A 72,089-nucleotide genomic window follows, 5' to 3' on the forward strand; every position below is an offset into this window, starting at 1 on the left:
TTGTATTTTTGTTTTTTCCTCCTTCGGTGACTCATTCATAACAGCCGAACTTTTAAATTCCTATTTTGCATCTGTTTTCTCTCAGAAAGGAAATGTAATATCAACTGTTCTTCACTGTCCTATTAAGGGAATAGAAGAATCCAGGATATCTATAAGCAGAAAGATAGTGAGGAAACACTTAGCTAACCTAAATGATTTCAAGTCTCCAGGTCCAGATGAATTACACCCCAGAGTACTGAAGGAGATAGCAGAAGAAATTTTCGAACCCCTCTCCATAATCTTTGAAAATTCTTGGAGAACAGGAGAAGTCCCAGAAGACTGGAGAAGAGCAAATGTTGTTCCTATCTTCAAAAAGGGGAAGAAGGTGGACCCAGGCAACGATAGGCCGGTGAGTCTGACTTCTATACCAGGAAAGATCTTTGAACAAATTATTAAACAACATGTATGTCAGCACCTGGATAAGAATGAAGTGATTAAACAGAGTCAGCATGGGTTTGTAACTAATAAGTCATGTCAGACTAACTTAATTTCCTTCTATGACGGAATCACTGATTGGGTGGATCAAGGAAATGCTGTAGATATAGTATATCTTGACTACAGCAAAGCATTTGACAAAGTATCTCATACAATCCTTTTTGAAAAAATGACTAAGTATGGAATGGACAAGGCAACTGTTAGGTGGATTCATAGCTGGCTTAGTGATCGGACCCAAAGAGTGGTCGTAAATGGCTGCACATCCAGTTGGAAGAATTTCTCAAGTGGGGTACCACAGGGCTCTGTCCTGGGCCCTGTATTGTTCAACATCTTTATCAATGATTTAGATTAAGGAATTGAGGGTAAACTGATTAAATTTGCTGATGACACAAAGCTAGGAGGGATAGCTAATACTAGAGAAGAGAGAGAGAGGATTCAAAAAGATATAAATAAACTGGAGCAGTGGGCAGCAACTAACAGAATGGTTTTTAACAGGGAAAAATGCAAAGTACTACATCTGGGCAATAAAAATGAAAAAGCATATACAGAATGGGAGGAATAGGGCTAAGAAACAGCACATGTGAAAAAGACTTGGGTATACTAATAGATCACAGACTGAATATGAGTCAACAGTGTGATGCAGCAGCAAAAAAGGCAAATGCAATTCTAAGATGTATTAACAGAAGCATACAGTCTAGATCACGTGAAGTCATTATTGCCCTCTACTCCTCTTTGGTCAGACCTCATCTGGAATATTGTGTCCAGTTTTGGGCACCACATTTTTAAAAAAGACATCAACAAAATGGAGCAAGTTCATAAAAGAGCGACCAGAATGGTGACCGGTCTGCAAACCCTGTCTTATGAGGAAAGGTTGCAGGATTTGGGAATGTTTAGTTTGCAAAAGAGAAGACTGAGAGGAGACTTAATAGCTGTCTACAAATATCTAAAGGGCTGTCACATTGTAGAAGGATCATCTTTATTCTCATTTGCACAAGGAAAGACTAGAAGCAATGGGATGAAACTGAATGGGAGGAGACACAGATTAGATATTAGAAAAAACTTTTTGACAGTTAGAGTGATCAATGAGTGGAACAGGCTGCCACGAGAAGTGGTGAGTTCTCCTTCAATGGAAGTCTTCAAACAGAGGCTGGACAGACATCTGACTGGGATGATTCAGCGAATCCTGCTTTGAGCAGGGGGTTGGACCAGATGGCCCAGGAGGTCCCTTTCAACTCTACGATTCTATGATTCTATGAAACTGAAATAGCTGTTGCAAAAACCAAAATTGTTATAAAGAAAAAAGGTTAACATTAATAGGGGTGCCCAAACTTTAACATATGACTGTACCATCTGATCCTACCACTGTGTTCAAGTTGAAACTCAATCGGCTTCTTTTGTCTGCCAAACAGAATGATATCCTGAGTAAAAAAGAGCACACATTTTTAACCACGTATCATCCTGTGGTTCCCACCTTATATCTCCTCACAAAAGTGCACAAATCTATCTCTGAGCCACCGGGCAGACCTATTGTGGCTGGCATTGGCAGTCTTTTCGAACGCCTGTGTATTTATTTGGACCATTTCTTACAGCCACTCGTCACTTCCCTGGATTCCTTTGTGCAGGACACTTCTCATTTGATTCGGCAACTTCAGGATATTACGGTACCACAGGATACCATCCTTGTGACCATGGACGTGGAATCCCTATATACCTGTATTGGACATACACTGGGAATCGAAGCAGTGTCATAGTTTCTAAATCAACAATTCTCAGGTGATCGTCGACACCATTCTTTTCTATTGGACTTATTGCATTTTGTGCTTTCCAATAGTTATTTTACATTTGACAGGGTGTTTTACAAACAGGTCTCTGGCACCACCATGGTGGCGCGCTGTGCACCCTCCTATATCAACCTATTTTTGGGTTGGTGGGAGGAGACACAGGTGCGCCCCCTGGCGGCATTTCGTAACAACATTTTTTGTTGGTTCAGATACATTGACGATATTCTGGTGTTTTGGTCGGGTTCTAGAATTGAGTGTCAGTCCTTTGTGGATCATCTAAATAATAATCCTTTGAACATCTCTGTAACAGCCTACTTTTCGGATGAATCAGTTGACTTTTTGGATTTGAAAATTATGAAGATTGGCACAGGGATACAGACCAAACTCTTTCGAAAAACCACTGCGACAAACAGTTTGCTCCATTTTTCAAGCTTTCATCCTTGCCATTTAAGGAACAATATACCAAAGGGACAGTTCCTGCAGGTAAGACGTAACTGCAGTAATGACCGAGACTTCCGAAAGGAGTCTATGGAGCTGTCTCTCCGTTTTACCGACAGGGGCTATCCGCGAAAGGTTATTTCAAAAGCCTTTCAGAACTCACTAAGTGATGATAGACCATCTCTTTTACAACCTAAGGTTCGGGCGGTATCTAATACCATCAATTTGATCACACCATACAACAACCAATGGAGTGAGATCTATAGTGTGTTGGAAAAACATTTGGGGGATTCTACTCAATGAGCCCAAGTTGAAACCCTTCCTGTCTAAGAGACCAAAAATAGTCGCCAGGAGGGCCAAAAATCTTAAGGACTATCTCACCGTTAGCCATTTTAAAAGACCTACGGTTAAAATTGGCTCTAGTCATCTTTTGAAAGGTTCATAAGATGACTAGAGCCAATGACTAGAGCCAATGACTAGGTTTTCTTATGAGGAAAGGTTGCAGGATTTGGGAATGTTTAGTTTGCAAAAGAGAAGACTGAGAGGAGACTTAATAGCTGTCTACAAATATCTAAAGGGCTGTCACATTGTAGAAGGATCAACTTTATTCTCATTTGCACAAGGAAAGACTAGAAGCAATGGGATGAAACTGAATGGGAAGAGACACAGATTAGATATTAGAAAAAACTTTTTGACAGTTAGAGTGATCAATGAGTGGAACAGGCTGCCACGAGAAGTGGTGAGTTCTCCTTCAATGGAAGTCTTCAAACAGAGGCTGGACAGACATCTGACTGGGATGATTTAGCGAATCCTGCTTTGAGCAGGGGGTTGGACCAGATGGCCCAGGAGGTCCCTTCCAACTCTACGATTCTATGATTCTATGATTCTATACCCTTGTGGCAATTGTACCATATGTCCCTTCATGGTTGCTTCTGACACTGTCACCCTTTCTGTGTTTCCAGGCGTGATCAAGTTATACCAATACTCCAATTGCAAATCTAGAAATGTTGTTTATGTCTTGATCTGCTCGTGTCCGAAGATTTATGTGGGCCAGACGGGCCAGGAGTTGAGATGTAGAGTGCAGCAGCACATTTCTAATATCAACAAAGCCAAGACAGATCGAGAAAAGGGTAAGCCCGTTACATCAGTAGCGAACCACTTTCTGGATCATCATGCCAGTAGATACCACGATCTACGTGTCTTGGTCGTTGACCAAGTATTGGGCAGTATCCGTGGGGGGAACCCTACCAAAGAACTCCTTCATAGAGAGTCACGATGGATTTATAATTTAAAAAGTTCAGCTCCGGAGGGTCTGAATGAGGAATTGCTTTTTTCAGGCTTTTATGGCTAACTCAGTTTTCCTCTTCTTTTTAGGTCTCCTCTTTATCCATTTTGATAGGAACCCTTGAAACTCTTCACACCTGGACCGTCTTTGGAACATCTTTGTCTACATGAGATCTCGCTTTGTCTTACTGATCAGCTTCTTTTATTGTGGACATTATCTAATGGTGGATCTTTTGAACCAATTTATGTCAGATTCTGTACTTTCTAGGGGCGTCCATATTTTTCAATCTTGGGACCTCCTGTATTATTCACAGCACCATATCATTTTTCAATTTGGTGGGAACAATTCAATTTTCTACTTTTGGGTTGTTTGAATATTTCTGTTCACACAAAATCCTTTTTAGTATGGATTCTCTGAGATAATCTGTATTTGATTCTTTTTTTTTTTTATCAATTAGTGTTTATTAAAGATTTTCAAAACAATACAGTGCCATCAAACAGTAATAACAGTAACAGAGGTTAACCAAAAATGACCAGAAATAAGTAAGGAAAAGAAAAAGAAGTAGGGGAGAGAAGCGGGAGGAGGGGGTAGGAACGGTAAGGGGAATAGGGGGAAGAGGAAAGGAGTATAGGCATTCACAAGGCACTGTCTAGCAGTTCAGTTATAGACAAGGGTTCCTGGCAAACTATGGCAAAATGAGAATATTATGTCAATGATGCTTACTTATTCCCACTCAAGTAAACGGTCAAACAAGGTGGAGCGGGTTAATAGAGGAATGACCACTATGTAACCAGGGGTGCCAAATATTCTGTCTTTTGGTTTTGGCAGTCATGGAGTGAGCCAAGGCGAGTTCATATTGGCAGTGGACATTAAGTTTATCAATTAATTCACTAATATTGGGAGAATTAGTGTCTTTCCATCTTGAGGCGACTAATAACCTGGCAGCTATTAGAATATGTGATAGTGTACCTCGAAGTATGTGTGGAATTTCCTCCAGGCCAATGTGAAGAATGGCCTGCCTAGGTGACAGATTCAGCTGGATCCCCAAGACCTGTGCAATTAAAAGGTCCATATCTCTCCACCAGGGCCGAAGAATTGGACACGACCACCAGGCGTGTTCCAGAGTTCCCCTGTGACCGCAACCCCTCCAACATTTGTCCGACCCGGCAGGGTCATAGTGAGCCACCTGAACCGGATATTGATACCATCTAATGTGTACTTTTTTTAATTGTTCGAGATGATTGACGCAGGCAGATACCCGTAACACCTCACCCAGCCCCCCCTCCCAGTCTATCGGGTCAGATAGGAAGTTCAAATCCTGTTCCCACTTGATCATATATGGCAGTTTAACATCTTCTGCTGGGTCGTTTAAGGCTTTATATAATATTGAAATTCCCTTCGGGCCAGAGTCAGGCAACAAGAAATAACCATTAACCCTGTTATTTAAATGTGAGTTGAGAAAAGGCGAGTTTGGGGAATTATGAAGTAGATGACGTATTTGCAAGTATTGATAGAAATATCTTCGGATATTCGGGAAGTTAGAGGCCAAGTGGTCAAAGGGGACAAGGCCAGTGGCACCCAATATCTGCCCTAATGTTACGATTCCAGCATCAACCCAAGGCTGGAGATTAAGAAATGGGATGTGTGTCTCAAGGGCTTTTAGGGATAGGGAATCATGAGATAATTTAATCAGGGAAGGGACCAGTGCCCTCCAGTAGTGGAGCGCGGTTTTCATGGTTGGTAAGGTAGGGGAATAATCAGTGATTGCAATTGATTCAGCCTCAAGAATTGTGCGGGTAGATCTAGTTTTGGCATAGTAGTTCTCTATTTGGAGCCATCTATGGTCTTTGTCCGCCTGCCACCAATCTCTGAGTCCAGTTAGTATGGCCGCTCTATGGTACAGCAGGAGGTTCGGCATTCCCAGCCCTCCCCGTTTGAACGGATAGTACATCAAGGTCCTAGAGATTCTAGATTTTTTGTGTGACCAAATAAAATTGTATGACATAGTTTGTAATTTCAAAATCAAACGTTTGGGGATTTTTAATGGGATACACCTAAGGAGATACAGTATTTTAGGCAGGATCATCATTTTGAAAACATTAATCCTTGCAATCCAGGACGTCATAACCATGTGAAAATGGTCAAGTTGTGACTTAACCTGTGTGATCAACTTAGAGAAATTCTTCTCGACAATCTGTTCAGAACCCGTCAATATAACTCCCAAGTACGGGATACCCTCTGTCATCCATGTAAATGGAAATTCTGCTTCCATTTTTGACTTGGCCGCGCATGGAACCGCCACCGGAAACAACAAGGACTTCGTGGGATTCAACCTGTAATATGACACATTACTGAATTCCCCGAGTTCCAAGATAATAGCTGTCAAGGATGTCTCCAAGTTGACACAGGACAGGACAACATCATCAGCATATAGGCCAATTCTGTGCTCCATCTGTCCAACCCTGATTCCGGTGATATTAATAGAAGTTCTTATGCGCTCAGCAAGCGGCTCCATGCACAGTGCAAAGATAATAGGAGAGAGTGGGCAACCTTGACGAGTGCCATTCGTGATCTGAAACGAACCAGATAAAAAACCGGACGTCAAGACCCTGGCACAAGGAGTCGTGTACATAGCACAGATTGCTGAGAATATGGGGCCTGACAGTCCAAACTTCTCCAATACTGCCCGAAGGTACCCCCAGTGCACCCTGTCAAAAGCCTTCTCAGCATCAAGTGACAGGAATGCACTGGGCAGGCCAGACAGCTCGGCTATTTTAATCAGATTCAGCATGCGCCGCACCCCATCTTTCGTCTCACGTCCAGCCACAAAACCCACTTGGTCCGGCGAAATTATAGTTGGAATGATAAGCTTTAGTCTGGACGCTATAATTTTAGTGAATATTTTGACATCCGAATTGAGCAGAGCAATGGGTCTAAAGTCACTAGGGCGTGTGAGGGGTTTCCCAGGCTTGGGTATGGTAGATATGGTAGCCTCCAAACCAGGAGCCGTAACAGTACCCGAGTCTCTCCACACCGAGAATAATCTCTGCAAATATGGAGTCAACAGCAGATGAAAGGATTTATAATAATCATTCGTCAACCCGTCTGGACCTGGGGCCTTATGAGATTTAGTTTGTTTAATCGTCGAGTTAATTTCTAAATCAGTGAAGGGAGAATTAAGGTAGTTTAGCTGCTCAGATGTGATACGGGATAATTTTATAGAGTTTAGATATTTATAGATAGATTGGTGATCCGGTTGGGGGGTAAAAGGGTCATCTTTTAAATTATACAAGCCGGTATAATATTCTGCAAAGGCCTGGACTATGTCCTGAGGGTTTCTGAGGGCCTTCCCATTTCTATCTAAGATATGGTCCACTCTTGATTTAGCTTCCCTCTTGCGTACTCTGCGTGCCAGGAGTGCACCCGCCCTATCACCTGCAGCATATAGATTAGTCTTGAATTTCTTCATGTTATGTGCATATCTAGCCAAGAGATTTTCTCTCAATTTAAACCTAGTTTGATAGATCTCCTCAGAGATGGAAGGCGTGGGAGCAGACTTGTTAATAGTGTCTAAATATTGCAGGCGGGAGAGTAATACCTCTCTGCCACTCTCCCTCCTCCGTTTCAGGTAGGAAGCTTGTTGGAGGAGCACACCTCTAATCACTACTTTATGTGCCGACCATAAGGTCTCATCAGAAACCTCTCCATTATCATTTATCTGAAAGTAATGTTCCAACTCCGAGGAGATTCTACCCAACACCTCCCTATTCAGCAGCAATGCATCGTTTAATCGCCACCTAAAGGCTGTGTTAGCTTGGTGTGCCAAAGTAAGACTCAGAGTGATGGGAGCGTGATCAGACCAAGTTATTAAGCCTATAGTTGCGGATCTACATCTGGACAGAGTTGCACTGTCTGTTAGAAAATAATCAATACGAGAGTATGTGGAATGCCTGGAAGAGTAAAAGGTATAATCCCTCTCAGATGCATGTGAATATCTCCAATAATCATGCAAGTGGAATTCGCCTGTGAGGAGAGTCAAGTCCCCTCTAGGTCGTCTGCTACCAGAAGAGCAATCAAGGTCCACATGCATGGGGAGATTGAAGTCACCACATATTATATTACTACCCTTCACATTCGTAGAGACTTCATGAAGGGTTGTTCTCAGGAATTTATGTTGTCCCTCATTGGGAGCGTAAAGATTTGTCAACGTGTGTAACTCACCATTCAGTAGGCACGTAATAGTTAAGCATCTACCCGTGGGGTCATTATTTTGCGCTATCAATTTAAAAGCGATTGTATTTTTCACCATGGTGCACACACCAGCCTTTTTGGTTGGGCCATTAGCAAATAGAATGTGCGGGAAGAGGGGATGACGAAGCCTGAAATTATCCTCGGCCAACAAATGGGTTTCCTGCAAGCAGATAATATCTGCTTTTGACCGCTTCACCTCCCTCCACATCATAGATCTCTTCTCAGGGGAGTTTAAACCCCTGACATTCAAAGAAAGAATTTGTAAACTCATGGTACCATTATACTAAAGTCTATACTGCCAGTATTATCCAGTGACCCCACCAATGGTGTGCCGAAACTTACATACAAATAACTGCCAGTTCCATAATAGCAATCAAAAATCAATATAGACAGAGAATGCCCGGGGATTTGGAGAGAAAAAACCTGGAGGGAAGAAAGGGGAAGGGCAAGTATGTAGTCACATCGGGGGGAGACTCTTAATGTATGCTGAACAGAGTAAAAAGAACCAAAAAATAAAAAGGAGTAAAAACAAAGGAAAAGAAAAAGAAAAAAACAAAAAAAACAAAACATAGGTAATCCTTGTAGGAACGTCGGGAACAGTCCAGACAATCCGCAGAACAAAATCTGCGTGGAGGGGTGGAAGAGAGAGGTTCACAATCCAAAGGCCCACTAAGGGGTGCAGTAGGAGAGCTCAGCAGTCCAGACACTGTCCATGTGACACTGTCAATCCGTTGACCAGTCCGAGGCTATTTTCCTTCCTGTATCCGCAGGTCTGGGAGCAAAGGGTATTTTCCAGGCCGTAAGCTTCTCCTCTGCCTGTTTGGGTGAGGAGAAGACGACTGTGCGTCCTTCGTATGTGATAATCAAACGCACAGGATTAAACCCCCATCGGTAAGGATCTAATCCTTATAAACAGGGAGGAAATGGTTGAGGAGGTAAAAGTGGCTGGGACCCTAGGAGGTAGCGACCATGCTATTTTAGAATTTTGGATTACTAGAGGTGGAAGACCTGTGAAGACTCAGACGTCAAGGTTAGATTTCAGAAAGGCAGATTTTAAGGGATTCAGAAAGAGAATTGGAGGGATCCAATGGCTGGATATCCTTAAAGACAAAAATGTCCAGGAAGGATGGGAAATCTTGAAAAATGAAATTCTCAAAGCACAGTTGTTAACAATTCCGAAAAGAGGGAAGAATAGGAAGCATTTAAGGAAACCAGGATGGATGAACACAGAACTTAAGCACATGCTAAAAAGGAAGAAAAAAATGTTTATAAAATGGAAAGAGGGAGGCATATCTAAAGAAGAATATAATGCTGTCTGCAGAACCTGCAGGGCACAAATCAGATTAGCTAAAGCTGAAAATGAACTGAGGCTTGCAAGAGATGTCAAAAGCAATAATAAAGGATTTTGGGGATATGTCAAAAGTAAAAGAAAAGTCAAAGATGCTATAGGATTTTTACAGGATGAAAATGATGAAATGGTAAGACAGGATGTTGAGAAGGCTGAACTTTTAAATTCCTATTTTGCATCTGTTTTCTCTCAGAAAGGAAATGCAACATCAACTGTTATTCACTGTCCTATTAAGGGAATAGAAGAATCCAGGATATCTATAAACAGAAAGATAGTGAGGAAACACTTAGCTAACCTAAATGAATTCAAGTCTCCAGGTCCAGATGAATTACACCCCAGAGTACTGAAGGAGATAGCAGAAGAAATTTTTGAACCCCTCTCCATAATCTTTGAAAATTCTTGGAGAACAGGAGAAGTGCCAGAAGACTGGAGAAGAGCAAATGTTGTTCCTATCTTCAAAAAGGGGAAGAAGGTGGACCCAGGCAACGATAGGCCGGTGAGTCTGACTTCTATATCAGGAAAGATCTTTGAACAAATTATTAAACAACATGTATGTCAATACCTGGATAAGAATGAAGTGATTAAACAGAGTCAGCATGGGTTTCTAACTAATAAGTCATGTCAGACTAACTTAATTTCCTTCTATGACGGTATCACTGATTGGGTGGATCAAGGAAATGCTGTAGATATAGTATATCTTGACTTCAGCAAAGCATTTGACAAAGTCTCTCATACAATCCTTATTGAAAAAATGACTAAGTATGGAATGGACAAGGCAACTGTTAGGTGGATTCATAACTGGCTTAGTGATCGGACCCAAAGAGTGGTCGTAAATGGCTGCACATCCAGTTGGAAGAATGTCTCAAGTGGGGTACCACAGGGCTCTGTCCTGGGCCCTGTATTGTTCAACATCTTTATCAATGATTTAGATGAAGGAATTGAGGGTAAACTGATTAAATTTGCTGATGACACAAAGCTAGGAGGGATAGCTAATACTAGAGAAGAGAGAGAGAGGATTCAAAAAGATTTAAATAAACTGGAGAAGTGGGCAGCAACTAACAGAATGGTTTTTAACAGGGAGAAATGCAAAGTACTACATCTGGGCAATAAAAATGAAAAAAGCATATATAGAATGGGAGGAATAGGGCTAAGTGACAGCACATGTGAAAAAGACTTGGGTATACTAATAGATCACAGACTGAATATGAGTCAACAGTGTGATGCAGCAGCAAAAAAGGCAAATGCAATTCTAGGATGTATTAACAGAAGCATACAGTCTAGATCACGTGAAGTCATTATTTCCCTCTACTCCTCTTTGGTCAGACCTCATCTGGAATATTGTGTCCAGTTTTGGGCACCACATTTTTAAAAAGACATCAACAAACTGGAGCAAGTTCAGAAAAGAGCGACCAGAATGGTGACCGGTCTGCAAACCCTGTCTTATGAGGAAAGGTTGCAGGATTTGGGAATGTTTAGTTTGCAAAAGAGAAGACTGAGAGGAGACTTAATAGCTGTCTACAAATATCTAAAGGGCTGTCACATTGTAGAAGGATCAACTTTATTCTCATTTGCACAAGGAAAGACTAGAAGCAATGGGATGAAACTGAATGGGAAGAGACACAGATTAGATATTAGAAAAAACTTTTTGACAGTTAGAGTGATCAATGAGTGGAACAGGCTGCCACGAGAAGTGGTGAGTTCTCCTTCAATGGAAGTCTTCAAACAGAGGCTGGACAGACATCTGACTGGGATGATTTAGCGAATCCTGCTTTGAGCAGGGGGTTGGACCAGATGGCCCAGGAGGTCCCTTCCAACTCTACGATTCTATGATTCTATGATTCTATGAACGTATGTTGGTGTCCCTCAGAGCTTTACAGACACCTGCATATTCTCTCCTTTTGGCCAGGGTAGCAGCTGACAAATCCAGGAAGACCTGGAGATCCCGGAATTCAGGGGGTAGATCGGGGGGGCTCCTTATCTGCCGCCGGAATGTCTCTTTAGTAGTGTACAGATGAATCCATGCAAGGATATCTCTAGGAAGAGATGGATCTAGATGCTTGGGCTTGGGTGTTCTATGTACCCTATCCGTCAGTAGATCTCTAGAGGAAAGTGAGGGCAGGACAGCCTGCATAAAATTCTGGAGGAAAGCAGCTAAATCTTTATCTGCAACATCTTCAGGGATTCCTCTCACACGTATATTGTTCCTCCTGGATCTGTCCTCTAAGTCGTGCAGTTTATCAAACGCCCCTTCTAACTTGCCCTTTATAGCTTGGTTTTCATCCACCAGAGCGTTAATTACAGAGACATATTCGGACATTTTGTTTTCCAAATGATCCGTGCGGGCCCCTAAAGCGTTAATGTCTCCTCTTATCTCCTTCAACATATCCTGCATATCCTCTTTTAATGAGGCGCGTATAGATGTGAGGAATTCCTTCATATCCCCCCTGGTCATAGGTGCGGAGCTGCTATATTGTGCTCCTGCTGAGGCCTCACCTCTTTCTGAGTCACGGGAACCACGGGAGGAGTGTGATGATCTGGAGGGAGAAGCCGCCGCCATTTTCCCTGCAGCATGTGCGGTCTGTGACCGCGGGAAGAAATCTGGCAGGCGAGGAGGAGAGGCCTTCTTTTGAGATCTACCTCGGGTCATCATGTGCCCAGTCGTGCTACGATGCCAGCAGTAAGCGCCTCAGCGGTCAGGAGAGTCAGTGATAGCCGATATGAGCCGCTTTATGTCTGGTGGTGCCGGAGCTCGTCACCTCATTTTAGGTCCAGCATAACAAGGTTAGGTGTGGGACAAGCCCAGAACAGTGCACCCGAGAGTACAACCCAGTGATGATGTTGCAAAAGCAGGAACACAGTCAGGGCTGTGATATTAGTAGAGAGGAGAAACATGCAAAAAAGACGCTGTCTCTGATAAATGTCTTATTGTTCTACTGTGTGCTGTTACTGGAGAAAGGATGGGATTCTAAAGAAGTAGTTTATCTTCTTTTATGGAGGAGGGTGACAGTAGCACACACTCAGCTGTGCCCGCTCAGAAAAGAAAGATCTGTCCCAGCCCCCACACTGTGAGAACAGGTCTATTGTTGCAAGCGTGTGCAGTAATCACCACTCTGCTCAGGGGGAATCTCCTTAATCTGGCTGTGAGCAGGAAAGGATTAGGGAAACTTCTGGGAGATGATAAAAGCGCTGGCCTTTCTGCTGTTAGGTATTTGGGAAGCAAGGAGTGCAGGGAGCAAATCACAGGCCCTCGCTCTCAGGGGAAGCACAGGCCCGTCACACTCACCAGGCCTCCAGGTTCAGGTTCCAGAGATCCCTTCACAGTCTGTAAAATCTATTTTCTTGTGGTCCACCAGGCGCAGCACACTGTCATGGAGGCTTAGACGTTAAGACAAGATGATTTACAGCAACAGTGTGGCCGATGGATGTTGATTTCCAGGCTTGAGGTCAGGAGCCCCTGGAAGAAGCTTCCTCTCTTGATGGTGCCTAGGCCACACCCCCCTGTATTTGAATCTGTGTACTTTAGGGGTGTTCCCATATTTTGACCTTTGGGACTTTTTTCACTATTCACAGCACCATGTTATTTATCCATTTTTTTTCAATTAAAAACTTTTGCAATGATGTGATCTTCTATTTTATTGGATTTGGTTATCCCATATTATGTTTCATCTATTTATTCTTTATCAATTGTTGTCGCCCAGTTGGACATATACACCTTTAGTCTAAAGCGCTCACCTTGGTGGACCGAATTATCTGGGTACTTTATGTCGGACATATACATCTTTAGTCCAAAGTGCCTTTCAAGCATTTCCCCTGGGCAGGCCTAATTATTTGGGTACCATCAGATGGAGCTTTGTCCCATTCCTTGCTCTTATATAATCTTCGGACTGATATGGGCACTTGATGTATACTTTTATTTGGTCTGCACTAAAGTGTGGTATAGACCTGAAGGCTTCATGGTCTTATTGTTTGATCTTTTTTACACATCTTTTGTATTTTCATGTTGGCACTCCAGTATAGAGCCACCTGTTTATACCCAAACATCAGTGTTTAAGGTGGCTTTTGTGTAAGTGTTCTAAACACCTACTAACATGAAAAAACAATATATATATATTGTTTTTCAACGAACTAGCGCTAAAGTTGGCTATTACACAGCAACTTGATACATGTCAATTTGTTCCTATTTGTATATAAGTTAGCAACTTCAGCTGCGTCTATTGGACAATAACTACTTTTGTCTCTTCATGAAGCTCCCACAATATTGAGACTCATATATTTCAGACACATATGTTGAATTGCCTGACAATGACATTTCTAAAAGGCTTATTTATCTCTTAGCTTTTACTGTGTTGGGGCTTCTTTTGACCAATGACGACATCGCTGTATTGCTTGGCAATAATACGCTTGTCACACCTACATCTTTGCTGTTATTTTGCAGGCGCCACCTAGTATGGTGACATCACTGGTCATCGTGTCTGGTAATGTGATATTATCAAATTTTGTTTGTATCAGTGCTTCAGCTATCTACCGCGCATGTGTTTGATTTGTGATAACACCAATGTCTGCTTTTTAACAAGTTACAAATTTTTCTCTTACCATACTGAGATTCGTGCATCTCAGACACATGTTTTTTTGATCTGCCTGATTATATTCAATATACTTATTGACCTTTTTGTGTACGCTGCGCAGGCATTCTCATTACACCAATATCCATATATTTTCCTTTTTGTTATACTGTTTGTGCAGGTGCAGATTTTTCTAGCAATGATATTTCCAATATGTCTATTTGCTTCTTTGTCTCTACTGCGCAGGCGCCTTTTTGATTAATGATGTCATCGCCGAATTATCTGACATGCTTGGTTTATCTACATTTTTGCTCAAGACTCATATATTCCTAACATATGTGGTGCTTTATCTGCTCAGTTGCTCAATTGCTTAGTAATGATATGCTCATTTGCCTTTTGCCTTCTGGCTTCATTGCGCTGGCGCCCTTTTTGACGAGTGATTTCATCGCCTGGCTTTGACATGTTTGTCATGCCCATATGTGTGCTCTTACTGCGCAGGCGCTATTTGGCCGGGCGACGCCGCGGTTTTTACTGCGCAAGCGCCGATCTGACTAATTATGGCATCGTCAAGTCGCTTGGTAACTGTAGCTTCATTCGTCCTGTTGATTTTATTGCGCAGGCGCCGTTCTGATCAGCGATGTTATCGCATGGTAACGACATGTCTGTTACGCCCACACTTTCTATTGCGCAGGCGCTATTTAGTCTGGGGATGCCGTGGCCTCCGGTTGTTGCCTGGCAACTACAGTCTCAATACGCCTATTCTCATCTGCGCAGGTGCAGATCTGCTCTGCGACGTTGCACCTCTCCAATTTCTTTGTGAACAACTTTATTGGTCTGCCTACAATGCTGACAAGTTGGCCGCGACCATGCCTTTCTCTCCACCTCGTGGGTTAGTACTGATTTATTAATTATACAACATGAGATTTCTTTATATATAAGGACATGCTTCATGTTATTTCTCAGCGCTTCACCCTCCCTTGAGGAAGCCACACAGCGTGTGGCGATACGCGTGGGGTTAGCTTTTCCCCTCTCCTTTACCCCACAGGTCATTCATTTTGCAGCTTTCACTTGGCACTTTACCCTCTGGTATGCTGGACATCTTTTTTGCACAAATTGCTGGTTTAGAGGTCATGGGACCTCTTTTCTAAATAGTCAGGTATTTTACCACCTTTGCATACTTGATTTAGGGAACTTTCATTTAGGGGCTTTCTAGTTAATATTTTTTACAAACTTTTTGCCCCCTTTCTATCTATATGGTGCTGTGAATAGCGTTTTTTCTTGTATTTTCAGACCTCAATTATAAATGGTTATCTTATACATTACATTAACTGCTTTGATCATTGTATATGAGTTATCCCGTTATATATGAATACTGTGATATGGGGATAATGGTTGTGGGAGTGTCACTATATTATTATTGTATGATTGTGACATGATTGCCTCTTTGTGCTTTCTAAGTGTTTTTATGTTTTTGTGCTGTTACGTGTACATGTCATGAATAAAGAATTTATCTATTTTTCTATTAATTTTCTGAAGTTCCCATTTTTTGGATGTACTTCTTTCCCCTCTGTTCCACTTTACTCTTTTGAGTACATCTTTGGTGAACCCGTGCAATTTTATTATATCGGCTGTGCCCTCCGTTTGTTAACATTTCTTCAATGGTCCACAAACAATGACTGTTTCAGATCTAACTTTGAAAACACACTCTCTATTGAGACTCATCCGTAAAGTTCATCACCTTTTTTTACTTTTGTCTGTATGTTTTTGGTGAAAAGAGGGGATACTTTTACCTTAGTATCTAACTCATTCCTTTATTGAAAATGTTCTAATTATTATACAAAATGGAGTTAAACAACATGAAGGAAAAGAAAAGGAAAAATATGGGGAAACAATGGAAAATAAAGGGAAGGAACTATCGCTAAGCAATAACAGTTATTCTATCTCTGATACATAAACACAAATATCCCGAACTAAAAAGTAAAAAATATACTGCAAATAATGCATAAAATTTAAAACCTTTTCACTTGCCAAGTGGCGTGAATGTGAATAAGGGTCGAGCGGCTGAACCTAAGCTGTTACCAGTGGTTCAGCGGCTCGAGCCTTATTCACATTCACGCCACTTAGCAAGTGAAAAGGTTTTAAATACTAGAGTAGGGACTGTCCCACAAGGGTTGCCGTGACGTGGCGGGATGGCTTGTACATTATTTTGATCAAAATTATGTTTACTAAATACCCTTATTAATATTACCTTTATGCATTATTTGCAGTTTATTTTTTACTCTTTAGTTCAGGATATTTGTGTTTTTGTTTTCTCTGGTTAATGGTCATGTGTTAATATGCACTTACATTGTGCATACACATTAACTTACTTTTCTCACTTCAGATTTGTTTTTTATTCATTTCATTGTGCATTCAGTGCATATAAGGGTGTGACCGCCCTCTTTCTGAGCTGGGAAAGCCATCCAGTCTGGCCTAAGCTGTTACTAGTGGTTCAGCCGCTCGACCCTTATTTACATTCACGCCACTTGGCAAGTGAAAAGGTTTTAAATACTAGAGTAGGACTGTCCCACAAGGGTTGCCGTGACGTGGCGGGATGGCTTGTACATTATTTTGATCAAAATTATGTTTACTAAATACCCTTATTATTATTATTACCTTTATGCATTATTTGCAGTATAGTTTTTACTTTTTAGTTCAGGATATTTGTGTTTTTGTTTTCTCTGGTTAATGGTCATGTGTTAATATGCACTTACATTGTGCATACACATTAACTTACTTTTCTCAGTTCAGATTTGTTTTTTATTTGTTTTTTATCTCTGATACATGTACCAAGAGATATTAAGATCAAGGGTAAGACAATGGAATTATCATTTCTTTCACAGTATCTCATCATTGTATAGTTTCATTGTCACATATTATGTAAGCTAGCCATGTTCCTGATCAGGGCTGCCATAAGGAATTTCTGGGCCCCATACTGGCAAAATTTTGGGGCTCCCTTGAGACTCCGCCTAGGCTCCATCCCAGTTGCGCCTCCACCTTAGCCCCATCTACACCCCTTGAACTTTCCACAGTCCCACCACCCACCCTTGGAAAAACTCTTCTGCCCCCCGGTCCTCACCATGCACACAGTAAAATTTGTATTAACCCCTTAAGCCCCAAGGGTGGTTTGCACGTTCATGACCGGGCCAATTTTTACAATTCTGACCACTGTCCCTTTATGAGGTTATAACTCTAAAACGCTTCCATGGATCCCGGTGATTCTGACATTGTTTTCTCGTGACATATTGTACTTCATGTTACTGGTAAAATTTCATTCATATAACTTGCGTTTATTTGTGAAAAAAACAGAAATTTGGTGAAAATTTTGAAAATTTCGCAATATTCCAAATTTGAATTTTTATGCCCTTAAATCACAGAGATACGGCACACAAAAAAACTTAATAAATAACATTTCCCACATGTTTACTTTACATCAGCACAATTTTGGAACCAAAATTTTTTTTTGTTAGGAAGTTATAAGGGTTAAAATTTGACCAGTGATTTCTCATTTTTGCAACACCATTTTATTTTTACGGACCACATCACATTTGAAGCCACTTTGAGGGGTCTATATGATAGAAAATACCCAAAAGTGACACCATTCTAAAAACTGCACCCCTTAAAGTGCTCAAAACCACATTCAAGAAGTTTATTAACCCTTTAGGTGCGTCACAGGAATTTTTTGAATATTTAAAAAAATGAACATTTAACTTTTTTTCACAAAAAAAATAATTCAGGTTCAATTTTTTTTATTTTACCAAGGGTAACAGGAGAAATTGGACTGCAAAAGTTATTGTGCAATTTGTCCTGAGTACGCTGATACCTGATATGTGGGGGGAACCACTGTTTCGGCGCATGGCAGACCTCAGAAGGGAAGGAGCGCCGTTTGACTTTTTCAATGCAAAACTGGCTGGAATTCAGATCGGACGCCATGTCGCATTTGGAGAGCCCCTGATGTACCTAAACAGTGGAAACCCCCCACAAGTGACCCCATTTTGGAAACTAGACCCCCAAGGAACTTATCTAGATATGTGGTGAGAACTTTGAACCCACAAGGGCTTCACAGAAGTTTATAGCGTACAGCGGTACAATTAAAAAATCATATTTTTTCCAAAAAATGATCTTTTCACCCCCAATTTTTATTTTTCCAAGGGTATCAGGACCCTAAAAGCTTTTGTGCAATTTGTCCTGAGTACGCTGATATGTGGGTGTAAATGACTACTTGGGTGCATGGCAGAGCTCGGAAGGTAAGCAGCGCCATTTGACGTTTTTGGCTGGAATTGAGATCGGACAACATGTCGCGATTGGAAAACCCCTGATGTACCAAAACAGTGGAAACCCCCCACAAATGACACCATTTTGGAAACTAGACCCCCCAAGGAACTTATCTAGATGTGTGGTGAGAACTTTGAACCCCCAAGGGCTTCACAGAAGTTTATAACATACAGCCGCTGGTACAATTAAAAAATCACATTTTTTCCACAAAAATGATCTTTTCACCCTCAATTCTTATTTTTCCAAGGGTAAGAGGACCCTAAAATATATTGTGCAATTTGTCCTAAGTGCGCTGATACCCCACATGTGGGGGTAAACCACTATTTGGGCGCATGGCAGAGCTCGGAAGGGAAGCAGCGCCATTTGACGTTTTTGGCTGGAATTGAGATTGGACACCATGTCGCGTTTGGAAAGCCCCTAATGTGCTAAAACAGTAGAAACCCCCCACAAATGACACCATTTTGGAAACTAGACCCCCCAAGGAACTTATCTAGATGTGTGGTGAGCACTTTGAACCCCCCAGTGCTTCACAGAAGTTTATAACGCCCGGGCGTGAAAATAAAAAAAATCGTATTTTTTCCACAAACATGATCTTTTAGTCACCAATTTTTTTTATTTTCCCAAGGGTACAAGGAGAAATTGGACCCCAAAAGTTGTTGTCCAATTTGTCCTGAGTACGCTGATACCTCATATGTGGGAGAAAACTACTGTATGGGCACACGTCGGGGCTCGGAAGAGAAGTAGTGACGTTTTGGAATGCAGACTTTGATGGAATGGTCTGCGGGTGTCATGTTGCTTTTGGAGAGCCCCTGATGTACCTAAACAGTGTAAACCCCCCACAAGTGACCCCATTTTGGAAACTAGACCCCCTGCGGAACTTATCTAGATGTGTGGTGAGCACTTTGAACCCCCCAGTGCTTCACAGAAGTTTATAACGACCGGGCGTGAAAATAAAAATATCGTATTTTTTCATCAAACATCATCTTTTAGTCCCGATTTTTTTTATTTTCCCAAGAGTAGCAGGAGAAATTGGACCCCAAAAGTTGTTGTCCAATTTGTCCTGAGTACGCTGACACCCCATATGTGGGAGAAAACTACTGTATGGGCACACGTCGGGGCTCGGAAGGGAAGTAGTGACGTTTTGGAATGCAGACTTTGATGGAATGGTCTGCAGGTGTCATGTTGCCTTTGGAGAGCCCCTAATGCGCCAAAACAGTGGAAATCCCCCACAAATGACCCCATTTTGGAAACTAGATCCCCCACAGAACTTATATAGATGTGTGGTGAGCACTTTGAACCCCCAAGGGCTTCACAGAAGTTTATAATGCCCAGGCATGAAAATGAAAATAAATCATATTTTTTTCACGAACATGATAAATTAGTCTCCTTTTTTTTTATTTTCCCAAGGGTAACAGGAGAAATTGGACCCCATAAGTTGTTGTCCAATTTGTCCTGAGTACCATGATACCTCATATGTGGGAGAAAACTACTGTATGGGCACACGTCGGGGCTCGGAAGGGAAGTAGTGACGTTTTGGAATGCTGACTTTGATGGATTGGTCTGCGGGTGTCATGTGCGTTTGGAGAGCCCCTGATGTACCTAAACTATTGAAACTCCCCACAAGTGACCCCATTTTGTAAAAGAGACCCCCCACGTGCTTCACAGAAGTTTATAACGCCTGGGCGTGAAAAAAAAAATCATTTTTTTCCACAAAAATGATATTTTTGCCCCCATTTTTTTATTTTCCTAAGGGTAACAGGAGAAATTGGACCCCAAAAGTTGTTTTGCAATTTGTCCTGAGTATGCTGATACCCTATATGTGGGGGTAAAACACTGTTTGGGCGCATGGCGGAGCTTGGAAGGGAAGGAGCACCATTTGATTTTTTCTACGCAGAATTGGCTGGAATTGAGATCAGACGCCATGTTGCATTTGGAGAGCCCCTGATGTGCCCAAACAGTGGAAACCCCCCAATTATAACTCCAACCCTAACCCCAACACACTCTTAACCCTAATCTCAGCCCTAACCCTAGCCCTAACCCGAGCCCTAGCCCTAACCCTAGCCCTAACCATAATCCTAACCCTAGCCCTAACCCTAACCCTAATGGGAAAATAGAAATAATTACATTTTTTTTATTTTATTATTTTTCCCTAACTAAGGGGGTGATAACGGGGGGTTTGATTTACTATTTATGGCGGTTTTTATGTTTGGCGGCTGTCACACGCTGAGACGCTTTTTATTGTAAAAATAGTTTTTGCATCACTACATATTGAGAGCTATAATTTTTCCGTATTTTGACCCACCGAGTCATGTGAGGTCTTATTTTTTGCGGGACGAGTTGACGTTTTTATTGGTACCATTTTCGGGCACGTGAAATTTTTTGATCGCTTTTCATTCTGATTTTTAGGACGCAGAATGAACAAAAACCAGCGTTTCATGAATTTCTTTTGGGGGGCTGCGTTTACACCGTTCCGCATGCGGTAAAATTGATAAAGCGGTTTTATTCTTCGGGTCAGTACGGTTACAGCGATACCTCATTTAGGTCTTTTTTTTATGTTTTGGAGGTTTTATGCAATGAAAACTATTTTATGTAAAAAATAATTATTTTTGCATCGCCTTATTCTGCGAGCTATAACTTTTTTATTTTTTGCGGATGACACTATATTGCAGCTCGTTTTTTGTGGGACAAGCTGACGTTTTCAGCGGTACCATGGATATTTATATGCGTCTTTTTGATCGCGCGTTACTGCACTTTTTGTTCGGTGGTATGATAATAAATCATTATTTTTTGCTTTTGTTTTTTATTTTTATTTTTTAAGGGGTTCACTAAAGGGGTTAACTAATGGGACAGTTTTATAGGGCGGGTCGTTACGGACGCGGCGATACCAAATATGTGTACTTTTATTGTCTTTTTTTTTATTTTCAAAAAATGAATTTATTGGAGAATATCTTTTTTTTTTTTACTAATTTATTTAGCGATTTTTTAAAAAAATTATTTTTACACTTTTTTTTTTTTTTTTTTTACTTTATTACATTGTCCCAGGTAGGACATCACTGTCCTGTGACAGATCGCTGATCTGTCACATCACAGATCACTGTGACAGATCAGCGATCTGTCACAGGCACTGCTGCAGACTTCCTCATGCCTGCGCTTTGCAAGCAGTGAGGAAGTTAGCTCCCTACAGGCCCCCGAAGGTCCCTGTCGCCATCTTGGATCCGGGGGCCTGTAGGGAAAGAGCCCCCCGCAGCAGCGCTGCACATTGCGCTGCTGTGGGGAGCTCAGGGAAGCACAGAGGGAGCCCCCTCCCTGCCAATGCTTCCCTTTAACCCCCGGTACACCGCGATCGTGTTTGATCGCGGTGTACAAGGGGTTAACGTGTCGGGGGCGGTCCGTGACCGCCCCTGACACATTGTGCCGGGTGTCAGCTGTGATAATCAGCTGACACCCGGCCGCGATCAGCGGCGCTCACCACGTGGGCGCCGCTGATCGCTATGACGTACTATCCCGTCCCTGGGAATTAAGTCCCAGGGCACATGGACGGGATAGTACGTCATATGGGATTAAGGGGTTAAAAAGGACGGGATTGGTTCAGCGGGTTTAGGGGAGGAACATTTGGGGGAGGCGGGCTCTGGGAGTGGGGCAAAAGTGCAGGAAAACCGCCACTTTGGGACTGGAAGCCGGAGTGAAGAGACCCACCCACCCTCCCCCTTGTTTTCACTTCCGTTGGGATTACGTTTGCTTATATGGGTTGGGGCATATGTACGGAAGCTAATAGACGGATATATATAGAAGTATGTTGGCAGTTGTTTTGTCACAGTGGCAGAGTTGGTGGGGGGGTGGGGTTCTTGGAGTTGACGCTAATTCAGCAGGGAAGGAATTCTAAGTAAAAATCCGGAGAGTTAAAATTGTGTGGGTTGATCTGGAATTTGGTTATGGGCTCTGGATGGGGTTTTTACCCTGGGAGATGGTTGGTCGTTAGTCTTCCCGGAATGGGATGTATGGTGCCCTCGAGCTGGTGGTGTACTGCTGAGGGTAAAGTGGTGGTTGAAGTTCTTTTGGTTTGCCAAATGTTAAGCCAGATCTTTCGGAAGCTCCAAGAACCCTCCCCTCATGTTTTATGCATATAAAATTGCATAGTAATATTTATTGCTTAAAAATGTTTTTATGTTATTGTTTGTTAATAAACTGGCCGCTGTGGCCAAAATTATCCAAAATAATTTTATGTGTAGTGCTTTTATTTTGAAGGGGGTGGCTTTTTTCCCTTTACAGGTTGGTGCGTAAGGGAGGCGGCAGGTAAGAAGCCATTTTGACCATTCATGGTCAAGGTGATTGCATCTTACATCGGCCAAAACTGCTGACAGGGTCGCTTTAACGTAAAACTGAAAATAAAGTTTACACAAGTAGCACAAGATGGATTTCGTCCCGAGGTATCAGTGTAAGGCCGGGGTCAGACTAGCGTATGGCATTGGATGAGATATGCTAATTATTTTCTCCATCTCTTCCATTGCCGGGGTCAGTGGGTCGCCCTCCCAGGGCTGTGGGGTACTCGGTACCGGGTCGGTGTCAGCGGGATGTGTCACAGCAGTGGTGATCCGGTTCGTGGCCCTGGGCACCCAAGTAATGGGGGAATGTAATGGTGGAATGTAGTTAGATGAATAGTTCGCGACTTCACCTGTGGTGCTCGGCAAGGGGGGTGTTAAGCCGACGCTGCATGCAGATCCACTGGGACTGATGGTAGGGCGCAGCAGAGATGTACAAGCTCCCCACAGGTGACGCTGTAGTCCCAGGGCAGTGTAGATGTGATTGGCACTGGGATGTAGCAGTGCCGGAAAGGTAGGAAGCAGACAAGACACAGCGGGGTGCAATTCTGTACCTTTACTTGATAACGGCACTCCAGGTTCCTGATTACAGATGGTATCGGAGCGGGCTAGCCTGGAAGCAGCTCAGGATTCTCTCTCAGCAGAAGGGCTGTGCAGTCTCCTTCCTAGCGCTTATTTGAATGAAGTACTCCTAGTACTGAATTACACTGAAGTTCCTCTCAATTCTCTTCTTCTCTCACTCCTTGTATGGCAGACAGCTGTAGCCGCTATTCCTCTCCTGGCTCACTGCGTGCTGTTGTGCCTCCGAGTCTTAGATGGGAGTAGGGCATTTACAGCCTCCTACTCCTCTGGTATCTGCTGTAGGACCATCAGTGTCCATACAGCCGTGGAGACCAGGCTCCAGATCATGCGCTCTCACTGTGAGGGAGCTCTCTTTCCTCAGCTCAACCTCCAGCTTCTCTCTACACATCTGCAAACTTCACCCTCCACAGACTAACTAACCACTCCTTCCTCTTGGCCCACAGAGAGCACTCCTCCCCTTAATCCTGGTTCAGAGTTCCCCCTGCTGGCCTGGAGTGGAACTGTGTTGCATGTATAGGTAAACTGCTGGAGAGACCCATCATTGCCTCCAAGCCTGGCATTACCCTCGCCTGGAGGAAGGCAAAGCCAGTGTGGCGAGCATACTCCTGGGGGCGCCACATTCCCCCCTAGTGAAAGTCAGCACTCTGGGGCTGAACAAAGAAAAACATGAATAATACATAACAGTTAAACAATAGGAATTGTACAAGATTTAAAAATAAAAAGTTACCAAAACCAAGTGTTTCAAAAATGGTGCTGTGATGACAAGTCCACAAACATCAATGTCTATGGTCCATTCCTGGCAAATGGTAAATTATTTACAATCAAAGTTTTTGACCACACACAAGTCCTGTGTTTCAGTGTCCATAAAAATTCAAAGGGAACTCTTACAGGTTACCTGTAGGCACAAACTTGAAAACAGTTACATATTTACACAAACAATTACAGTATTTACATTTATTCTATTATATACGATATTTAAGGGGCGGTATCCCTTGTGTGATGCGGGTAGACCTTCGTAAGACTGGTGTAGTGAGTAATGTACTGGATACACTACTGGGTGGTAAACTGGGCAGCATTCTCCTATGGACTCTTAGACTCACCAGGGGCAATACAGGTTCACCACTGGCAGGGCAAGGGTTCTCTGGCTCCACTGCTGGTGTGTCATCTGCTGCCTGGTTTTCCTGATCCTCAGGATTCTCTTGAGTCACTTCTTCCTGGGCTACCACTTGAGGAAATATCAACACTGGCACCACTATTGCATCATTCACTTTAGTCCAGTTCGCAGGGAATTCTCTAAGTATTGTGCTGACCTTCTTTTCTTCCACTATGGGTTGGTTGTTATCTGGCTCTTCTTTTCTCTCTTTTAACTGGTCAGGGCACAACTTCAAATGATCTCTCGATACCGCTGTTGTGGTCTCTCCTCCATCCTTACTAGCAAGGCATACCTTAGTATTATCAAAATTTGAGGGCATAATAGTATAAGGTTCAGCTTCCCACTTATCATCCAACTTGTGCAATCTTCACTTTCTTTTCAGGACTTGCTCTCCCGGCGACAAAGGGACGACAGGTGCATTTTGATTGTAAAGCTTCTCCTGCTTTTGTCTTGCCTGGGCTAGACTTTTCTCCACACATTCTTGAACTCTTCTATACTGTTGCTGCCTTTCCGTGTCCCAGTCAGCATCTGGTGACGTTACTCCAGGGGTCAGGACTCCCATATCCAGATCAATAGGCAGCTTACCTGGTCTTGCTCTCATTAAGTAAGCTGGAGTATAGTTGGTGGAGTTCACGGGTATATGGTTGTAGAGGTCTGCCAGATCTGGCAACTTCTCTGGCCACAGATTTCTCTCCTCCAAGGACAAAGTCTTCAGGAGGTCCATCACCACCTGGTTCATCTTCTCACATATGCCGTTGGTCTGTGGGTGATACGGTGTTGTCTGGATCTTCTTACAACCATACAAGCTACAGAATTCATGGAGCACTTCTGCCTCGAAAGCTGGACCTTGATCAGTGAGCACTCTCTCAGGATACCTATGTGGTCTACAAAAATGTTGTTGGAATGCTCTGGCTGCTGTCCTGGCAGTTAGATCTTTGACAGGCACAACTACCAGGAATCTTGAGTAGTGGTCCACAATGGTAAGAGCGTAGATGTAGCCTGACCGGCTTGGAACCAGCTTCACATGGTCCAGGGCTACCAACTCAAGTGGCTGTTTAGTGATGATTGGCTGTAGAGGAGCTCTCTGGCTGTCTCGATCCTTTCTGCGCAGGTTACACTGTCCACACTCCCGGCACCACCTCTCAATGGATTTCCTCATACCAGCCCAGTAGAACCTCTCCCAGAGCAATACTTCCAACTTCTTCCATCCAAAGTGTCCAGCTCCATTGTGGTATGCTTCCAGGACCATTGATGCCTCTCGCTTCGGGACTACAACCTGCCAAACCAGCTCATGAGTACGGGCATTGATACTCCTCCGACACAGCTTTCTTTCATAGATAAACAGCTGGCCTCTCTCCTTCCACAACTGCTAAGTTTCTTCAGGAGCATCTGACTCTGGGCGTGAGTCAACTCGCGACAGTAGCTCCTTCACCAGGCAGACTGCAGGGTCACTATCTTGCGTTTCTGCCCAATCATGATGGGGCAACGGATTCAGAGTGACCTCCTTCATGCCAGACTGTCTGTTCCTCACTCCTTGAGCACGTTGGGCCACCAGTGGCCTGTGGAAGGGAGGTAGCTCTATTTCTTCAAGAGCCTCAGGGTCTTCTCCTGCATCTGGTAGGTTAGGCATCCTGGACAGCGCATCGGCATTGGCATTCTTGTGCCCTGCTCGGTACTTGATAGTGAACTCGTAATTAGACAGCCGAGCCATCGCTGCTCCAGTGCACCTAGCTTTCAAGTGTCCAAGTGGGTCAACGGATTGTTGTCCGTGAAGATAGTAAACTTGGCAGAGACTAAGTAATGCTTGAACCTTTCAGTGACAGCCCAGACTATGGCAAGGAACTCCAGCTTGAAAGAACTGTAGTTGTCAGGGTTCCTTTCAGTGGGGCGTAGCTTCCTGCTGGCGTAGGAGATCACTCTTTCTTTTCCATTCTGTACCTGCGACAGTACTGCTCCTAATCCCACATTGCTGGCATCGGTGTACAGTACAAAGGGTTTCTCATAGTCTGGGTAGGCCAGAACTTCATCACCTGTGAGAGCCATCTTCAATCTGGTGGACCTTTCCAACTCTTCAGTCCATTCAAAGGTGGAATTTTTCTGTTTGTTCTTTTAGGACTGCCCCACCAGAAGATTTTGCATAGGGGTGGCTATTTCAGTAAAGCCTTTGATGAATCTTCGGTAGTAGCCTACCAGTCCAAGGAATTGGCGTACTTCATGGAGGTTGCTGGGCTTCGTCCAGTCCCGGATGACTGTGACCTTGTCAGGATCTGGTGCCACACCTTCTGCACTGACCACATGACCGAGGTACTGTACCTTGGGCTTCAGGAGGTGGCATTCAGAAGGCTTCACCTTCAGGCCAAAATTGGACAGAGCCTCAAACACTTCAGCCAGGTGTTCCAGATGATCTTCATAGGTCTTGAAGAAAACAATGACATCATCCAGGTACAACAGGACTGTCTCAAAGTTCATGTGTCCCAGGCAGCACTCCATCAGCCGTTGAAATGTTCCTGGAGCAGTGCAGAGCCCAAACGGCATATAATTGAACTCACAGAGACCCATTGGAGTGGTAAATGCGGTTTTCTCCTTGTCTGCCTCTGCCACGGGAACCTGCCAATACCCACTAGTGAGATCCAAGGTGGAAAAGTAGTTAGCAGTTTTAAGTGCAGCTAAGGACTCTTCAATTCTAGGTAATGGGTAGGCATCTTTATGTGTAATGCTGTTAATTTTCCTGTAATCAACACACATTCTCATGGTACCATCCTTTTTCTTTACAAACACTATGGGAGCTGCCCATGGGCTACAACTGTCTCTGATAACCCCTGCTTCCTTCATCTCTTTCAACATACTCTTAGCACATTGGTACTTTGTTCGGGGGTATAGGTCTGTACCTCTCCTTTATGGGTGGATGGTCTCCAGTGGGGATATGATGTTGAACCCCTTTTGCCTGCCCAAAATCCAGTGGGTGTTTGCTGAATATCCACTCATACTCTTGTGTCACCCTGTAAACCCTATTTCTCTGGTATGAAGGTGTAGAGTCAGTTCCCACCTGCAGTTGCTGGCACCACTCCTCTGGCTGCTTCACAGAGCCATTGTCCTCCACCTGATCGGATGAGACCAAGGGCTCTGCTGCCTGCAATGAGTTGTTATTAACAGTGAGCAGCTTAGCAACTGTGGCGTACCGAGGTATGGTGGCCTCCTCTTCCCCACAATTCAAAAGGCGTACAGGTACTCTCCCCTTACGTACATCAGCCACCCCTCTGGCTGTCAGGACAGTGGGCCTGCTATCAGAATATACTGGTTCTACCAATGCCTGGTAATCTCTCCCTCTGAGGCCTATAGCTGCCTGACACCATATCAACATTTCACACCTGGGGGGTAATGCAATGGGGAAGGGATCACTCACTCTGACACTGCCAATTTCTCCGCCAGAGAGTTCTACCTGCTGTCTTTGCATCAGGGCTCGGATCTCCTTCTGCAGGACTCGTTGTTCTCCGGAGCCAGCAGTCTCAGCCACCTGTTGCAACAAGACAATAACCTCGGACAGACAGTTTTCAATTACATTGGCACCAAGAGTCATCATGGGATTACATTCACGTCGATCAATATCAACAACTATCAGACCCTGAGATTTCAGCTCTACCCGACCCACTTTAACAGTAACCTCTTTACATCCAATCTGCAGCAAAGTCTGACCGTTACTGACAACTATTGTCAGCTCATCAGTTGGGCCACGGGTGAGTTCAGAGTCAGCCCAATATCTCTTATACAAAATATACGGCATAGTGGTCACCTTGGAGCCAATGTCCAGCAAAGCGTTCATGGGGATGCCGTCAATCACCACAGGAAGGATCGTCCTCCCTTCCACATACTTGGCTCGCCAGTTCCTTGGGCCTGCTGGTCCTACTCCTGGGGGTTGGCCCTCTGCCCCAGGGGTTGCTCGTTTAAAGGACAGTACCATGCAAGATGACCTACCTTGTAACAGCAACGACAGATGGGACGTCCGTCCTGGTTATAGAGATCGTTGTTCCTTCCTCGAAGTGGCGGGGTTCTCCTCCTCCGGAGCCACGGGACATCCTCTGGACTGGAACCAAGCTGGACCTTTTCTTTGGAAGACACCTGCAGGGACTGCACGGTTTTAGTAAGTGCAGCCAATTCTTTGGTCAACTCCTGGACCTGAAGACGCAGCTCCTCAGTTGGATCTTTATCCAGAGTCCGGGCATCAGCCTCCACAGGGATGGAAGGGAAAGACGTGGCTTCCTGGTGGTAGGTGATCGCTGGGCGCCTCAGGGGCGCTGGACGACCCTGATACTGTCCTGCGCCTTCTGTTTACAGCCAAAGAACCTAATCTTGATTTCAGCTGCAGTGTGAGTGTCAAAGGTGCTTCTCAGCTTGGCTAGAATCTTTTTGACAGTCTCTATCAGTGTCCTGCCAGGCTTTCACTTCTCTCTGCGCTGCACCCGTTAGCTGTCCAATCAGGATATTCACTTTCTGGCTTTCAGACAGAGGCTATACTTTAAACAAACTGCACAGTCTCTCTTTAAATTCACTCAGGGTATGTGACTCACCCGAGTACTGCGGTAGCCAGGCCGCTCCAGGTATATAGGGCATAGACAGCGGCATTATGGGGACCACTGCGGCGGGCGCTCCTCCTGGCGGTGCTGCAGGGTTGGCGATGGCGTCCGCATCGTTGTGTGGCGCGGACATTCTCTTCCGGCTTAGTTAACGTTTGCCAGGGCTGGGGGTTGTGTGAGCTCACCGGCGGCTGCTTCGCAGGCCCGATGCTCCGAGCTGTAGGCCTCAGCTCCTCCTCTTCTCGGGCGCTCTCCTCTCTTCCTGCGCGGCTCTTCACTTCTTCGCGCTCTGTGACAGGCTCCGCCCACGAAGGCCCACCCCTTTCTTCCCGCGCACGCCAAGCAGCGCGGCAATTGGCGTCAATTTCACACACAGTCTTTTTCACAAACACAGTCTATGGCACCCAGGACCCGGGGGGTACCGGGCTCCGTCATCCTGTTTGTGACGCCAAGTTGGGTCACCCTCCTAGGGCTGTGGGGTACTCGGTACCGGGTCGGTGTCAGCGGGATGTGTCACAGCAGCGGTGACCCGGTCCGTGGCCCTGGGCGCCCAAGTAATGGGGGAATGTAATGGTGGAATGTAGTTAGATGAATAGTTCGTGACGCCACCTGTGGTGCTCGACAAGGGAGGTGTTAAGCCAACGCTGCATGCAGATCCGCTGGGACTGATAGTAGGGTGCAGCAGAGATGTAAAAGCTCCCCACATGTGAAGCTGTAGTCCCAGGGCAGTGTAGATGTGATTGGCACGGGGATGTAGCAGTGCCGGAAAGGTAGGAAGCAGACAAGACACAGCGGGGTGCAATTTCTGTACCTTTACTTGGTAACTGCAGTCCAGGGTCCTGATTACAGAGAGTATCGGAGCGGGCTAGCCTGGAAGCAGCTCAGGATTCTCTCTCAGCAAAAGGGCTGTGCAGTCTCCTTCCTAGCGCTTATTTGAATGAAGTACTCCTAGTACTGACTTACACTGAAGTTCCTCTCAATTCTCTTCTACTCACTCCTCGTATGGCAGACAGCTGTAGCCGCTATTCCTCTCCTGGCTCACTGTGTGCTGTTGTGCCTCCGAGTCTTTGATGGGGGTAGGGCATTTACAGCCTCTTACTCCTCTGGTATCGGATGCAGGACCATCAGTGTCCATACAGCCATGGAGACCAGGCTCCAGATCATGCGCTCTCACTGTAAGGGAGCTCTCTTTCCTCAGCTCAACCTCCAGCTTCTCTCTACACGTCTGCACACTTCACCCTCCGCAGACTAACTAACCACTCCTTCCTCTTGGCCCACAGAGAGCACTCCTCCCCTTAATCCTGGTTCAGAGTTCCCCCTGCTGGCCTGGAGTGGAACTGTGTTGCATGTATAGGTAAACTGCTGGAGAGACCCATCATTGCCTCCAAGCCTGGCATTACCCTCGCCTGGAGGAAGGCAAAGCCAGTGTGGCGACCATACTCCTGGGGGCGCCACATTAGTGTATATCACACAGCACTGGGATGATATCCGAGTGATGTGCGTTGTCTCACTCGCACCCATAGACTTATATGGGTGCGAGTGAGCCGAGACTCAGTGACAAGCGCTGCATGCTGTGATTTCACTCGCACGTAGAATACGGTCGAGAAAAAAGGTGATGGGAGCTGCCCCATAGATGAATACTGGTCATTGCTAGTGTGACCCCGACCTAATCACTATAACGGCGCCGACCTGACACTGTCTGTAAGTTACTGTGCACAATCCTAATCACAGGGGTACTTTAAGAGTATGTGCACACGTTGCGGATTCTACTGCGGATCCGCAGCGGATTTGGCCCTGCGGATCTGCAGCAGATTCTCCTGCGGCATACAGTACCATTATATTCAATGTAAAACAAAAAAGGCTGTGCACATGTTGCGGAAAAATCTGCACGGAAATGCTGCGGGTTCATTTCCGCAGCGTGTCAATTCTTTGTGCGGATCTGCAGCTTTTCTGCACCCATTGTCTTGCATTGAGTCAGGCACATCCGCTGCAAAAACGCAGGCCTAAAAAAGTTTGCGGTTTTGCTGCGGATGAAACGCTGCAGATCGGGAGGGGGAAGAGTGTGGGCAGAGTGTGTGCGTGTATGGTGTCTTGTGTGCGTGTGTGTGTGTGGGGGGGCCTGCGGGTGTTGCCGGGGCTGTGCGGGGGTTGCCAGGGGGGTCTGTATGCAGGCAAAATCCGATGAGACTACAAGTCCCATCGGGCTATGCCTGCTACACTGACAGTGAGTGACACATTAGCCAATGATAGGACAGTAGTAGTCCCATCATCCGGCTAATGTGTTGAATGTAAAAAAAACAAATAAAAAAACCCATACAGAACATACAACATATAAAATACAGAACATACATATAACATACAACATAACATAGAGTACATACTTACCAATCACCTAATTCCCCGAAGCTCTCATCTCCTTTAATAAAACTAAAAAAATAAACCAACCTATACTTACCTTTCCGCCGTAGTCCAGTTAATAATGACGGTTCCACGACGATCTCTGGTGTAGAACACTGACATCGGGTGATGTCAGTGCTGTACAGGGGCTCCCACGATGAACTGACAGCGGAGGCAATCCTCCGCTGTGTATGCCTCCGCCGCCGGGAAAGAGGTCCCGTAACCCTAATTCTCATGCAGCATTGCTGTAAAGTGAGAGCCTGAACTCAGGTAACCTCAGTGATGCACTGTAGGAGGCATTGTCTCCTGTCAGTTCATCACTGGGAGGTCCTATAGAGCAGTGACATCACCTGATGTCACTGTTCTATAGGGGAGATCGTCTTGGGACACTCGTTATTAATTGGACTGCATTGGACAGGGAGTATATGGTTGGTTTATTTTTTACTTTTCATTATAGGAGATCGAGGGTGTTGTTTGGATCTGGGCTTGCAATAAAAATATGAAAACGGTGTTGTTTTATTTAATTAAAATACTTTATTCTTATGTGTGTGGTTTTTTAACTCTTTATTAAAATAAGATTAATAATAGATAGGCGTCTTATTGACGCCTCTCCATTATTAACCGGGCTTCATGTCACCTTACAATAGCAAGGTGACATTAACCCCTTATTACCCCATATCCCACCACTACACAGGAGTGATAAGAGAAGGGCTAAGTGCCAGAATTGAAGCATCTTATAGATGCGCCATTTCTAGGGCGGCTGCGGGCTGGTATTTGTAGCCAGGGGGGTCCAATATCCCAGCCATCCAACAGCAAGGAAGCAGCTTGCAGGTCGGCAACACAGACAACTGGAGACCAGGAAGCTGGTATGTCAGGTCTTCCCCTGTCCCAGGTCTCTGCCACTGGTTTTGAGGGCACTTCTCACCAGCGGCAGAGGGCCTCGGACAGGAATGTCATGCCCGAGTTCCTTCACTAGAGCTCAGTTTTTCAGAATGGCATCAAGGTGCTATCACACAGAGTGGAAAGCGGTTTTAACAACATGGACCACCGCTTCCAGTCTGTCAACAGTCGCCTTGACCGTCTGGAAGCCGACCTCAACAGACCAGTGCACCATTTTTACAGCAAAATTGAACGGGCCATGGCGGAACACCTTAGTCCTGATCTACAGCTGACTGTCCTGCAGGACTGTAACACTGCTTTCTTGCAAGCTGTGCAGCAGAGTCAGTACGTGCAGCAGTCAGTGGTGTCATTTCCAACTGTGCCACCACTGACTCGCTTCACCTCACTACCTGCTTCTGCTGCATACCACCGCACGGCCACCTGCATTCCAAGCCAAACTGGACACCACTACACCACCGCAAGGCCGAGTGCTGCTGGACATTCCCCCGCCACCACCATGGTAAGTGCAGCTCCTGTCTGGACCACCACTGCCACCACCACATCAAGGCAGTCACCCAGCTCCAGGAGGTCCAGGCACGACACAAGATCACAGGAGACACAAAAAGAGGAAAACTTTGACTGTCCCTCCCCCCCTCACCTGACACTGTGACTCACCTGCCTCGACTTCCATCCCTGAGCTCCTTTCCCCCCAACTTTCGTCGCCCCTTCCCCTAGAACCCCTTCCTAACCTTCCAGCCATTCCTCGCCACTCCACACCCCCAACTTTCCACCATGTTCCCCCAAATGTCATTTCCAAAAAAAGTTGTTTTAATTTTTTCTTTTTAAATAAATTTCAAAGCCTGGTTTCCCCTAATACTGTTTGATTAATGTTTTTTTCACCGCCTACACACACTGCGCCGTACTCACACTGCGCCATACATTGTGTTTTTGCCACCACATAGCTCCATTAACCCCTTCACCCCCAAGGGTGGTTTGCACGTTCATGACCGGGCCAATTTTTACAATTCTGACCACTGTACCTTTATGAGGTCATAACTCTGGAACGCTTCCATGGATCCCGGTGATTCTGACATTGTTTTCTCGTGACATATTGTACTTCATGTTAGTGGTAAAATTTCATTCAAATAACTTGCATTTATTTGTGAGAAAAACAGAAATTTGGCAAAAATTTTGAAAATTTTGCAATTTTCCAACTTTGAATTTTTATGCCCTTAAATCACAGAGATACGGCACACAAAAAACTTGATAACTAACATTTCCCACATGTTTACTTTACATCAGCACAATTTTGGAACCAAAATTTTTTTTTGTTAGGAAGTTATAAGGGTTAAAAGTTGACCAGCGATTTCTCATTTTTACAACACCATTTTATTTTTAGGACCACATCACATTTGAAGCCACTTTGAGGGGTCTATGTGATAGAAAATACCCAAAAGTGACACCATTCTAAAAACTGCACCACTTAAAGTGCTCAAAACCACATTCAAGAAGTTTATTAACCCTTTAGGTGCGTCACAGGAATTTTTTTGAATATTTAAAAAAAAATGAACATCTAACTTTTTTTCATAAAAAAAATACTTCAGGTTCAATTTTTTTTATTTTACCAAGGGTAACAGGAGAAATTGGACTGCAAAAGTTATTGTGCAATTTGTCCTGAGTACGCAGATACCTGATATGTGGGGGGGAACCACTGTTTCGGTGCATGGCAGAGCTCAGAATGGAAGGAGCGCCGTTTGACTTTTTCAATGCAAAATTGGCTGGAATTCAGATTGGACGCCATGTCACGTTTGGAGAGTCCCTGATGTACCTAAACAGTGGAAACCCCCTACAAGTGACCCCATTTTGGAAACTAGACCCCCCCAAGGAACTTATCTAGATATGTGGTGAGAACTTTGAACCCACAAGGGCTTTACAGAAGTTTATAACGTACAGCGGTACAATTAAAAAATCATATTTTTTCCACAAAAATGATCTTTTCACCCCAATTTTTATTTTCCCAAGGGTAACAGGACCCTAAAAGTTATTGTGCAATTTGTCCTGAGTACGCTGATACCCCACATGTGGGGGTAAACCACTATTTGGGCGCATGGCAGAGCTCGGAAGGGAAGCAGCGCCATTTGACGTTTTTGGCTGGAATTGAGATCGGACACCATGTCGCGTTTGGAAAACCCCTGATGTACCAAAACAGTGGAAACCCCCCACAAATGACACCATTTTGGAAACTAGACCCCCTAAGGAACTTATCTAGATGTGTGGTGAGAACTTTGAACCCCCATGGGCTTCACAGAAGTTTATAACATAAAGCCATACAATTAAAAAATCATATTTTTTCCACAAAAATGATCTTTTCACCCTCAATTCTTATTTTTCCAAGGGTAACAGGACCCTAAAAGTTATTGTGCAATTTGTCCTGAGTACGCTGATACCCCACATGTGGGGGTAAATCACTATTTGGGCGCATGGCAGAGCTCGGAAGGGAAGCAGCGCCATTTGACGTTTTTGGCTGGAATTGAGATCGGACACCATGTCGCGTTTGGAAAACTCCTGATGTACCAAAACAGTGGAAACCCCCCACAAATGACACCATTTTGGAAACTAGACCCCCTAAGGAACTTATCTAGATGTGTGGTGAGCACTTTGACCCCCCCAGTGCTTCACAGAAGTTTATAATGCCCGGGCGTGAGAATAAAAAATTCATATTTTTTCCACAAACATGATCTTTTAGTCACCATTTTTTTATTTTCCCAAGGGTACCAGGAGAAATTGGACCCCAAAAGTTGTTGTCCAATTTGTCCTGAGTATGCTGATACCCCATATGTGGGAGAAAACTACTGTATGGGCACACGTTGGGGCTCGGAAGGGAAGTAGTGACGTTTTGGAATGCAGACTTTGATGGAATGGTCTGCGGGTGTCATGTTGCCTTTGGAGAGACCCTAATGTGCCTAAACAGTGGAATCCCCCCACAAATGACACCATTTTGTAAACTAGACCCCCCAAGGAACTTATCTAGATGTGTGGTGAGCACTTTGAACCCCCCAGTGCTTCACAGAAGTTTATAACGCCCGGGCGTGAAAATAAAAAATTCGTATTTTTTCCACAAACATGATCTTTTAGTCACCATTTTTTTATTTTCCCAAGGGTACCAGGAGAAATTGGACCCCAAAAGTTGTAGTCCAATTTGTCCTGAGTATGCTGATTCCCCATATGTGGGAGAAAACTACTGTATGGGCACACGTCGGGGCTCGGAAGGGAAGTAGTGACGTTTTGGAATGCAGACTTTGATGGAATGGTCTGCGGGTGTCATGTTGCCTTTGGAGAGCCCCTAATGTACCTAAACAGTGGAAACCCCCCACAAATGACACCATTTTGTAAACTAGACCCCCCAAGGAGCTTATCTAGATGTGTGGTGAGCACTTTGAACCCCCCAGTGCTTCACAGAAGTTTATAACGCCCGGGCGTGAAAATAAAAAATTCGTATTTTTTCCACAAACATGATCTTTTAGTCACCATTTTTTTATTTTCCCAAGGGTACCAGGAGAAATTGGACCCCAAAAGTTGTTGTCCAATTTGTCCTGAGTATGCTGATACCCCATATGTGGGAGAAAACTACTGTATGGGCACACGTCGGGGCTCGGAAGGGAAGTAGTGACATTTTGGAATGCAGACTTTGATGGAATGGTCTGCGGGTGTCATGTTGCCTTTGGAGAGCCCCTAATGTACCTAAACAGTGGAAACCCCCCAACAAATGACCCCATTTTGAAAACTAGACCCACTAAGGAACTTATCTAGATGTGAGGTGAGCACTTTGAACCCCCAAGAGCTTCACAGAAGTTTATAATGCCAGGGCATGAAAATAAAAAAATCGTATTTTTTCCAGAAACATGATCAAATAGTCCCCAATTTTTTCATTTTCCCAAGGGTAACAGGAGAAATTGGACCCCCAAAAGTTGTTGTCCAATTTGGCCTGAGTACGCTGACACCCCATATGTGGGAGAAAACTACTGTATGGACACACGTCGGGGCTCGGAAGGGAAGCAGTGACGTTTTGGAATGCAGACTTTGATGGAATGGTCTGCGGGTGTCATGTGCGTTTGGAGAGCCCCTGATGTACCTAAACTATTGAAACTCCCCACAAGTGACCCCATTTTGGACACTAGACCCCCCACGGAACTTATCTAGATGTGTGGTGAGCACTTTGAACCCCCAAGTGCTTCACAGAAGTTTATAACACTCGGACGTGAAAATAAAAAAATCATTTTTTTCCACAAAAATGATATTTTTGCCCCCAATTTTTTATTTTCCTAAGGGTAACAGGAGAAATTGGACCCCAAAAATTGTTTTGCAATTTGTCCTGAGTAGGTTGATACCCTACATGTGGGGTAAAACACTGTTTGGGCGCATGGCAGAGCTTGGAAGGGAAGGAGCAACATTTGACTTTTTCAACTCAGAATTGGCTGAAATTGAGATCAGACGCCATGTTGCATTTGGAGAGCCCCTGATGTGCCCAAACAGTGGAAACCCCCCAATTATAACTCCAACCCTAACCCCAACACACCCCTAACCCTAATCTGAGCCCTAACCCTAGCCCTAACCCTAGCCCTAACCCTAGCCCTAACCCTAACCCTAGCCCTAACCCTAGCCCTAACCCTAGCCCTAACCCTAACCCTAGCCCTAACCCTAACCCTAATGGGAAAATGGAGATAAATACTTTTTTTTAAATTTTATTATTTTTCCCTAACTAAGGGGGTGATGACGGGGGGTTTGATTTACTATTTATGGCGGTTTTTATATTTGGCAGCTGTCGCACGCTAAAAGACGCTTTTTATTGTAAAAATAGTTTTTGCATCACCACATATTGAGAGCTATAATTTTTCCGTATTTTGACCCACCGAGTCATGTGAGGTCTTATTTTTTGCGGGACGAGTTGACGTTTTTATTGGTACCATTTTCGGGCACGTGACATTTTTTGATCGCTTTTTATTCCTATTTTTGGGACACAGAATGAACAAAAACCAGCGTTTCATGAATTTCTTTTGGGGGGGTGCGTTTACACCGTTCTGCGTGCGGTAAAATTGATAAAGCGGTTTTATTCTTCGGGTCAGTACGGTTACAGCGATACCTCATTTATGTCATTTTTTATGTTTTTGTCGGTTTTATGCAATGAAAACTATTTTATATAAAAAATAATTATTTTTGCATCGCTTTATTCTGCGAGCTATAACTTTTTTATTTTTTCGCTGATGATGCTGTCTGGCAGCTTGTTTTTTGCGGGACAAGATGACGTTTTCAGCGGTACCATGGATATTTATATGCGTCTTTTTGATCGCGCGTTATTACACTTTTTGTTTGGCAGTATGATAATAAATCATTATTTTTTGCTTCGTTTTTTATTTTTATTTTTTAAGGGGTTCGCTAAAGGGGTTAACTAATGGGACAATTTTATAGGGCGGGTCATTACAGACGCGGCGATACCTAATATGTGTACTTTTATTGTTTGTTTTTTTTATTATTTCCAAAAAATGGATTTATTGGGGGAATATTTTTTTTTTTTTCTAATTTATTTGGCGATTTTTTTTTAATTATTTTAACATTTTTTTTATTTTTTTTTTTACTTTATTAAATAGTCCCAGGTGGGACATCACTGTCCTGTGACAGATCGCTGATCTGTCACATCACAGATCACTGTGACAGATCAGCGATCTGACACAGGCACTGCAGAAGGCTTCCTCATGCCTGCGCTTTGCAGGCACTGAGGAAGACAGCTTCCTCAGGCCCCCGAAGGCCCCCGTCGCCATCTTGGATCCAGGGGCCTGGAGGAAAGGAGCCCCCCGCAGCAGCGCTGCACATTGCCCTGCCGTGGGGGGCTCAGGGAAGCACGGAGGGAGCCCCCTCCCTGCCGATGCTTCCCTTTAACCCCCGGTACACCGTGATCATGTTTGATCGCGGTGTGCAAGGGGTTAACGTGTCGGGGGCGGTCCGTGACCGCCCCTGACACATTGTGCCGGGTGTCAGCTGTGATAATCAGCTGACACCCGGCCGCAATCAGCGGCGCTCACCACGTGGGCGCCGATGATCACGCTAGACGTACTATCCCGTCCATGGGCATAGGGGCCCAGGTCCCATGAACGGGATAGTACGTCTCATGTCAGGAAGGGGTTAATGACACATATTTCTTGCGTCATTCCTGGAGATATGTGTAGTCAAAAGCACAAATATATGACTTGTATTTTCACCACCAGTCTTTTCAGTCTGCTAATATTGCACAGACTGAATAGAGGATGGTGTTGAGTGCAAGGCATAGCTATTGTTACCTTGCCAGGTATCATAAAGAGTGAATTGAGGATGGTGTGTTTTTACCATCATCATTTCACTCTTTGTGACACAAGGCCGGGGGATTCTAGATATACCTTGTAATTAACCACATCCTCTATTCAGTGTGTGGTGAATAAACTGAAGAGATGATGGAGAAAATACACGTCTGTTGTGAGTTCATTTTCCCCTTCACTACTGAGGCCCGAGGAACTCCCTCTTCTGGTAAAGAAAGGTAGTGAGCCTGATTATCAAACACCTGAGTCTGATGATGATGACTGGCTGAGTGGAGTTACTGACTGGATATAAGGCTGCCGACGCCCTTCTGCCCTGCGGGTGATTTCTCTGTGGGATCCTTGGAGACCAGTCTGAATTCCTGCTCCTCTAAAGCTAAGTTTTCTGCTCGGCCTTTTGCATTTGTGCTTAGACTTTGTTTTGCTTTGTTTTTCTGGATTTCTGCCATTCCCTGCTGGGGTATGCTGAATTCCTTTAGCTCTGTCTTCTGAAAATACCTGAGTGCTGATTTAGTTTTTGAAGCCTAGCTGCTTCAGGGTCTTTTTCATATCAGCTTGTTGGCTTATGTCTTTGATAGGGTTTTGGCTGATTGCAGACAGCAACCTTCCTTTCCTGTTCTGTTTAGCTAGCTTGGGCCCCATCGTTTGCTCAGCCTATCTTTCTAGCTGTGTGATTGTTTTTTCATCTTGCTTCACCGTCATTATATGTTGGGGGCTGCCTTTTACTTAGGGGTCTGCTCTGGGGCAGTTTAGATTTCCTTTTCTGTCTTTAGGCTATTTAGCGCTCCGGCTGTGATCGAGGGGTCTAGGGCATCGTAGGAACCCCCCACGGCTACTGCTAGTTGTGTTGATAGGTTCAGGGGTCTGCAATCTGATAGTTGCCAACTTCTCTGGTTTTCTGGACGTAGCTTCTATTTTTGTGTCTGCCTCCTACAGTGACTCAATCATAACACACGTCATATCTACAATACCCTGGCCTCGTATCATAACTATTTTTCACACCTGGGCAGGTGAATACACATGAGTTAACCTGCAGCGTCGCTTCAGTTTGCATTATCTATTGCACGCAGACTGGAGCGATGCTGGAGTTTAACTCATATGTGTATTAACCTGGCCAGATGTGATAACTTCACCATGACACCAGGCCTGGGGATTGTAGATGTTTTATAAACTTTATCATTTCTCCAGTCTGCGTTCATACTAAAGCCACAGTGGAGATCCTATATTAATATTTATTCTCAGATGGTCAGGTGTCATAAAGAGTGAAGGATGCTATTGCATCCCAAAATCACTATTTGTTAAATCAGGCCATGTGATACAAATATGTATTATCTACACCGTTGCTGCACATTGAACACAAACTGTAGAGATGATACAGGTCATACAACTTGTGTGTATGTAGTCACCTGGCCTGGAGTCCTAGTAAATTCATGGTGCACAAAACACAGTATCATAAATTCACTGGGACACCTGGGCAGGTGATTATTGTATTGGAGTGTATAAAAACAGAGTGCACTCAGTACAGGTATCAAAACAGATTTTTTGTAACATACACACAAGCAAACAATTTTACACCATTTGATCTTGCCATTCCACACGTCCTACATCAGAGATAAAGTAGGCCGCAAATTGGTCCCTCATTTAGCCAACTTCAACTGATGACCTGTGAGGGAGCTGTGTGAATTCAGGCAATGAGTTTGCAGCAGGTTCATCGGGTTCAAAGTTAGGATGATCTTTAGCCATAACAAAATTGTGAAGAACCACACACTCCTTCACCACCTCATCCACTGTTTCCAGTTTAAGATTAATGGCTGTGCCGAGAATGCGCCATCTGGAGACAAGAATACCAAAAGCACACGCTACAGTTCTTCGGACCCTGGTCAGTCTGTAACTAAAGATTTTTTGGGTGTGGCCCAGGTCCCGGCTGGAGTAGGGTTTCATCAGGTTTTGGCACATTTGAAATGCCTCATCTCTAACCATTACAAATGACTGTGGTGGACCTTCGGTGTGGGGAAGAGGCCGTGGCATGGGGACATTGAAATGGTTGCCATACAACCTCCGGCCCATGTCCGAGTTCTTAAAAGCCTGGGAGTCATTCCCACAGCCAAATGCCCCAATGTCCACTGCAACAAACAGACAGTCTGCATCCGCAATGGCCATGAGTACTGTAGAAAAGTACTTTTTATAGTTATAGTACTCCGATCCACTTCTTTTGGGTTTGATTATCCGGATGTGTTTCCCATCCACCGCTCCCAAACAGTTGGGGAAATTGCAGACTGTCCAGAATTTTTCAACAATATGTATCCACTTTTCCACGGTTGGCAGGGACATAAATTCTGGACAGAGAACGTCCCACAAAGCCCGGCAGGTGTCCGCAACTATTCCCGACAAGGTGGATATTCCAATTCGGTACTGGAAGTGGAGTGATGACAGGGTCTCTCCAGTAGCCAGGAATCTGCCAAACAGAGAAGCGAAACGCGCGTTGGGGTGACGGGGAAGCCAGCATCATACACTAACAAACATGTAAGTGCCCTTTCTCTGGGAGTTTCTCCTTATTACATTCATCTAATTGGCTGCACACCACTATATCACCGTTAGGTGTGGTATATACAAATAGATAGGTGGCATATTTTTGAGATTAGAATCTCCATGTATTTAAATATAGGCTGTGCCTGTTTTAATTAAGGAATTTTTCCTTTTATTTAAATATGCTTACCCAGTATACATGAATTTAACAATTATGGGTGTTGTCTGTACCAACTAGTGGCCTACTGTATGATTAATTCTCATTACAATTGTATACAGGCTATGCCTGCTTTGAATTAAATAGTCACAGTGTATGCTGTTTATGGGCAAACGTGCAATATGGCTCCCTGTTTGGATAGCAGTATCCTTTTTTGTCATCTGTGAACAATTTGTAATGTTTGGATATTTTGTGTAGCAAATTGTGCTTAGTAAAATTTGTATATTTTGGCAATTTAAACTAATTCTGCTGTGGTTGATTAATATTGCTCTGAGTTTTTGCCGTAATAATCATTCATTGTTTTTTTTGTGTGTTATAACAATAATTCTGCAGGCTTTTGTTTACTACATGGCAGAACAATAATTCTGCAGGCTTTTGTTTAGTACATGGCAGAACAATAATTCTGCAGGCTTTGGAATAGTACATGTCAGAACAAAGAAAATTATGCAGGCATTGGTTTGTAAATATCACATACCGTAATGTGACCAGGAGCCATTCCTCAGGAGGAATTGCATGACGGAGCTGTGTCCTGTCTCCGGATGGCTTCTTGAACACGAGCAAGCAAATCCATGAAGCTTTCTTGGGACATCCAGGTATAGTTACTAAATTTCGCTGGGTTTCCCTGGAGCTCGTTGCAGAGGGTGTGGTACGCTCCACGGCTCTCCCAGAGTTCAATAATCGGATGTATCCACAAACGCCCCTGCTGCTGTCTTCGCTGTCTCTCTCTCTCCCTTTGTTGCTGGCAAGCAAATGCAAAAGCCTGAGCCAGCACGATGTCCAGATCCAAGTTAAAGTGAAAACTCTTCCAACGCAAATCCATTTTCACAAAGGAAAAAGTAACCAAATCTGAAGAATTCAGCTGTAAACAGGGTATACACAAAGAATTCCCATGACACATGCCCACTGGTGTCCCATTGGTGGAGTCTGTTTCAAGAAATTTTCAAGTATTTTCCTCCTGTGAAATGTGACACCTAGACAACGCATGTGCATAAAAATACAAATGCATGCAAAAACGCATACAAACGCTGCGTTTTTTTGACGTCATGCGCACACTAATGCATAAAAAAATCGCTGCATTTACATGCGTTTGCAAGTGTTTTTTGGTTGCGTTTTATGTGTGCATGAAACACTGCACAAAACGGCGCAAATGTGAAAGTAGTCTAACTACCGCTGTTAAAAGGCGTATCGACGGTCATTAAGGGGTTAAATAACAACTGTTGCTCCTGCTGATGACGTCACGGAATGTTGTGGTTTCTGGTTCCACCCCCTTGCATTATGACATCACACACACACATTGTGTAAGGAGCTGCAGAGCCAACATTCCATTTGACAGTTGCAGACGGTGGAGAGACAGGTAAGTCGGTTCTATGTTTTCTCTGGTTCTGTCCTTCATTCTCTTCTATCATCTATTTCTCATTTATTTTTTATTCATTAAGGAGTCTTTATTCTATATGATACAAGCAGGTCCAAAACAAATAGTGAACCCCTCAGATTAGGTGATGTCCTAGTTTTACAGCATTTCTTCCAATAGTAAAGGGATATATAGGATGTGACAGGATTTATCTCCAAGTACAGAAATGACAATGACTTCCCGATTATCCATCACATTTTATTGGTTTCTGACTTTCTTGCTCATCAGGTCCATAGAACACTTATAACTGAGAGAATTCCCTCAGCCATAACTGGAACATGACGACTTCTTGATTTTAAGGCCATGAATTATTATAGAATCATCCAAATCTGGGAGATTAAAGTTATATCCTGTAAAACGAACACATGTAACCTGGAGACCATTATGGAATTGTCAGATGTTATTGAGACATTATAGTAATATGTAGTCTAAATCAAAAATATAAATCCAACCAATATTGGGAAATTCTTGTACAACACCGATGTATATACATATTAGCTCCATAGGTAGTGAAACTATTCAAATATTCCCCCACATTGGTAGGATTCATATTGTTTGATGCCTAGTATATTGGGCAATGCACTTCAATCAAAGCCAAATCCCAATCTACCAAAGGACCCCTTGACCAGAAAAGACCAAGCAGGATATAATTAATTCAATAATTTTTATTATATTAGTGGTAAAAATTGTATATTTAAAATCAATTTAAAAACAATGTGCACGTAGGGACAATTGTATAACAATAAATTGGACCCAATTATATATATACTATAATCGCATATGTATTCCTCAGTATATCTCCAATATCTCGTTCACTGGAAAAGTGCAAAATAAAATAAAAAAATGAAAAGATCAAATATATCAATATTCAATGAAATATAAAGTGCAATACGCATCATAGGTCCCCAGTAAGCAGGTAAATGTCCCCAATAAGCAGGTAAATGTCCCCAATAGGCAGGTAAATGTCCCCAATAGGCAGCATAGGTCCCTAATAGGCAGGTAAATGTCCCCAATAGATAGCATAGGTCCCCAATAGGCAGGTAAATGTCCCCAATAGGCAGGTAAATGTCCCGAATAGGAAGCATAGTCCCCAATAGGCAGCATTGTCCCCAATAGACAGGTAATTGTCCCCAATAGGCAGCATAGTCCCCAATAGGCAGCATTGTCCCCAATAGGCAGGTAAATGTCCCCAAAAGGCAGCATTGTCCCCAACAGGCAGGTAAATGTCTCCAATAGGCAGCATTTTCCCCAATAGGCAGCATTGATCTCAGTAGGCAGGTAAATGTCTCCAATAGGCAGGTAAATGTCCCCAATAGGCAGCATAGTCCCCAACAGGCAGATAAATGCTACTAACAGGCAGGCAAATATTCCCAATAGGCAGCATAGACCTGACCCAACTTAAAAAAAAAACCTAACAGTACTCACCTATGTCCCCCGCTGCTCTGAAGAGGCACGCTGACTCCGTCTTCTTCTAGCACAGGCGGCGTGACGTCACATCAGGCCGTGCAGGTGGCATAATGACAATCACGTCGTCTGTGCTGCATATGGGTTGCCTTCCTTTGCTGTCTCGTCATTCCACCCGAAATTACAGGGCCCGCCGGCATTGAACTGTAGTGAAGATCAATGTCGGCCCGGCCCAGGGGCCAGATAAATGTCCTCAGCGGGCTGCATGTGCCCCGCGGGACATAGTTTGAGGACCCCTGTGTTAGAGTGTTGGGATTGTTGATTCTGCCCCCATTAGATGCGTCATATGATGTCACAGAATGCTATGGCTGTTGGCCCCACCCACATTGGCTCTTATTTGTCATTTCATCAAATGTTTTGGTTGTTGGTTGTGCCCCCATTAGCTTCTACTTCTGATGTCAACGAAAGGGGATGGTGGCCATTCAGAAAAGAATGGCTCTTGACTACCTGTTAGCTATTGAAGGGGGCACTTGTGCTGTTATTGGTGAGGAATGCTGCTCCTGGATTGAAGATGCATATGATTCAATAGAAAAACATGGATAAAGTAAAGGAGCTGCAACAAAAAGCTAGAGATATATGCAAGGAGTGATGGAATCCCTTTTTCTGGATGGGGTCTATCAGAGTTGGGATAAAACAATATACCGTATATACTCATGTATAAGCCGAGATTTTCAGCACATTTTTTTGTGCTGAAAATGCCGACCCTTGGCTTATATGCAAGTCATTTTGCAGAAAGCCAGCGGGGGAGGGGGAGCGGCAGCAGGAGCCAGTGGCTGGGACATCAAACTCACCCACCTCATGCCATAGCTGAATGTCCCTGCATCCTCCATTGTACCAGGGCAGGCAGCTTCTTCCCGTGTTGAGCGGTCACATGGTACCGCTCATTAAGGTAATGAATATGGACGCGACTCCACTCCCATAGGCGTGGAGGCAAATTCATTACCTTAATGAGCAGTACCATGTGACCACTCAACACAGGAAGAAGCTGCCGGCCCCAGGACAACGGAGGATGCAGGGACGTTCAGCGATGGCACAAGGAGGGTGAGTATGATGGAGGAGGATGGGGGGAAGCATGGATGAGGAGGACTGGGGGAGCACTAAGGAGGATGAGGGGAGCACACAAGGAGGGTGAGTATGATGGCAGAGGACGGGGGAAGCACGAATGAGGAGGACTGGGGGAGCACTGAGGAGGACGGGTGAAACACTGAGGAGGATGGGTGAAACACTAAGCAAGATGGGTGAAACACTGAGGAAGATGGGGAAGCACTGAGTAAGACAGGGGAAGCACTGAGGAGCAAGAAGGAGGGTGGGGAAGCACTGAGGAGGACAGAGGAAGCACTGAGGAGGATGGGGGAAGCACTGAGGAGGACAGGGGAACACTGAAGAGGACATGGAAGCACTTAAGAGCACGGAGGAGAACAGGGGAAGTACTGAGGAGGACAGGAGAATCACTGAGGAGCACAGAGGAAAACAGAGGGAAGCATCGAGAAGGACGGAAGAAACACTGAGGAGGACATGGGAAGCACAGAGGAGCACGGAGGACGACGGGTGAAGTACTGAGGAGAACGAAAAGCACTGAGGAGGACGAGGGAGCACAGAGGAGTACTGAGGGAGCACTGAGACAGACAGGAAGCAATGAGGAGCATGGAGGAGGATGGGGGAGCACAGAGGAGGAGGGGGAGCATGGAAGAGGACTGGGATAACGGAGGAGGACGGGGGAGCACTGAGGAGCATGGAGGAGGACAGGGGAGCACGGGAAAGGACAAGGAGCTGAGCAATGCATAGAAGGATGGGACAGGGAGCCGAGCTGTGCATAGTAGGAGGGGAAAGAGCCACACAGAGCAGGACAGGGATGAGGGGACATTGCATACCCGGCTTATACTCAAGTCAATAAGCTTACCTAGTTTTCCGTGGCAAAATTAAGTGCATCGGCTTACACTCGTGTCGGCTTAAACTCGAGTATATACGGTAATCTCAACTTTGCTAAACCCGATAGTGGTAGTTATAGGATTGATTATATTGAGCTTGATTGCCTGGAAATTATTAATGTGATGTGATTCTCATTGCAGGAAATTAATTATACTTTGGAGCCACTGACTTACACAGATAGAAGAGGACCCCTATGCAAGAACAGTATATGAGTCCTTTGCAGCCCAATAACTCATCATAATGCACAATTTCATCTAAAGTGGAGTTGGAAATGGTTTCCCTTACCTCTTGGCCAGTGTGGAGTTGCAACAATATCATTTCTGCCCCTGTCCACCTCTGAATGGAACCATAGGAAGGATGACACTACAGCTACAGAGGTGACATTCTGATAGGCTAGCTCAACTACCCATCTCTCCTGAAGACCCTTTCAGCTTTTTGAGACTTGGTTGGAGGACATCATCTCTGAAAATAGGGTCCCACAGCTGCACCCCAACAGTTTGAGCAGCACTCTTAGATGAGTAAATATCCTAAGAGCAAAGGGAGATGCGTAGCCACTTGCTTTGTTACTGAGGATGATTTCTGTCATAGCTATGGACGGGATTTCTTTATCCTGTCCTCTCAGGGTTAATTTTGTGGCCTCCATTTGGTTTGGGGAGGGCTATATCTCCAGTCTGAGATCCCTGTCAGTGATACATTCATTCTTGGCTGTGTGTCTGACCCCCGGTGTGCTTGCATACTCTTTTGTCTGATTGTCTCTCAGTGTATGACCAGGTCTGTTTTCTCGTTCTGTGTCTTGCCTTGTGACTCTGTGCTTACCGTCTATTCTGGCTCTGACCTTTGGCTTTCTTCCTCTGACTTCCCACCACTCTGCCCCATTTGTACTGTACAGCTGTCTCCGGTTTTCTGACATTCGGCTACGTCCTGACCACTTTCTGTGTTTAACCCTTTGGCACCTCACCGACCTCCTGGCTTGACTTCGGCACGATCTAACTACTTTCCGGCATAGCCAGTCACCGCCGCTAATCGGCGTCTGACTCCGCCTCCGGCCACCCCCCAGTGATTACTTGCTTCAGTTGTTGCTCTGCTGCAGGTAAGCTCACCGCAGCTCTCCTCTCACACTCTCTGAGCTTTCAGTATTCTTGCACAGATTCCTGCTGTAATACTGCAGCAGGGATCTTGATAGATTTCATTCTCCGGGGACTACTTCAGAGTGGTTGTTGTGGTGGGATGCAGGTCTAGACAGCTGTCGTCATGCTATTAGATAGATAAGATTTAATATATGTGTTTATGCTTTACAGGGAATCTGTCACCCCCGAGATGTATATCACCTATTAATATGGGCATACAGGTAATAGAAATGTTAAGCTTGTCCTAACTGTATGCCTCATGTTAATGGTGCTGTTGTGGAGAAAAGTTATATTCTGTCTTTACGCTTATGATCAGCCCAATAACTCATCATAACACACAATTTCATCTACTGTGGAGGTGGAAATGGGTCCTCTTATCTCTGGGCCTGTGTGCAGTTGCACCAATAACATTTCCGCCCATGTCCACCCCTGAATGGAACCATAGGAAGGATGACACTACAGCTACAGAGGTGACCGTCTGATAGCCTAGCTCGACTACCCATCTCTCCTGAAGACCCTTTCAGCTTTTTGAGACTTGGGTGGAGGACATCATCTCTAAAAATAGGGTCCCACAGCTGCACCCCAACAGTTTGAGCAGCACTCTTAGATAAGTAAATATCCTAAGAGCAAAGGGAGATGCATAGCCACTTGCTTTGTCACTGAGGATGATTTCTGTTATAGCCATGGATGGGATTTCTTTATCCCGTCCTCTCATGGTCAATTTTGTGGCCTCCTTTTGGTTTGGGGAGGGCTATATTTACTCGATCCTGTCTGAGTTCCCTTGTCAATGATACATTCATTCATGGCTGTGTGTCTGAACCCCTGGTGTGCTTGCATACTCTTTTTTTCTGATTGTCTCTCAGTGTATGACTTGGTCTGTTTTCTCGTTCTGTGCCTTGCCTTGTGACTCTATGCTTACTGTCTATTCTGGCTCTGACCTTTGGCTTGCTTCCTCTGACTTCTCACCAGTCTGCCCCATTTGTAGAGTACAGCTATCTCTGGTGTTCTGACATTTGGCTATGTCCTGACCACCTTCTGTGTTTAACCCTTTGGCACCTCGCTGACGTCCTAGCTTGACTTCTGCATGATCTATCTAATTTCCGCCATCGCCGGTCACTGCCGCTACTCGGCGCCTGATTCCGCCTCCGTTCACTCACCGGTGGTCACTTGCTTCAGGACCTGCTCTGCTGCAAGTAAGCTCAACGCAGCCCTCTTCTCAAACTTTCAGAGCTCTCGGTATTCTTGCAGAGATTTCTGCTGTAATACTGCAGCAGGGATCTTGATAGATTTCATTCTCCCGGGATTACTCCAGAGTTGTTGTTGTGGTGGGATGCAGGTCTGGACAGCTGTCGTCATCATCCTATTAAAGAAAATTAGAATTAATATATGAGTGTTAATGCTTTAAAGGGAATCTGTTACTCCTGAGACATATATGACCTATTAATATGGGCATACAGGTAATAGAAATGTTAAGCTAGTCCTAACTGTATGCCTTATGTTAATGGTGCTTTTGTGGAGAAATGTTATATTCTGTCTTTACGCTAATGATTAGCCCAATAACTCATCATAATGCACAATTTCATCAACTGTGGAGGTGGAAATGGGTCCCCTTACCTCTTGGCCTACGTGCAGTTGCACCAATAACATTTCTGCCCCTGTCCACCCCTGAATGGAACCATAGGAAGGATGAAACTACAGCTACAGAGGTGACCGTCTGATAGCCTAGCTCGACTACCCATCTCTCCTAAAGACCCTTTCAGCTTTTTGAGACTTGGGTGGAGGACATCATCTCTGAAAATAGGGTCCCACAGCTGCACCCCAACAGTTTGAGCAGCACTCTTACATGAGTAAATATCCTAAGAGCAAAGGGAGATGCTTAGCCACTTGCTTTGTCACGGAGGATGATTTCTGTCATAGCTATGGATGGGATTTCTTTATCCCATCCTCTCATGGTTAATTTTTTGGCCTCCTTTTGGTTTGGGGAGGGCGATATTTACCCGCTCCTGTCTGAGTTCCCTGTCAGTGATACATTAATTCATGGCTGTGTGTCTGACCCCTGGTGTGCTTGCATACTCTTTTGTCTGATTGTCTCTCAGTGTATGACCCAGTCTTTTTTCTCGTTCTGTGCCTTGCCTTGTGATTCTGTGCTTACTGTCTATTCTGGCTCTGACCTTTGGCTTGCTTCCTCTGACTTCCCACCAGTCTGCCCCATTTGTACTGTACAGCTATCTCCGGTTTTCTGACATTTAGCTACGTCCTGACCACTCTCTGTGTTTAACCCTTTGGCACCTCATCGACCTTCTGGCTTGACTTCGGTACATTCAAACTACTTTCCGGCATCTCCGGTCACCGCCTCTATTCGGCGTCTGACTCTGCCTCCGGCCACTCCCCGGTAGTCATTTGCTTCAAGTCCTGCACAGCTGCAGGTAAGCTCACCGCAGCTCTCCTCTCACATTCTCTGAGCTTTCAGTATTCTTACACAGATTCCTGCTGTAATACTGCAGCAGGGATCTTGATAGATTTCATTCTCCGGGGATTACTCCAGAGTGGTTGTTGTGGTGGGATGCAGGTCTGGACAGCTGTTGTCATCCTATTAGATAGATAAGAATTAATATATGTGTGTTTATGCTTTAAAGAGAATCTGTCACCCCCGAGAAGTATATGACCTATAAATATGGGCATACAGGTAATAGAAATGTTAAGCTAGCTCTATCTGTATGCCTTATGTTAATGGTGCTGTTGTGGAGAAATGTTATATTCTGTCTTTACGCTAATGATCAGCTCAATAACTCATCATAACGCACAATTTCATCTACTGTGGAGGTGGAAATGGGTCCCCTTATTTCTTGGCCTGTGTGCAGTTGCACCAATATCATTTCCGCCCCTGTCCACCCCAGAATGGAACCATAGGAAGGATGACACTACAGCTACAGAGGTGACCGTCTGATAGCCTAGCTCGACTACCCATCTCTCCTGAAGACCCTTTCAGCTTTTTGAGACTTGGGTGGAGGACATCATCTCTGAAAATAGGGTCCCACAGCTGCACCCCAACAGTTTGAGCAGCACTCTTACATGAGTAAATATCCTAAGAGCAAAGGGAGATGCTTAGCCACTTGCTTTGTCACGGAGGATGATTTCTGTCATAGCTATGGATGGGATTTCTTTATCCCATCCTCTCATGGTGAATTTTTTGGCCTCCTTTTGGTTTGGGGAGGGCAATATTTACCCGCTACTGTCTGAGTTCCCTGTCAGTGATACATTAATTCATGGCTGTGTGTCTGACCCCTAGTGTGTTTGCATACTCATTTGTCTGATTGTCTCTCAGTGTATGACCAGGTCTTTTTTCTCGTTCTGTGCCTTGCCTTGTGGTTCTGTGCTGTCTATTCTGGCTCTGACCTTTGGCTTGCTTCCTCTGACTTCCCACCAGTCTGCCCCTTTTGTACTGTACAGCTATCTCCGGTTTTCTGACATTTAGCTACGTCCTGACCACTCTCTGTGTTTAACCCTTTGGCACCTCACGGACCTCCTGGCTTGACTTCGGTACGTTCAAACTACTTTCCGGCATCTCCGGTCACCGCCTCTACTTGGCATCTGACTCTGCCTCCGGCCACTCCCCGGTAGTCATTTGCTTCAAGTCCTGCACAGCTGCAGGTAAGCTCACCGCAGCTCTCCTCTCACATTCTCTGAGCTTTCAGTATTCTTGCACAGATTCCTGCTGTAAGTCTGCAGCAGGGATCTTGATAGATTTCATTCTCCGGGGATTACTCCAGAGTGGTTGTTGTGGTGGGATGCAGGTCTGGACAGCTGTTGTCATCCTATTAGATAGATAAGAATTAATATATGTGTGTTTATGCTTTAAAGAGAATCTGTCACCCCCGAGAAGTATATGACCTATAAATATGGGCATACAGGTAATAGAAATGTTAAGCTAGTTCTAACTGTATGCCTTATGTTAATGGTGCTGTTGTGGAGAAATGTTATATTCTGTCTTTACGCTAATGATCAGCCCAATAACTCATCATAACGCACAATTTCATCTACTGTGGAGGTGGAAATTGGTCCCCTTATTTCTTGGCCTGTGTGCAGTTGCACCAATATCATTTCCGCCCCTGTCCACCCCTGAATGGAACCATAGGAAGGATGACACTACAGCTACAGAGGTGACCGTCTGATAGCCTAGCTCGACTACCCATCTCTCCTGAAGACCCTTTCAGCTTTTTGAGACTTGGGTGGAGGACATCATCTCTGAAAATAGGGTCCCACAGCTGCACCCCAACAGTTTGAGCAGCACTCTTACATGAGTAAATATCCTAAGAGCAAAGGGAGATGCTTAGCCACTTGCTTTGTCACGGAGGATGATTTCTGTCATAGCTATGGATGGGATTTCTTTATCCCATCCTCTCATGGTTAATTTTTTGGCCTCCTTTTGGTTTGGGGAGGGCTATATTTACCCGCTCCTGTCTGAGTTCCCTGTCAGTGATACATTAATTCATGGCTGTGTGTCTGACCCCTGGTGTGCTTGCATACTCTTTTGTCTGATTGTTTCTCAGTGTATGACCCGGTCGTTTCTCTCGTTCTGTGCCTTGCCTTGTGATTCTGTGCTTACTGTCTATTCTGGCTCTGACCTTTGGCTTGCTTCCTCTGACTTCCCACCAGTCTGCCCCATTTGTACTGTACAGCTATCTCCGGTTTTCTGACATTTAGCTATGTCCTGACCACTCTCTGTGTTTAACCCTTTGGCACCTCATCGACCTCCTGGCTTGACTTCAGTACGTTCAAACTACTTTCCGGCATCGCCGGTCACCGCCTCTATTCGGCGTCTGACTCTGCCTCCGGCCACTCCCCGGTAGTCATTTGCTTAAAGTCCTGCACAGCTGCAGGTAAGCTCACCTCAGCTCTCCTGTCACATTCTCTGAGCTTTCAGTATTCTTGCACAGATTCCTGCTGTAAGTCTGCAGCAGGGATCTTGATAGAATTCATTCTCCGGGGATTACTCCAGAGTGGTTGTTGTGGTGGGATGCAGGTCTGGACAGCTGTTGTCATCCTATTAGATAGATAAGAATTAATATATGTGTGTTTATGCTTTAAAGAGAATCTGTCACCCCCGAGAAGTATATGACCTATAAATATGGGCATACAGGTAACAGAAATGTTAAGCTAGTTCTAACTGTATGCCTTATGTTAATGGTGCTGTTGTGGAGAAATGTTATATTCTGTCTTTACGCTAATGATCAGCTCAATAACTCATCATAACGCACAATTTCATCTACTGTGGAGGTGGAAATGGGTCCCCTTATTTCTTGGCCTGTGTGCAGTTGCACCAATATGATTTCCGCCCCTGTCCACCCCAGAATGGAACCATAGGAAGGATGACACTACAGCTACAGAGGTGACCGTCTGATAGCCTAGCTCGACTACCCATCTCTCCTGAAGACCCTTTCAGCTTTTTGAGACTTGGGTGGAGGACATCATCTCTGAAAATAGGGTCCCACAGCTGCACCCCAACAGTTTGAGCAGCACTCTTACATGAGTAAATATCCTAAGAGCAAAGGGAGATGCTTAGCCACTTGCTTTGTCACGGAGGATGATTTCTGTCATAGTTATGGATGGGATTTCTTTATCCCATCCTCTCATGGTTAATTTTTTGGCCTCCTTTTGGTTTGGGGAGGGCGATATTTACCCGCTCCTGTCTGAGTTCCCTGTCAGTGATACATTAATTCATGGCTTTGTGTCTGACCCCTGGTGTGTTTGCATACTCATTTGTCTGAATGTCTCTCAGTGTATGACCCGGTCTTTTTTCTCGTTCTGTGTCTTGCCTTGTGATTCTGTGCTTACTGTCTATTCTGGCTCTGACCTTTGGCTTGCTTCCTCTGACTTCCCACCAGTCTGCCCCATTTGTACTGTACAGCTATCTCCGGTTTTCTGACATTTAGCTATGTCCTGACCACTCTCTGTGTTTAACCCTTTGGCACCTCACCGACCTCCTGGCATGACTTTGGTACGTTCAAACTACTTTCTGGCATCTCCGGTCACCGCCTCTTCTTGGCGTCTGACTCTGCCTCCAGCCACTCCCTGGTAGTCATTTGCTTCAAGTCCTGCACAGCTGCAGGTAAGCTCACCGCAGCTCTCATCTCACACTCTGAGCTTTCAGTATTCTTGCACAGATTCCTGCTGTAAGTCTGCAGCAGGGATCTTGATAGATTTCATTCTCCGGGGATTACTCCAGAGTGGTTGTTGTGGTGGGATGCAGGTCTGGACAGCTGTCGTCATCCTGTTAGATAGATCAGAATTAATATATGTGTGTTTATGCTTTAAAGGGAATCTGTTACTCCCAAGACGTATATGACCTAATAACATGGGCATACAGGTATTAGAAATGTTAAGCTAGTCCTAACTGTATGCCTTATGTTAATGGTGCTGTTGTGGAGAAATGTTATATTCTGTCTTTACGCTAATGATCAGCCCAATAACTCATCATAACGCACAAATTCATCTACTGTGGAGGTGGAAATGGGTCCCCTTATTTCTTGGCCTGTGTGCAGTTGCACCAATATCATTTCCACCCCTGTCCACCCCTGAATGGAACCATAGGAAGGATGACAATACAGCTACAGAGGCGACCATCTGATAGCCTAGCTCGACTACCCATCTCTCCTGAAGACCCTTTCAGCTTTTTGAGACTTGGGTGGAGGACATCATCTCTGAAAATAGGGTCCCACAGCTGCACCCCAACAGTTTGAGCAGGTACTCTAACATGAGTAAATATCCTAACAGCAAAGGGAGATGCTTAGCCACTTGCTTTGTCACTGAGGATGATTTCTGTCATAGCTATGGATGGGATTTCTTTATCCCATCCTCTCATGGTTAATTTTTTGGCCTTCTTTTGGTTTGGGGACGTCTATATTTACCCGCTCCTGTCTGAGTTCCCTGCCAGTGATACATTCATTCTTGGCTGAGTGTCTGACCCCCTGGTGTGCTTGCATACTCTTTTGTCTGATTTTCTCCCAGTGTATGACCCGGTCTTTTGTCTTGTTCTGTGCCTTGTAAATATGTGCTTACTGTCTATTCTGGCTCTGACCTTTGGCTTGCTTCCTCTGACTTCCCACCAGTCTGCTCCCTTTGTACTATTCAGCTATCTCCGGTTTTTCTGACATTTGGCTACGTCCTGACCACTCTCTGTCTTTAACCCTTTCGCACATCACCGACGTCCTGGCTTGACTCTGGTACGATCTAACTACTTTCAGGCATCGCCAGTAACCGCCGTTACTCGGCGTCTGACTCTGCATCTGGCTACTTCCTGGTAGTCACTTGCTTCAGGTCCTGCTCTGCTGCAGGTAAGCTCACCACAGCTCTCCTCTCACACTCTCTGAGCTTTCAGTATTCTTGCACAGATTCCTGCTGTAAGTCTGCAGCAGGGATCTTGATAGATTTCATTCTCCGGGGATTACTCCAGAGTGGTTGTTGTGGTGGGATGCAGGTCTGGACAGCTATTGTCATCCTATTAGATAGATAAGAATTAATATATGTGTGTTTATGCTTTAAAGAGAATCTGTCACCCCCGAGACGTATATGACCTATAAATATGGGCATACAGGTAATAGAAATGTTAAGCTAGTTCTAACTGTATGCCTTATGTTAATGGTGCTGTTGTGGAGAAATGTTATATTCTGTCTTTACGCTAATGATCAGCAAAATAACTCATCTTAATGCACAATTTCATCTACTGTGGAGGTGGAAATGGATCCCCTTATTTCTTGGCCTGTGTGCAGTTGCACCAATATCATTTCCGCCCCTGTCCACCCCAGAATGGAACCATAGGAAGGATGACATTACAGCTACAGAGGTGACCGTCTGATAGCCTAGCTCGACTACCCATCTCTCCTGAAGACCCTTTCAGCTTTTTGAGACTTGGGTGGAGGTCATCATTTCTGAAAATAGGGTCCCACAGCTGCACCCCAACAGTTTGAGCAGCACTCTTACATGAGTAAATATCCTAAGAGCAAAGGGAGATGCTTAGCCACTTGCTTTGTCACGGAGGATGATTTCTGTCATAGCTATGGCTGGGATTTCTTTATCCCATCCTCTCATGGTTAATTTTTTGGCCTCCTTTTGGTTTGGGGAGGGCTATATTTACCCGTTCCTGTCTGAGTTCCCTGTCAGTGATACATTAATTCATGGCTGTGTGTCTGACCCCTGGTGTGTTTGCATACTCATTTGTCTGATTGTCTCTCAGTGTATGACCTGGTCTTTTTTCTCGTTCTGTGCCTTGCCTTGTGATTCTGTGCTTACTGTCTATTCTGGCTCTGACCTTTGGCTTGCTTCCTCTGACTTCCTACCAGTCTGCCCCATTTGTACTGTACAGCTATCTCCGGTTTTCTGACATTTAGCTACGTCCTGACCACTCTCTGTGTTTAACCCTTTGGCACCTCATCGACCTCCTGGCTTGACTTCGGTACGATCAAACTACTTTCCGGCATCGCCGGTCACCGCCTCTATTCGGCGTCTGACTCTGCCTTCGGCCACTCCCCGGTAGTCATTTGCTTCAAGTCCTGCACAGCTGCAGGTAAGCTCACCGCAGCTCTCCTTTCACATTCTCTGAGCTTTCAGTATTCTTGCACAGATTCCTGCTGTAAGTCTGCAGCAGGGATCTTGATAGATTTCATTCTCCGGGGATTACTCCAGAGTGGTTGTTGTGGTGGGATGCAGGTCTGGACAGCTGTTGTCATCCTATTAGATAGATAAGAATTAATATATGTGTGTTTATGCTTTAAAGAGAATCTGTCACCCCCGAGAAGTATATGACCTATAAATATGGGCATACAGGTAATAGAAATGTTAAGCTAGTTCTAACTGTATGCCTTATGTTAATGGTGCTTTTGTGGAGAAATGTTATATTCTGTCTTTACGCTAATGATTAGCCCAATAACTCATCATAATGCACAATTTCATCTACTGTGGAGGTGGAAATGGGTCCCCTTACCTCTTGGCCTACGTGCAGTTGCACCAATAACATTTCTGCCCCTGTCCACCCCTGAATGGAACCATAGGAAGGATGACACTACAGCTACAGAGGTGACCGTCTGATAGCCTAGCTCGACTACCCATCTCTCCTGAAGACCCTTTCAGCTTTTTGAGACTTGGGTGGAGGACATCATCTCTGAAAATAGGGTCCCACAGCTGCACCCCAACAGTTTGAGCAGCACTCTTACATGAGTAAATATCCTAAGAGCAAAGGGAGATGCTTAGCCACTTGCTTTGTCACGGAGGATGATTTCTGTCATAGCTATGGATGGGATTTCTTTATCCCATCCTCTCATGGTTAATTTTTTGGCCTCCTTTTGGTTTGGGGAGGGCGATATTTACCCGCTCCTGTCTGAGTTCCCTGTCAGTGATACATTAATTCATGGCTGTGTGTCTGACCCCTGGTGTGCTTGCATACTCTTTTGTCTGATTGTCTCTCAGTGTATGACCCAGTCTTTTTTCTCGTTCTGTGCCTTGCCTTGTGATTCTGTGCTTACTGTCTATTCTGGCTCTGACCTTTGGCTTGCTTCCTCTGACTTCCCACCAGTCTGCCCCATTTGTACTGTACAGCTATCTCCGGTTTTCTGACATTTAGCTACGTCCTGACCACTCTCTGTGTTTAACCCTTTGGCACCTCATCGACCTTCTGGCTTGACTTCGGTACATTCAAACTACTTTCCGGCATCTCCGGTCACCGCCTCTATTCGGCGTCTGACTCTGCCTTCGGCCACTCCCCGGTAGTCATTTGCTTCAAGTCCTGCACAGCTGCAGGTAAGCTCACCGCAGCTCTCCTCTCACATTCTCTGAGCTTTCAGTATTCTTACACAGATTCCTGCTGTAATACTGCAGCAGGGATCTTGATAGATTTCATTCTCCGGGGATTACTCCAGAGTGGTTGTTGTGGTGGGATGCAGGTCTGGACAGCTGTTGTCATCCTATTAGATAGATAAGAATTAATATATGTGTGTTTATGCTTTAAAGAGAATCTGTCACCCCCGAGAAGTATATGACCTATAAATATGGGCATACTGATAATAGAAATGTTAAGCTAGCTCTATCTGTATGCCTTATGTTAATGGTGCTGTTGTGGAGAAATGTTATATTCTGTCTTTACGCTAATGATCAGCTCAATAACTCATCATAACGCACAATTTCATCTACTGTGGAGGTGGAAATGGGTCCCCTTATTTCTTGGCCTGTGTGCAGTTGCACCAATATCATTTCCGCCCCTGTCCACCCCAGAATGGAACCATAGGAAGGATGACACTACAGCTACAGAGGTGACCGTCTGATAGCCTAGCTCGACTACCCATCTCTCCTGAAGACCCTTTCAGCTTTTTGAGACTTGGGTGGAGGACATCATCTCTGAAAATAGGGTCCCACAGCTGCACCCCAACAGTTTGAGCAGCACTCTTACATGAGTAAATATCCTAAGAGCAAAGGGAGATGCTTAGCCACTTGCTTTGTCACGGAGGATGATTTCTGTCATAGCTATGGATGGGATTTCTTTATCCCATCCTCTCATGGTTAATTTTTTGGCCTCCTTTTGGTTTGGGGAGGGCAATATTTACCCGCTACTGTCTGAGTTCCCTGTCAGTGATACATTAATTCATGGCTGTGTGTCTGACCCCTAGTGTGTTTGCATACTCATTTGTCTGATTGTCTCTCAGTGTATGACCAGGTCTTTTTTCTCGTTCTGTGCCTTGCCTTGTGGTTCTGTGCTGTCTATTCTGGCTCTGACCTTTGGCTTGCTTCCTCTGACTTCCCACCAGTCTGCCCCTTTTGTACTGTACAGCTATCTCCGGTTTTCTGACATTTAGCTACGTCCTGACCACTCTCTGTGTTTAACCCTTTGGCACCTCACGGACCTCCTGGCTTGACTTCGGTACGTTCAAACTACTTTCCGGCATCTCCGGTCACCGCCTCTACTTGGCATCTGACTCTGCCTCCGGCCACTCCCCGGTAGTCATTTGCTTCAAGTCCTGCACAGCTGCAGGTAAGCTCACCGCAGCTCTCCTCTCACATTCTCTGAGCTTTCAGTATTCTTGCACAGATTCCTGCTGTAAGTCTGCAGCAGGGATCTTGATAGATTTCATTCTCCGGGGATTACTCCAGAGTGGTTGTTGTGGTGGGATGCAGGTCTGGACAGCTGTTGTCATCCTATTAGATAGATAAGAATTAATATATGTGTGTTTATGCTTTAAAGAGAATCTGTCACCCCCGAGAAGTATATGACCTATAAATATGGGCATACAGGTAATAGAAATGTTAAGCTAGTTCTAACTGTATGCCTTATGTTAATGGTGCTGTTGTGGAGAAATGTTATATTCTGTCTTTACGCTAATGATCAGCCCAATAACTCATCATAACGCACAATTTCATCTACTGTGGAGGTGGAAATTGGTCTCCTTATTTCTTGGCCTGTGTGCAGTTGCACCAATATCATTTCCGCCCCTATCCACCCCTGAATGGAACCATAGGAAGGATGACACTACAGCTACAGAGGTGACCGTCTGATAGCCTAGCTCGACTACCCATCTCTCCTGAAGACCCTTTCAGCTTTTTGAGACTTGGGTGGAGGACATCATCTCTGAAAATAGGGTCCCACAGCTGCACCCCAACAGTTTGAGCAGCACTCTTACATGAGTAAATATCCTAAGAGCAAAGGGAGATGCTTAGCCACTTGCTTTGTCACGGAGGATGATTTCTGTCATAGCTATGGATGGGATTTCTTTATCCCATCCTCTCATGGTTAATTTTTTGGCCTCCTTTTGGTTTGGGGAGGGCTATATTTACCCGCTCCTGTCTGAGTTCCCTGTCAGTGATACATTAATTCATGGCTGTGTGTCTGACCCCTGGTGTGCTTGCATACTCTTTTGTCTGATTGTTTCTCAATGTATGACCCGGTCTTTTTTCTCATTCTGTGCCTTGCCTTGTGATTCTGTGCTTACTGTCTATTCTGGCTCTGACCTTTGGCTTGCTTCCTCTGACTTCCCACCAGTCTGCCCCATTTGTACTGTACAGCTATCTCCGGTTTTCTGACATTTAGCTACGTCCTGACCACTCTCTGTGTTTAACCCTTTGGCACCTCATCGACCTCCTGGCTTGACTTCAGTACGTTCAAACTACTTTCCGGCATCGCCGGTCACCGCCTCTATTCGGCGTCTGACTCTGCCTCCGGCCACTCCCCGGTAGTCATTTGCTTAAAGTCCTGCACAGCTGCAGGTAAGCTCACCTCAGCTCTCCTGTCACATTCTCTGAGCTTTCAGTATTCTTGCACAGATTCCTGCTGTAAGTCTGCAGCAGGGATCTTGATAGATTTCATTCTCCGGGGATTACTCCAGAGTGGTTGTTGTGGTGGGATGCAGGTCTGGACAGCTGTTGTCATCCTATTAGATAGATAAGAATTAATATATGTGTGTTTATGCTTTAAAGAGAATCTGTCACCCCCGAGAAGTATATGACCTATAAATATGGGCATACAGGTAACAGAAATGTTAAGCTAGTTCTAACTGTATGCCTTATGTTAATGGTGCTGTTGTGGAGAAATGTTATATTCTGTCTTTACGCTAATGATCAGCTCAATAACTCATCATAACGCACAATTTCATCTACTGTGGAGGTGGAAATGGGTCCCCTTATTTCTTGGCCTGTGTGCAGTTGCACCAATATCATTTCCGCCCCTGTCCACCCCAGAATGGAACCATAGGAAGGATGACACTACAGCTACAGAGGTGACCGTCTGATAGCCTAGCTCGACTACCCATCTCTCCTGAAGACCCTTTCAGCTTTTTGAGACTTGGGTGGAGGACATCATCTCTGAAAATAGGGTCCCACAGCTGCACCCCAACAGTTTGAGCAGCACTCTTACATGAGTAAATATCCTAAGAGCAAAGGGAGATGCTTAGCCACTTGCTTTGTCACGGAGGATGATTTCTGTCATAGTTATGGATGGGATTTCTTTATCCCATCCTCTCATGGTTAATTTTTTGGCCTCCTTTTGGTTTGGGGAGGGCGATATTTACCCGCTCCTGTCTGAGTTCCCTGTCAGTGATACATTAATTCATGGCTTTGTGTCTGACCCCTGGTGTGTTTGCATACTCATTTGTCTGAATGTCTCTCAGTGTATGACCCGGTCTTTTTTCTCGTTCTGTGTCTTGCCTTGTGATTCTGTGCTTACTGTCTATTCTGGCTCTGACCTTTGGCTTGCTTCCTCTGACTTCCCACCAGTCTGCCCCATTTGTACTGTACAGCTATCTCCGGTTTTCTGACATTTAGCTATGTCCTGACCACTCTCTGTGTTTAACCCTTTGGCACCTCACCGACCTCCTGGCATGACTTTGGTACGTTCAAACTACTTTCTGGCATCTCCGGTCACCGCCTCTTCTTGGCGTCTGACTCTGCCTCCAGCCACTCCCTGGTAGTCATTTGCTTCAAGTCCTGCACAGCTGCAGGTAAGCTCACCGCAGCTCTCATCTCACACTCTGAGCTTTCAGTATTCTTGCACAGATTCCTGCTGTAAGTCTGCAGCAGGGATCTTGATAGATTTCATTCTCCGGGGATTACTCCAGAGTGGTTGTTGTGGTGGGATGCAGGTCTGGACAGCTGTCGTCATCCTGTTAGATAGATCAGAATTAATATATGTGTGTTTATGCTTTAAAGGGAATCTGTTACTCCCAAGACGTATATGACCTAATAACATGGGCATACAGGTATTAGAAATGTTAAGCTAGTCCTAACTGTATGCCTTATGTTAATGGTGCTGTTGTGGAGAAATGTTATATTCTGTCTTTACGCTAATGATCAGCCCAATAACTCATCATAACGCACAAATTCATCTACTGTGGAGGTGGAAATGGGTCCCCTTATTTCTTGGCCTGTGTGCAGTTGCACCAATATCATTTCCACCCCTGTCCACCCCTGAATGGAACCATAGGAAGGATGACAATACAGCTACAGAGGCGACCATCTGATAGCCTAGCTCGACTACCCATCTCTCCTGAAGACCCTTTCAGCTTTTTGAGACTTGGGTGGAGGACATCATCTCTGAAAATAGGGTCCCACAGCTGCACCCCAACAGTTTGAGCAGGTACTCTAACATGAGTAAATATCCTAACAGCAAAGGGAGATGCTTAGCCACTTGCTTTGTCACTGAGGATGATTTCTGTCATAGCTATGGATGGGATTTCTTTATCCCATCCTCTCATGGTTAATTTTTTGGCCTTCTTTTGGTTTGGGGACGGCTATATTTACCCGCTCCTGTCTGAGTTCCCTGCCAGTGATACATTCATTCTTGGCTGAGTGTCTGACCCCCTGGTGTGCTCGCATACTCTTTTGTCTGATTTTCTCCCAGTGTATGACCCGGTCTTTTGTCTTGTTCTGTGCCTTGTAAATATGTGCTTACTGTCTATTCTGGCTCTGACCTTTGGCTTGCTTCCTCTGACTTCCCACCAGTCTGCTCCCTTTGTACTATTCAGCTATCTCCGGTTTTTCTGACATTTGGCTACGTCCTGACCACTCTCTGTCTTTAACCCTTTCGCACATCACCGACGTCCTGGCTTGACTCTGGTACGATCTAACTACTTTCAGGCATCGCCAGTAACCGCCGTTACTCGGCGTCTGACTCTGCATCTGGCTACTTCCTGGTAGTCACTTGCTTCAGGTCCTGCTCTGCTGCAGGTAAGCTCACCACAGCTCTCCTCTCACACTCTCTGAGCTTTCAGTATTCTTGCACAGATTCCTGCTGTAAGTCTGCAGCAGGGATCTTGATAGATTTCATTCTCCGGGGATTACTCCAGAGTGGTTGTTGTGGTGGGATGCAGGTCTGGACAGCTGTTGTCATCCTATTAGATAGATAAGAATTAATATATGTGTGTTTATGCTTTAAAGAGAATCTGTCACCCCCGAGACGTATATGACCTATAAATATGGGCATACAGGTAATAGAAATGTTAAGCTACTTCTAACTGTATGCCTTATGTTAATGGTGCTGTTGTGGAGAAATGTTATATTCTGTCTTTACGCTAATGATCAGCAAAATAACTCATCTTAATGCACAATTTCATCTACTGTGGAGGTGGAAATGGATCCCCTTATTTCTTGGCCTGTGTGCAGTTGCACCAATATCATTTCCGCCCCTGTCCACCCCAGAATGGAACCATAGGAAGGATGACATTACAGCTACAGAGGTGACCGTCTGATAGCCTAGCTCGACTACCCATCTCTCCTGAAGACCCTTTCAGCTTTTTGAGACTTGGGTGGAGGTCATCATTTCTGAAAATAGGGTCCCACAGCTGCACCCCAACAGTTTGAGCAGCACTCTTACATGAGTAAATATCCTAAGAGCAAAGGGAGATGCTTAGCCACTTGCTTTGTCACGGAGGATGATTTCTGTCATAGCTATGGCTGGGATTTCTTTATCCCATCCTCTCATGGTTAATTTTTTGGCCTCCTTTTGGTTTGGGGAGGGCTATATTTACCTGTTCCTGTCTGAGTTCCCTCTCAGTGATACATTAATTCATGGCTGTGTGTCTGACCCCTGGTGTGTTTGCATACTCATTTGTCTGATTGTCTCTCAGTGTATGACCTGGTCTTTTTTCTCGTTCTGTGCCTTGCCTTGTGATTCTGTGCTTACTGTCTATTCTGGCTCTGACCTTTGGCTTGCTTCCTCTGACTTCCTACCAGTCTGCCCCATTTGTACTGTACAGCTATCTCCGGTTTTCTGACATTTAGCTACGTCCTGACCACTCTCTGTGTTTAACCCTTTGGCACCTCATCGACCTCCTGGCTTGACTTCGGTACGATCAAACTACTTTCCGGCATCGCCGGTCACCGCCTCTATTCGGCGTCTGACTCTGCCTTCGGCCACTCCCCGGTAGTCATTTGCTTCAAGTCCTGCACAGCTGCAGGTAAGCTCACCGCAGCTCTCCTTTCACATTCTCTGAGCTTTCAGTATTCTTGCACAGATTCCTGCTGTAAGTCTGCAGCAGGGATCTTGATAGATTTCATTCTCCGGGGATTACTCCAGAGTGGTTGTTGTGGTGGGATGCAGGTCTGGACAGCTGTTGTCATCCTATTAGATAGATAAGAATTAATATATGTGTGTTTATGCTTTAAAGAGAATCTGTCACCCCCGAGAAGTATATGACCTATAAATATGGGCATACAGGTAATAGAAATGTTAAGCTAGTTCTAACTGTATGCCTTATGTTAATGGTGCTGTTGTGGAGAAATGTTATATTCTGTCTTTACGCTAATGATCAGCCCAATAACTCATCATAACGCACAATTTCATCTACTGTGGAGGTGGAAATGGGTCCCCTTATTTCTTGGCCTGTGTGCAGTTGCACCAATATCATTTCCGCCCCTGTCCACCCCTGAATGGAACCATAGGAAGGATGACACTACAGCTACAGAGGTGACCGTCTGATAGCCTAGCTCGACTACCCATCTCTCCTGAAGACCCTTTCAGCTTTTTGAGACTTGGGTGGAGGACATCATCTCTGAAAATAGGGTCCCACAGCTGCACCCCAACAGTTTGAGCAGCACTCTTACATGAGTAAATATCCTAAGAGCAAAGGGAGATGCTTAGCCACTTGCTTTGTCACGGTGGATGATTTCTGTCATAGCTATGGATCAGATTTCTTTATCCCATCCTCTCATGGTTAATTTTTTGGCCTCCTTTTGGTTTGGGGAGGGCGATATTTACCCGCTCCTGTCTGAGTTCCCTGTCAGTGATACATTAATTCATAGCTGTGTATCTGACCCCTGGTGTGTTTGCATACTCATTTGTCTGATTGTCTCTCAGTGTATGACCCGGTCTTTTTTCTCGTTCTGTGCCTTGCCTTGTGATTCTGTGCTTACTGTCTATTCTGGCTCTGACCTTTGGCTTGCTTCCTCTGACTTCCCACCAGTCTGCCCCTTTTGTACTGTACAGCTATCTCCGGTTTTCTGACATTTAGCTACGTCCTGACCACTCTCTGTGTTTAACCCTTTGGCACCTCACGGACCTCCTGGCTTGACTTCGGTACGTTCAAACTACTTTCCGGCATCTCCGGTCACAGCCTCTACTTGGCGTCTGACTCTGCCTCCGGCCACTCCCCGGTAGTCATTTGCTTCAAGTCCTGCACAGCTGCAGGTAAGCTCACCGCAGCTCTCCTGTCACACTCTGAGCTTCCACTATTCTTGCACAGATTCCTGCTGTAAGTCTGCAGCAGGGATCTTGATAGATTTCATTCTCCGGGGATTATTCCAGAGTGGTTGTTGTGGTGGGATGCAGGTCTGGACAGCTGTTGTCACCCTATTAGATAGATAAGAATTAATATATGTGTGTTTATGCTTAAAAGAGAATCTGTCACCCCCGAGACGTATATGACCTATAAATATGGGCATACAGGTAATAGAAATGTTAAGCTAGTTCTAACTGTATGCCTTATGTTAATGGTACTGTTGTGGAGAAATGTTATATTCTGTCTTTACGCTAATGATCAGCCCAATAACTCATCATAACGCACAATTTCATCTACTGTGGAGGTGGAAATGGGACCCCTTATTTCTTGGCCTGTGTGCAGTTGCAACAATATGATTTCCGCCCCTGTCCACCCCTGAATGGAACCATAGGAAGGATGACACTACAGCTACAGAGGTGACCGTCTGATAGCCTAGCTCGACTACCCATCTCTCCTGAAGACCCTTTCAGCTTTTTGAGACTTGGGTGGAGGACATCATCTCTGAAAATAGGGTCCCACAGCTGCACCCCAACAGTTTGAGCAGCACTCTTACATGAGTAAATATCCTAAGAGCAAAGGGAGATGCTTAGCCACTTCCTTTGTCACAGAGGATGATTTCTGTCATAGCTATGGATGGGATTTCTTTATCCCATCCTCTCATGGTTAATTTTTTGGCCTCCGTTTGGTTTGGGGAGGGCGATATTTACCCGGTCCTGTCTGAGTTCCTTGTCAGTGATACATTAATTCATGGCTGTGTGTCTGACCCCTGGTGTGCTTGCATACTCTTTTGTCTGATTGTGTCTCAGTGTATGACCCGGTCTTTTTTCTCGTTCTGTGCCTTGCCTTGTGATTCTGTGCTTACTGTCTATTCTGGCTCTGACCTTTGGCTTGCTTCCTCTGACTTCCTACCAGTCTGCCCCATTTGTACTGTACAGCTATCTCCGGTTTTCTGACATTTAGCTACGTCCTGACCACTCTCTGTGTTTAACCCTTTGGCACCTCATCGACCTCCTGGCTTGACTTCGGTACGATCAAACTACTTTCCGGCATCGCCGGTCACCGCCTCTATTCGGCGTCTGACTCTGCCTTCGGCCACTCCCCGGTAGTCATTTGCTTCAAGTCCTGCACAGCTGCAGGTAAGCTCACCGCAGCTCTCCTCTCACATTCTCTGAGCTTTCAGTATTCTTGCACAGATTCCTGCTGTAAGTCTGCAGCAGGGATCTTGATAGATTTCATTCTCCGGGGATTACTCCAGAGTGGTTGTTGTGGTGGGATGCAGGTCTGGACAGCTGTTGTCATCCTATTAGATAGATAAGAATTAATATATGTGTGTTTATGCTTTAAAGAGAATCTGTCACCCCCGAGAAGTATATGACCTATAAATATGGGCATACAGGTAATAGAAATGTTAAGCTAGTTCTAACTGTATGCCTTATGTTAATGGTGCTGTTGTGGAGAAATGTTATATTCTGTCTTTACGCTAATGATCAGCCCAATAACTCATCATAACGCACAATTTCATCTACTGTGGAGGTGGAAATGGGTCCCCTTATTTCTTGGCCTGTGTGCAGTTGCACCAATATGATTTCCGCCCCTGTCCACCCCTGAATGGAACCATAGGAAGGATGACACTACAGCTACAGAGGTGACCGTCTGATAGCCTAGCTCGACTACCCATCTCTCCTGAAGACCCTTTCAGCTTTTTGAGACTTGGGTGGAGGACATCATCTCTGAAAATAGGGTCCCACAGCTGCACCCCAACAGTTTGAGCAGCACTCTTACATGAGTAAATATCCTAAGAGCAAAGGGAGATGCTTAGCCACTTGCTTTGTCACGGTGGATGATTTCTGTCATAGCTATGGATGGGATTTCTTTATCCCATCCTCTCATGGTTAATTTTTTGGTCTCCTTTTGGTTTGGGGAGGGCGATATTTACCCGCTCCTGTCTGAGTTCCCTGTCAGTGATACATTAATTCATAGCTGTGTGTCTGACCCCTGGTGTGTTTGCATACTCATTTGTCTGATTGTCTCTCAGTGTATGACCCGGTCTTTTTTCTCGTTCTGTGCCTTGCCTTGTGATTCTGTGCTTACTGTCTATTCTGGCTCTGACCTTTGGCTTGCTTCCTCTGACTTCCCACCAGTCTGCCCCTTTTGTACTGTACAGCTATCTCCGGTTTTCTGACATTTAGCTACGTCCTGACCACTCTCTGTGTTTAACCCTTTGGCACCTCACGGACCTCCTGGCTTGACTTCGGTACGTTCAAACTACTTTCCGGCATCTCCGGTCACAGCCTCTACTTGGCGTCTGACTCTGCCTCCGGCCACTCCCCGGTAGTCATTTGCTTCAAGTCCTGCACAGCTGCAGGTAAGCTCACCGCAGCTCTCCTGTCACACTCTGAGCTTCCACTATTCTTGCACAGATTCCTGCTGTAAGTCTGCAGCAGGGATCTTGATAGATTTCATTCTCCGGGGATTATTCCAGAGTGGTTGTTGTGGTGGGATGCAGGTCTGGACAGCTGTTGTCACCCTATTACATAGATAGGAATTAATATATGTGTGTTTATGCTTAAAAGAGAATCTGTCACCCCCGAGACGTATATGACCTATAAATATGGGCATACAGGTAATAGAAATGTTAAGCTAGTTCTAACTGTATGCCTTATGTTAATGGTACTGTTGTGGAGAAATGTTATATTCTGTCTTTACGCTAATGATCAGCCCAATAACTCATCATAACGCACAATTTCATCTACTGTGGAGGTGGAAATGGGACCCCTTATTTCTTGGCCTGTGTGCAGTTGCACCAATATGATTTCCGCCCCTGTCCACCCCTGAATGGAACCATAGGAAGGATGACACTACAGCTACAGAGGTGACCGTCTGATAGCCTAGCTCGACTACCCATCTCTCCTGAAGACCCTTTCAGCTTTTTGAGACTTGGGTGGAGGACATCATCTCTGAAAATAGGGTCCCACAGCTGCACCCCAACAGTTTGAGCAGCACTCTTACATGAGTAAATATCCTAAGAGCAAAGGGAGATGCTTAGCCACTTCCTTTGTCACAGAGGAAGATTTCTGTCATAGCTATGGATGGGATTTCTTTATCCCATCCTCTCATGGTTAATTTTTTGGCCTCCTTTTGGTTTGGGGAGGGCGATATTTACCCGGTCCTGTCTGAGTTCCTTGTCAGTGATACATTAATTCATGGCTGTGTGTCTGACCCCTGGTGTGCTTGCATACTCTTTTGTCTGATTGTGTCTCAGTGTATGACCCGGTCTTTTTTCTCGTTCTGTGCCTTGCCTTGTGATTCTGTGCTTACTGTCTATTCTGGCTCTGACCTTTGGCTTGCTTCCTCTGACTTCCCACCAGTCTGCCCTTTTTGTACTGTACAGCTATCTCCGGTTTTCTGACATTTAGCTACGTCCTGACCACTCTCTGTGTTTAACCCTTTGGCACCTCATCGACCTCCTGGCTTGACTTCGATACGTTCAAACTACTTTCCGGCATCGCCGGTCACCGCCTCTATTCGCCGTCTGACTCTGCCTCCGGCCACTCCCCGGTAGTCATTTGCTTCAAGTCCTGCACAGCTGCAGGTAAGCTCACCGCAGCTCTCCTCTCACATTCTCTGAGCTTTCAGTATTCTTGCACAGATTCCTGCTGTAAGTCTGCAGCAGGAATCTTGATAGATTTCATTCTCCAGGGATTACTCCAGAGTGGTTGTTGTGGTGGGATGCAGGTCTGGACAGCTGTTGTCACCCTATTAGATAGATAAGAATTAATATATGTGTGTTTATGCTTTAAAGAGAATCTGTCACCCCTAGAAGTATATGACCTATAAATATAGGCATACAGGTAATAGAAATGTTAAGCTAGTTCTAACTGTATGCCTTATGTTAATGGTGCTGTTGTGGAGAAAAGTTATATTCTGTCTTTACGCTAATGATCAGCCCGATAACTCATCATAACGCACAATTTCATCTACTGTGGAGGTGGAAATGGGTCCCCTTATTTCTTGGCCTGTGTGCAGTTGCACCAATATCATTTCCGCCCCTGTCCACCCCTGAATGGAACCATAGGAAGGATGACACTACAGCTACAGAGGTGACGTCTGATAGCCTAGCTCGACTACCCATCTCTCCTGAAGACCCTTTCAGCTTTTTGAGACTTGGGTGGAGGACATCATCTCTGAAAATAGGGTCCCACAGCTGCACCCCAACAGTTTGAGCAGCACTCTTACATGAGTAAATATCCTAAGAGCAAAGGGAGATGCTTAGCCACTTGCTTTGTCACGGAGGATGATTTCTGTCATAGCTATGGATGGGATTTCTTTATCCCATCCTCTCATGGTTAATTTTTTGGCCTCCTTTTGGTTTGGGGAGGGCGATATTTACCCGCTCCTGTCTGAGTTCCCTGTCAGTGATACATTAATTCATGGCTGTGTATCTGACCCCTGGTGTGCTTGCATACTCTTTTGTCTGATTGTCTCTCAGTGTATGACCCGGTCTTTTTTCTCGTTCTGTGCCTTGCCTTGTGATTCTGTGCTTACTGTCTATTCTGGCTCTGACCTTTGGCTTGCTTCCTCTGACTTCCCACCAGTCTGCCCTTTTTGTACTGTACAGCTATCTCCGGTTTTCTGACATTTAGCTACGTCCTGACCACTCTCTGTGTTTAACCCTTTGGCACCTCATCGACCTCCTGGCTTGACTTCGGTACGTTCAAACTACTTTCCGGCATCGCCTGTCACCGCCTCTATTCGCCGTCTGACTCTGCCTCCGGCCACTCCCCGGTAGTCATTTGCTTCAAGTCCTGCACAGCTGCAGGTAAGCTCACCGCAGCTCTCCTCTCACATTCTCTGAGCTTTCAGTATTCTTGCACAGATTCCTGCTGTAAGTCTGCAGCAGGAATCTTGATAGATTTCATTCTCCAGGGATTACTCCAGAGTGGTTGTTGTGGTGGGATGCAGGTCTGGACAGCTGTTGTCATCCTATTATATAGATAAGAATTAATATATGTGTGTTTATGCTTTAAAGAGAATCTGTCACCCCCTAGAAGTATATGACCTATAAATATAGGCATACAGGTAATAGAAATGTTAAGCTAGTTCTAACTGTATGCCTTATGTTAATGGTGCTGTTGTGGAGAAATGTTATATTCTGTCTTTACGCTAATGATCAGCCCAATAACTCATCATAACGCACAATTTCATCTACTGTGGAGGAGGAAATGGGTCCCCTTATTTCTTCGCCTGTGTGCAGTTGCACCAATATGATTTCCGCCCCTGTCCACCCCTGATTGGAACCATAGGAAGGATGACACTACAGCTACAGAGGTGACCGTCTGATAGCCTAGCTCGACTACCCATCTCTCCTGAAGACCCTTTCAGCTTTTTGAGACTTGGGTGGAGGACATCATCTCTGAAAATAGGGTCCCACAGCTGCACCCCAACAGTTTGAGCAGCACTCTTACATGAGTAAATATCCTAAGAGCAAAGGGAGATGCTTAGCCACTTGCTTTGTCACGGAGGATGATTTCTGTCATAGCTATGGATGGGATTTCTTTATCCCATCCTCTCATGGTTAATTTTTTGGCCTCCTTTTGGTTTGGGGAGGGCGATATTTACCCGCTCCTGTCTGAGTTCCCTGTCAGTGATACATTAATTCATAGCTGTGTGTCTGACCCCTGGTGTGTTTGCATACTCATTTGTCTGATTGTCTCTCAGTGTATGACCCCGTCTTTTTTCTCGTTCTGTGCCTTGCCTTGTGATTCTGTGCTTACTGTCTATTCTGGCTCTGACCTTTGGCTTGCTTCCTCTGACTTCCCACCAGTCTGCCCCATTTGTACTGTACAGCTATCTCCGGTTTTCTGACATTTAGCTACGTCCTGACCACTCTCTGTGTTTAACCCTTTGGCACCTCACCGACCTCCTGGCTTGACTTCGGTACGTTCAAACTACTTTCCGGCATCTCCGGTCACCGCCTCTACTTGGCGTCTGACTCTGCCTCCGGCCACTCCCCGATAGTCATTTGCTTCAAATCCTTCACAGCTGCAGGTAAGCTCACCGCAGCTCTCCTCTCACACTCTCTGAGCTTCCAATATTCTTGCACAGATTCCTGCTGTAAGTCTGCAGCAGGGATCTTGATAGATTTCATTCTCCGGGGATTACTCCAGAGTGGTTGTTGTGGTGGGATGCAGGTCTTGGACAGCTGTTGTCATCCTATTAGATAGATAAGAATTAATATATGTGTGTTTATGCTTAAAAGAGAATCTGTCACCCCCGAGACGTATAGGACCTATAAATATGGGCATACAGGTAATAGAAATGTTAAGCTAGTTCTAACTGTATGCCTTATGTTAATGGTGCTGTTGTGGAGAAAAGTTATATTCTGTCTTTACGCTAATGATCAGCCTGATAACTCATCATAACGCACAATTTCATCTACTGTGGAGGTGGAAATGGGTCCCCTTATTTCTTGGCCTGTGTGCAGTTGCACCAATATCATTTCCGCCCCTGTCCACCCCTGAATGGAACCATAGGAAGGATGACACTACAGCTACAGAGGTGACGTCTGATAGCCTAGCTCGACTACCCATCTCTCCTGAAGACCCTTTCAGCTTTTTGAGACTTGGGTGGAGGACATCATCTCTGAAAATAGGGTCCCACAGCTGCACCCCAACAGTTTGAGCAGCACTCTTACATGAGTAAATATCCTAAGAGCAAAGGGAGATGCTTAGCCACTTGCTTTGTCACGGAGGATGATTTCTGTCATAGCTATGGATGGGATTTCTTTATCCCATCCTCTCATGGTTAATTTTTTGGCCTCCTTTTGGTTTGGGGAGGGCGATATTTACCCGCTCCTGTCTGAGTTCCCTGTCAGTGATACATTAATTCATGGCTGTGTATCTGACCCCTGGTGTGCTTGCATACTCTTTTGTCTGATTGTCTCTCAGTGTATGACCCGGTCTTTTTTCTCGTTCTGTGCCTTGCCTTGTGATTCTGTGCTTACTGTCTATTCTGGCTCTGACCTTTGGCTTGCTTCCTCTGACTTCCCACCAGTCTGCCCCATTTGTACTGTACAGCTATCTCCGGTTTTCTGACATTTAGCTACGTCCTGACCACTCTCTGTGTTTAACCCTTTGGCACCTCATCGACCTCCTGGCTTGACTTCGGTACGATCAAACTACTTTCCGGCATCGCCGGTCACCGCCTCTATTCGGCGTCTGACTCTGCCTTCGGCCACTCCCCGGTAGTCATTTGCTTCAAGTCCTGCACAGCTGCAGGTAAGCTCACCGCAGCTCTCCTCTCACATTCTCTGAGCTTTCAGTATTCTTGCACAGATTCCTGCTGTAAGTCTGCAGCAGGGATCTTGATAGATTTCATTCTCCGGGGATTACTCCAGAGTGGTTGTTGTGGTGGGATGCAGGTCTGGACAGCTGTTGTCATCCTATTAGATAGATAAGAATTAATATAT

Source organism: Dendrobates tinctorius, unplaced genomic scaffold (assembly GCF_039654945.1).
Source record: "Dendrobates tinctorius isolate UK_male_01 unplaced genomic scaffold, ASM3965494v1 ptg000199l, whole genome shotgun sequence".
NCBI lineage: Eukaryota > Metazoa > Chordata > Amphibia > Anura > Dendrobatidae > Dendrobates > Dendrobates tinctorius.